At 37.3% G+C, this 72,089-nt stretch overlaps 2 protein-coding genes across 3 annotated transcripts; one reads left to right on the top strand and one right to left on the bottom strand.

Annotated features, from left to right (window-relative positions):
* The first annotated feature begins 36,143 nt into the window (after positions 1-36,143).
* Positions 36,144-41,887, top strand: LOC126732389 (DNA-directed RNA polymerases II, IV and V subunit 6A-like). Of its 2 annotated transcripts, none has more exons than XM_050435184.1 (7): positions 36,144-36,308; positions 37,873-37,999; positions 40,233-40,266; positions 40,360-40,529; positions 40,611-40,662; positions 41,357-41,424; positions 41,590-41,887. In XM_050435184.1, the coding sequence occupies exons 2-7, from the start codon at positions 37,965-37,967 to the stop codon at positions 41,657-41,659; spliced, it is 429 nt and encodes a 142-aa protein (XP_050291141.1). In that variant the 5' UTR covers positions 36,144-36,308; positions 37,873-37,964; the 3' UTR covers positions 41,660-41,887. The 2 variants fall into 2 exon arrangements, with proteins under 2 accessions (XP_050291141.1, XP_050291142.1); XM_050435185.1 differs by having other exon boundaries at positions 36,154-36,308; positions 37,819-37,999.
* Positions 41,888-59,143: 17,256 nt separating this feature from the next.
* On the bottom strand, positions 59,144-60,622 carry LOC126732388 (protein SENSITIVE TO PROTON RHIZOTOXICITY 1-like). Its single transcript, XM_050435183.1, has one exon. The coding sequence runs from the start codon at positions 60,521-60,523 to the stop codon at positions 59,369-59,371; it is 1,155 nt and encodes a 384-aa protein (XP_050291140.1). The 5' UTR covers positions 60,524-60,622; the 3' UTR covers positions 59,144-59,368.
* Between the last annotated feature and the right edge of the window lie 11,467 nt (positions 60,623-72,089).

Here is a 72,089-nt window from a genome sequence, read left to right as displayed (position 1 = left end):
CTTCTCTCAATGAAAATGAGGGCGGGGGAGACCCTTCATAGTTACGCCAGCCGGTATTGGGAGCTTTACAATGAGATAGGCGGGGATAACAAAAGGGTCACAGCAAGCACTTTTAGGATGGGGTTGCCCGAGGATTCCAGGCTGCGAGAGTCGTTGACCAAGAAGTCTCCCGAAGGCATGCGGCAACTTATGAGATGCATATAGGAATACAAACGATTAAAGGATGACCGGCTGCAAAGCAAAGGTAAAACGCTAATGATGAATCGTCCCCGGCAGACAGGTTTCCCGTTCAGGCCTCGAGGGGGTCTAGCGATTCAAGAGCCGGTCGCACAAATAGGATAAGTGAACATAACGTTTAAGGAATTGGTACATAGGATCCTTGACTGGATCAAACACGAGCCATATTTTTGATGGCCGAATAAGATGGGAGGGGACCCATCCAGGAGGAATCATAATCTGTACTGCACTTATCATCGGGACAAGGGTCATACAACCGAACAATGCCGGGTATTAAAGGATCACCTTGGGAAATTAGTCAAGGTCAGGCACTTAAAGGATTTCGTACTAGACTCGAGGGACAAAGTCGTAGGGTAAGATACCCGGCAAAGGGGGAACCCTTTCCCACCCCCTGTAGGGGTTATTGAGGTAATCCATGTTACCCTAGAGAAGCTCATTGCAGGAAGGAGGAAAGGAGTGTTGACAATAGTTCCGGTAGATAGTAACCTGGATCTACAGCCGCCGGGTAAGAAGATGAAGTTTGCACGGGAGCCGGTCTCATTCGACGAAGACGATTTAGAGGGGATGATCCAGCCACATGATGACGTATTAGTGGTCATGGCCCAGATAAGCGGCTTCTTAGTAAAAATGGTGATGATAGACCAGGGGAGTGGGGCCGATGTAATGTACCCTGATCTGTTCAAGGGACTCGGGCTAAGGAAGGAGGACCTGACGAAGCACACTTCACCTTTGGTTGGGTTCGATGGCAAAGTAGTGATTCCTGAGGGGCAAATCTCTCTTCTTGTGATTATGGGAGGGAAAGAGGTGGCTGTGACATTCACAATAGTAAGTTCATTTTTCCCGTATACTGCCATTCTGGGAAGACCGTGGATCCATTCAATGAGGGTTGTCCCATCAACACTACATTTAAAGATTAAGTTCCCCACCGAGCAAGGTGTCACCGTGATAAGAGGAGACCAGCAAGCGGCCAGACAGTGTCTTACCGTTGTAGTGAATTGGAAGCGAGGGAATTAGGTCAGTTAGGGAGAAATCACCGGGCAACCGATAAGAGACGAGGGGACTGGGCGGTCTGAACAGGAGCATGTTGAACGGGAAGATGCACCCCGGAAAAACCCTTTATAGCAATTAAAGGAGCCCTGAGAAGGAATGGGGGCTGGCTGAGCTGAGGAGTTAGTAAAGGTAAAAATACTGCTGGACGCTAATAAATATTTTCATGTTGGAGCAAACCTGAGTAATGAGGAAAGAGTTCGAGTACTGCTATTTTTGATTCAAAACATGGATGTTTTCGCTTGGAACCCTTATGAAGTTCCCGGGGTTGATCCCGGATTTATCGCCCACAAGCTTAACGTAGACCCTTATATCCCCCGAAGAAGCAGAAGTCGAGAAGGTTAGCCAAAGACCATGTTGAGGCGGTAAGACAGGAGGTAGAGAAGCTGAAGGAGGCAGGAGCAATAAAGGAGACCTTTTTCTGGGAATGGCTGGCAAATACTGTGGTTGTCCGGAAGAAGAATGGCAAGTGGAGGGTTTGTGTGGATTTCACGGATTTGAACCGAGCATGCCCAAATGACTTGTTTCCCATGCCAAAGATTGATAAATTAGTGGACGCCACTTATGGACACTTGATGATGAGTTTCCTGGATGCTTTTCAAGAGTACCATCAAATTGCCCTGGCCAGTGAAGATTAGGAGAAAACGGCTTTCATATCCCCTGATGCTAATTATCATTACATCGTGATGCCTTTTGGGCTAAAAAATGCCGGGGCGACATACTAGCGGATGCTGACGAGGATGTTTTAGGATAAAATTGGGCATACGGTCGAAGTGTATATCGACGACATGGTGGTAAAAAGCAAGCAAGAGGCACGGCATGTAGAGGATCTCCGGGGGGTGTTTGAGGTGTTGCAGAAGCATAGGTTACGTCTTAATGTAGAAAAATGTGCCTTTGGAGTGAGCGCTGGCAAATTTTTGGGGTACTTGATCACTAGCCGGGGGATAGAAGTCAATCCTGCAGATAGAGGCCGTGAAGCGTCTCCGACCGCCGAGCAACCCGAAAGAAGTATAGGTGTTGATCGGGATGTTGGCCGCTCTCAACCGGTTCATCTTAAAATTTTTAGATCGTTGCCGTCCATTTTATCAGCTTTTGAAGAAGTGGAAGGGATTTCGGTGGGATGATGAATGTGAAAAGGCTTTCCAGGACCTCAAGGAGTACTTAGTGCGAGCGTCGATGTTGAGTGCACTAGAGCTTGAAGAGGAACTGTTTATGTACCTCTCGATATATGACCACACTGTAAGTGCTGTGCTTTTAAGGGATCGAGGAGTACAACAACCTGTGTATTATATTAGCAAGACCCTAGTCGACGCCGAGACCAGGTATTTGCCCTTGGAGAAATTGGTGCTGGCCCTAGTGCATGCCACCAGGAAATTGGCTCAGTACTTTCAGGCTTATACTGTATATGTTCTAATCGAACATCCCCTATAGTCATTATTGAAGAGATCTGATCTCACGGGGCGAATAGCTAAATGGGGGACACGGCTCGGGGCATTCGATGTGAGGTATAAGTCGAGAAGTGCAGTAAAGGGGCATGTATTAGTTGATTTCGTAGCAAAATTCTCTCCTAAAGGGGAGATGGTCTGTCAGGTGGAGCACCGCCCGTGGAAGGTACATGTGGATGGGGCTTCCAGCGCCAAAGGGGCCGGAGCCAGGATAGTCATAATCACCCCGGAGGGAATTCTCTTGGAGCATTCGTTCAGGTTGGGATTTAACACCTTTAACAACGAGGCAGAGTATGAAGCTTTGCTTGCCGGATTGAGGGCAGTTTCAAGGTTAGAAGCCTGGGATGTAGAGGTTTATTCGGATTCAAGGCTCATAGTCAAGCAGGTGCAGGGGAGTTTTGAGGCTCGAGATCCTCGGATGAAAGCATACTTAGACTTAGTGAAGCAGGTCATGGACGACTTTTGTACGGTGAAGCTGATTCAAGTGGCTCGAGCACAGAACAGACATGCCGACTTTCTCGCCACTCTGGCATCGTCAATTGCCAAGGATATTCTGAGGCTTATCAGAGTGGAACTCGTCCCTGAGCCCAGCATTAAGGTGGCAGGAAATGAGGGGGCTACAAGAGTCGAAGTCACAGCTATCGCAACACTTGGGCCTAGCTGGATGGACCTTATCATAGATTTCTTAGCCGATGATCGAATTCCGGGCGATGAGAAGGAGGCCAACAAGGTCCATAGGGTAGCTGCCTGGTATTGGTTGTCCAGAGACCAGAAACTCTATCGCAGGTCATTCGGAGGACCATATCTTTTGTGCTTACACCCAGAGAAAGTAGGCTAACTCTTGGTTGAGTTGCATGAAGGGGTATACGGCAGCCATGTAGGGGGACGGTCATTGGCACACCGGGCAATGACTCAGGGATTCTGGTGGCCCCAGATGCAGAAGGACTCCGCAGAATACGTTCAGAAGTGTGAGCAGTGTCAGAAGCACACCCCTCTGATACACCAACCTGCCAGGCATTTGAACTCGATTAGCAGTCCTTCGCCCTTCACACAATGGGGGCTGGACATACTCGGGCCTTTTCCCCGAGCAACGAGTAATCGAAGATTCATGTTGGTAGCCATTGATTATTTCACCAAATGGGCAGAGGCAGAGGCTTTGTCCAATATCCGGGACATAGACATGAAGAAGTTCGTATGGAAGAATATAATCACCAGGTTCGTGGTCCCGAACTCCCTTATATCGGATAACGGGCTGCAGTTTGACAGCCGAGGTTTTCGCGAATTTTGCAACAATCTTGGTATCAAGAACAGGTATTCTACTTTGGCATATCCCCAGGGCAATGGCCAAGCTGAGGCCGTGAACAAGGTAATCGTGAATGGCTTGAAGCGAAGGCTAGAAGGAGAGAAGGGCAACTGGGCCGAGGAACTACCCAATGTTTTGTAGGCATATCGGACAACTCCTCAGAGGCCCACGGGTGAAACCTCATTCTCTCTCACATACGGGGCTGAAGCCGTGATACTAGCCGAGGTCAACTTATGTAGCGCACGAGTTTTGGAATTCACACGAAACAGAATGAAGGCCAGCTGATGGAGCGCCTAAATTTACTTGAAGAATATCAAAAAGCAGCGGCTATAAGACTAGCGGAGTATCAACAAAAGCTTGCTTGGCGTTACAACCGAGGTGTAAGGGTGAGAGAATTCAACGCCAGAGACCTGGTACTGAGAAGGGCAGTAGGAAGCATGCGAGATACAAATGTCGGGAAGCTAGCCCAGACTTGGGAAAGATCGTACAGAATTACAGCCATTGCAGGTGTGGGGGCATATTATCTGGAAGACATGAACGAAATGCCATTGCCCCGACCTTGGAATGCTTATAATCTTAAGAAGTTTTATCATTGACCGTCCATGCATGGAAAAATGTACATTGTACTAACTCATATGATAACGATGCAACTAGTTCAGCCTATTCTTTTTATTCACTATGTCCGGTTGATAGACACGGGGGAAGCTAAGGAAATTCAAGCAACTAAAAAACTTTTCTAAGGACAGAAGCCTGCTTCTCGGTTCGATCCCTATCACTGAGCAGACGGAAACCTTACTAAAACTTTTCTAAGGACAGAAGCCTGCTTCTCGGTTCGATCCCTATCACCGAGCAGGTGGAAACCTTACTCAATTTTCTAAGGATAGAAGCCTGCTTCTCGGTTCAATCCCTATCACCGAGCAGGTGGAAACTTTATTCAATTTTCTAAGGACAGAAGCCTGCTTCTCGGTTTGATCCTTATCACCGAGTAGGTGGAAACCTTACTAAAACTTTTCTAAGGACAGAAGTCAGCTTCTTGGTTCGACCCCTATCACTGAGCAGGTGGAAACCTTACTCAATTTTCTAAGGACAGAAGCCTGCTTCTCGATTCGATCCCTATCACCGAGCAGGCGGAAACCTACTCAATTTTCTAAGGACAGAAGCCTGCTTCTCGGTTCGATCCCTATCACCGAGCAAGTGGAAACCTTACTAAAACTTTTTCTAAGAATAGAAGCTTGCTTCTCTGTTCGATCCCCATCATCGAGCAGGTGGAAAACTTACTCAGAATTTCCAAAGAGCACAATCCGACTTCTTAGTTCAACCCCTATCACACAATGAGGGAAAACTGCACATGCATGCACGGAAACTTTGAAGCATGCACAAAAAGGCTAAAATATACATGCATAATCACAACTGATTGGCAAATAAACACAAATCAAAACCAAGCATGATAAATCAATTATTTCATCACCAAAACCCGGTGACATTAAGTTCAAATCCAGAGATCAAGCAAGCTGTTTAATAAAAAAACCAGAAAATAACCGTTTAGTTGCCACAGCCCGGCGACGTGGGCAAACCAACTTGAAATAAAAAGATATTAAAATAAAGGCAAATAGAAGTAAAGTAGAGCAGATTCGGCAGTCGGGAGGAAAGGTCCATGGGTTGCGTCTCGGACGTCATCTCGGCAGAGTGGTGCTCGGGTACAGGAGGCTGGAGATGAACATCTTCACCACGAGGGCCTTCAGTGGGAGGGTTGCTGGTTACTTCTGTCCCGATCATCTCCACGTGGGCATCAATCTACTCCATCAGCTCCCTCAAGCTATTCGTCTCCTCCTCATCGTTTTGACCGGCTGGGTTCTAAGCGGTAGGGGCAGAATCTGGAACGGGGATCTGACCAGGGTCCCTAAGAGGGGAGTCATCGGGCACCCTTAAGGCATGTAGAGCAGCCATCCAGCCCTCTTGGAAAGATAGTTACCGAGCTTGCATCACTACCGGCTCCACGCCCTTCTCTGCGTTAGCAAACCCTTCATCATACCACTTACTCTCACAAGCTTTAAGGGCCGCCCGCAAATCAGCAACTTCTTCGGATAGAGTAGAGTTCAAGCTCACTGCTTCGGCCAGCTTCACTTCCGTTTCATTTTGCCGCGTCACCAGCTCCATCGATCTCTTCTCTGCCGAGGCCGGGGATTTCTCTGCAGTAGCAGCCCTCTTCTTGGATGATTCCGCAGTTTTTGTTTTCTCCTTAGCCGTTTTTACGGCCTCTTCCCTACCGGCTTTCTCCCGATCAACCTCCTCGGTAAGATCCTTCACCCTTTCGTTCAGTATATGGGCTAACTGGGTGGCCTGTTAAAGACAACGTTATTCACGCATGGTAACTTGAAGTTACAATGAACATGGAAAATATAAGAACGTGCACAGAAGAAAAAATAAGAGTGCAAAGGAAGAGAACTTTCCACGATAGTGTGCCATTGGAGTCTTCTCCCCATAGACTCATCGGTCCCATCAGCAAACGCACTCAAATCCTCGGGTAAAAGGAGACCGTGGACCAAGCTTTGGGCAACACGGCCCCTTTCACCTTTCTCCCATGCCCGGACGCTTTCATTAGTTGGGAGGGGCGTGCCATCTAGCTCGTACATTAGTTGCCACGGTTGCGCCGGTCTGGAGGATGAGGCAACATTCGTTCCAACCTGGGCCGGTGGCTCCCGAATGGTGATGCCCCGAGAAGGTTGGTGGGGAGTTTGGACTTGACCCTCTCCCGGGCTGGTGGAGGATAGATCAGCAATCCTTTGTCTCTTACGTTGCTGCCCAGGAGGAGCAGGAGGTGGAGGATGAGCGGGAGGAGTCGGGACGAGCCCTTGAGGTGTTTGTTGCTGTTGAATGGCCTAGCTTGCCCCAGGAATGAAACGGCTGATGGTCAAGGTCTTTTGGGTCACCATATCTTCGGGAACAGAGTGTGTCCTGGAAGAGTCACTAGATTCCATTGCTTCTTGTGCAGCTACTTGAACGGGATTCTTGGGTTCGGCTTGTACAACTTCACGCTGAACGGCCTCATGAGCACGTTCCCGGAGATATCTGGATGCTGCTTTGGCTGATTTGTCCCTTATAGGTGTAAGTTCATCCGAACAGGTGTATCACAAGCCGAGGTCTCGAGCTTCGCCTACAGTAAAGCTGGGAGGGAGGAAGTTCATGTGTCGAACATCTATATAAGAAAGAAGCGGACTATCAACAATGAGGGCTTGGCTGAAAGGTTGCCAAGTGGAGTACACCGGGTCTATGCCGAGAATAAGGTGAGACGCGCAAAGTTTCCTATCCCGGTGCACAAAGATTTTGGACCTTAGCACAAAATTTAGGTCCCGAACGTGAATTGTTCTAACGTCCTGGGTGAACACTGAACTGTCTGCAGCAAAAGAAAACAAATCAGGGTTAGAGTAAATAAAGTATTTACAAATTTAGGACATATGAAAAATTAAAGGTTAGGACGAACCAATTTCGCACTGTGACAAAGGGGGAGGGATGTCACTGGCAAACCAATTGCCGCGCACCCGCATATATTCCTCGGCGGAATTCCTATTAGAGTCCGGCAAACATGAAATCAGCTCTACCCTTGTATCTCTAGTCTTTAAGTAGTAATTTGATTTCTTCTTTCCACAAAGGCTGTACATGTGGTTTACGTCATGGTGGTCTAATTGCAAGCCGAACGTTTGGTTCAGCCTACCCACGCAACTCACTATCCGGTAAAAGTTGGGGGGAAGTTGGTCGGGACTTAATTCATAGTATCTAAGGGTGTTAAGTAGAAGTGGATCTATAGGAAAACTGACCCCACCCTCTAGGACAGACATCAATGGGAAAAAGGCTGTGCTTGCCCCTCTGTGGAGGGGGATCTCACTTTCATGGCAATAAGCCAACTCCACATCATCAGGGATGCTAAAGGTTTGCCTAAAAGCGGCTAAGGGCGCTTCGGCATTCAAGAGATATGCAAAACCCATCCTAAGCCTAGAAATTTAAAAGAGCTATGGGGAGGGAAGTAAAAACAAAGGAAAAGGAAAGAAGACTTACTTCTAGCTCTAAGGGAGAGGAGGATTCTGGGTTAGAGGACTGGAACGCAGGAGAATGCTCGGCAGAGAGGAATTTCAGAGTAACAGAGAGTGAAAAGTGAGAAAATGAATTAAGATGAACTATTTATAAGAGCTAAGGAAAAGCATCAGTTGGTGTACAATAATTAACATTAATCAGCAATGATGAAGTAAAAGGGAGTGACCTTAGAAATACCCAGAGCAATCCACACACGTGCCTTGGTTTGCGAACTGCCAGGTAATAATGACGGTAGAACCAGAGGGTCTAAAGCAACGTGTCTTTTGAGGAGCACATTTATGGACCGCTGTAACCACCCAAACACATCCGTTGGATTTCTCGGGCAAATCGCTACCTCTTTGACTCCTTGATTTGTCCCTGGGAGCCGAGGACGAATCAAGGGGGGGGGGGGGGGGGGGCTATTATACGGCACGTAATCTCCAAATTCATTTGGGCCTTAGACCATGAATTAATGATATGGGTCGGGGGTCCAACCTTTTCACCAACAAAAGCCCCGGCCCAAGCCCACAATAACTAACAATCTAAGCTGAGTGTTGTCCAGATACTTAAAAAGCGGACTGCGTACACCCCGCTCACATGCTGCTCGGGAAACCATTTCCGGGCTCTATATACATGCCCGGTAACATTGCCCAGTCACATTGCCATTTATGTGCTCGATAGAACCTTAGGAAACTCCACTGCCGAACACATTTGCTGAAGTGGGAACCGTTACCAAAGCCACTCGTACCTAAAAATCCACTTAAGTTCATCGACATTGGACCTTTCTTTGCACTAAGGAAGAAGATAATGATGATCACCCTATTAATAAAGGCTATAAATAGTAGAAACGAATGAATAGAAAGGGGATGCAAATTTGGAGAAAGAAAGGAGAGAGAGAGAGAAGGAGAGGATCTGAGAAGAAGAGAACACTGAGAAAGAGAGAAAAGTGATTTCATTAGGTACCTTAGCCTAGAACAACCCAAGGTAGGATACTCAGACCCACCAGATAAATAAATTGTGAGCCCAAATAGTGGTTTGGCCCAGTAAGCCCGTCTTTGGAGCCTACAGGACTAATTCAAATATTTGGGGGGTCAACTTTTATTTTTATAGACTAAACTTTGAAAATATTAAAATAATTATATATATAATTTAAAAATTTTCAAAATTTTGGGGGCTTCAACACAGCTCCGCCCCTGTGACCGTACACTTGATTCTAAACAAATGAATGGCTGTACAATTTTGGCTTTACATGAAAATTAAAGCCTCTCTGCGTGGTTAACTACTAAGCTATGAGTTGCGGCTTGTGAAGTTGCGATCATTATGAGTTGCGACTTGTCAAATTACGCATTATGTTACGTCAACGAATGATGTGCAATTTCTCATCTTTCAAAGCCTGTAATTCAAGGTTTTTAGTTACTAGTTTGTTTGGATTTAGAGACATTGATATATTGGGATGATTATATGTGGTGAAAAGTAAATAGGTGTTTATTTTGTGATAGATTTATTATAGGCGTAAATGCTCTTTTCGTCCCTACATTTTGGGGTCATTTCTATTTTGGTCCTTACATTTCTATTTTACCACTTTTAGTCCTTAATCCAATTAACGCTTGTTATTTTAGTTCTTTCCGTCACTCAACTAACAGAAAAAGCTGACGTGGCAAACGGCACATTAAAATAATAATTAAAAAATCTATTTTGACATTAAAAAATGCCACATCAGTATCTAAATTAATTTTAATTAAATAAAAAAATTTTAAAAAAAAAATTACAGATCTAAGAACACAAGAACTTGTTCTTCAATGTTCTTCTTAAATCAAGAAATAAACCCAGCAACGACATCAAACCCAAAATTAAAGAGCAAATCCAGAGTCAAAGAGCATGAACATCAAAGAACATGAACATCAAACCAACATGAAAAAAAAAAAAAAAATGAACATCACCAAATCAAAGAGCATCAACAAGAGCAAACACAGGAAAACCCACACGAACCAACACCCAAACCAAACCATCCAAAGAATAGAAACCCAGCAAAGCATCCAATTCATCCACTCCCAAACCAAACCATAATCAAAGAAATTTCAAATACCACAACAAGTTAATAACTTAAAAAACAAAAAGAAATTTCAAAATGCGAAATCCCAACCAACGAACCCAGTCGAACCCAGCACCCACCAACAAGCTCCGAGATTCCTATCGAAAAAGCTACGTCGCTCTGGCCAGATTTCGATATCTAGAAGACCGATAATGACATCGGAGTCGTAATCGGAATCGGACCAGAGACCGCACTGGTTCCTGAGGCCAAAAAACTGAGGAGACTGAGTGGTGTGAAGCTCGCGACGGCGGGCCTCGAACACGGCAAGGACTGAGGGGTTTTCGCCAATCGTATCGGCTTTGCTTTGCATGAGAGAGGCGGAGAAGCCATCTCTTTCTCTAAACCCAGATCCAATCAAACCTAGTCAAACCCACCAACGATCACTGATCAAAACCGAAGAGAAAGGTCAAATCCCAGCAAACCCAGTCGAACCTAGCACCCACCATCTTGATCCCGATGAGATGGCTTCCGGTCCCGATGAGATGGCTGCGGTGTATAGCACGTCACGATGGTGGAGAATCTGGTGGAGGTGAAGCTTGCGGTTGAAGTGATTTTCTGGTTTTGAACTTTCTGGGCTTATGGCTTAGGGATTTGATGATTTTGCTGGGATTGAAAATGAGGACTGAATTTCTTTTTTGAGCTTATGATTTCTTTTTTGAGCTGAATTTTTTGGGTTTCTTTGTGTGTTTGTTTCTCAAAAAAGAATTTGGGGATGAACCAAGGAACATGAACATGTTCTTCAGAAAAAATAATGAAATAAATAATTTTTTTTTAATTTAATTATCTTATTTTATTTTAAAAGAATTTAGAAAAAAAAATGAAAAAATATTTTTTATTATTATTTTATGCTGATTTGGCATTTATTAAATAATAAATAATTTTATTATTATTATTTTATTCACCACATCAGCATTTACTGTGTCAATAGTGCACTCCGTTTGTCACGTCACTTTTTCTATTAGTTGAGTGACGGAAAGAACTAAAATAATAAGCGTTAATTGGATTAGGGACTAAAAGTGGTAAATAGAAATGTAGGGATCAAAATAGAAATGACCCCAAAATGTAGGGACGAAAAGAGCATTTACGCCTTTATTATAATTGGGTGTTGGACCCAAATTTTTAAAATTTTTTTTAAGTACAATAGAATTTCAAGACATTAAGTGTATGTTTGGATAGCGACAAGCCAAGCATGTTTTGTGTGTCCAGTGTTTTTTAGTGGGTTCTGTGCAGTGTTCACAAGACCCACAAGTGTTTTTTTTTTTTCTTCATAAAAACAACTTTTAAACTGGGTCTCATAGTACTATTCACAAATTTAAAAATATTTTGCTACAGTGTTTTCAGTTTTCAGCAATAAGTGGTATTTAAACAGACCCTAAATCCAAAAATTTTCATTTTTTTATTTTTTATAAATACGATAGAATTTCAATTTATAATGATTGTTTTTTTTATCAGGTGAATACACTAACAAGTTTCTGGAATAGACGAGACATGAATCTCAAATTTCTTATCAAACGACAAGAGTCTTTATCAAGATCAGCTAACTATAATCTATATATATATATATATATATTTTTTTTTTTTTATATAATCCAAACCTCTGAAACTCTCACAATTTTCCATATCAGTACAATATTTAAATGATATTATCATTTTATTTAAATAAAATTATTTTTGTTTAGTTCAAACTTAACAAGGAGTGAAACTCTATTTCTCTAACAAGTTCAACTTAAACTCAAACTCATCATTTTTTTTTTTAAACAAAATTATTTTTGTTTAATCCAAACTTAATATGGAGTGAAACTCTATCTCTCTGCCTTTGAAGCCCTCACAATTTTCTATGTCAGCACAATATTTGAATAATATTATCATTTTATTTAAATAAAATTATTTTTGTTTAGTCCAAACTTAACAAACAAGGAGTGAAACTCTATCTTTTTAACTAGACCAACTTAAACTCAAACTCATCATTTTTTTCAACAAAATTATTTTTGTTTAATCCAAATTTAACAAGAAGTGAAATTTTATCTCTCTAACGAGTCCAACTTAAACTCCAATTTTAAGATAAATATGAAAACTTAATTCTTGTTCTAATCCTAAAATCAGTAACACTGAAGTGCATGTCATAATTTTTCCCTTTTTTTATTTTTGTTTTAATGTTGAAGTGTCAGAATTTTTTTATATTTTATTTTTACATAGAAATACCACCTTTAATATTTTATCAACTTTTCTTCTACGTTTTACTTTAGCAAATTTATAGACATATATACAACATCTTCCTCTACTACTTTATCCACGTTTTGGATAGATACAAAAGGGAATCAATTTTTTTTCCTTCACATCGGCTTTTTCAATGCTAAAATCAATAGCTATTAGGTAGAAAGTGTCACAATTTTTTCCCTAATACACGGTTTCGTTTTTTATTTATGTTGAATTTCACAATTTTTTATTTTTTTAGTTCATTTATTTCTCTTATCAAACTTTTCATTCCACCATTATCAATAATTCACCTTCTCTTATAATTCATATTGATTAGAAATCTAACTACTTTACAATTTGAAATTTTATACCAGATGAAATTCTTCAAAATTGATTTAAAATTGAAATCTTTGAAACTCTTACAATTTTCCATGTCAACACAATATTTTGAATAAAATTATTTTTATTTAGTCCAAACTTAATAATGAGTGAAATTTTGCCTCTCTAATAAGTCCAACTTTTTTTTTGGGGGACTCAAACCCATCTTTGTTAGGTTCTAAGACTTTAGGAACTAATGTATTAGAACTTCAATTTGTATTATGTTGACAAACCATGATCAAAACATAGAGTCTAGGTTTAGACTTGCTCAATGTATGTTTATTTGTAAAATTGGAATCGAGTGATTGCAGAATTTATTAGACTAAATCTGCAAGGCTTGATCGATCGAAAATTATACTTGATCGATTGAACCACGTGCATATTTATTTTTCTACAGAATTCCAATTCAGCCTAAACTCTGCTAAACATATTGGGTTTCAAGTAAAACACTCCTGGTATATAAAAGAAACCCTAAGAACGTTTTAATAAGTTTTAGAGAGATTAGAGTGCATCTTGTGCCTCTTTTGTAGATTTAGGGTTTTCTACCCAAAAGCTCTCTAAAGTATTTTGATGTGCTGTGTGTTGAATCTCTTGTGAGATTTAGAGGTGTTTGCCTTCATGCACACTTAGGGTTATCAAAATCAAGATTGATGTTAAGAGTTTGGTGATCGTTTTAGTTGCTGCACAAAGAGCTTCAAGAGAAACACAAGTGGGAGTACTTGTGATTGTTGTGAATCCAAGAAAGAAGTAATCCGTGGACTTGGAGTTGTCACGTGGTCGTGGTAGTAAGTTTTCTACTTGAAGTAACAATAGGATGTTAGTGGTCTAAGTCACTATTGTAAAACTTCAATTCTTTCATTGTGGATCTATTTTACCTAAAGGATAGTTAGGTTAAATCCTCTCTAGGTTTTTTACCGGTTTGATTTTCATGGGTTATAATATCGTTGTATTCTTTATTTTTCGCACTATTTCAATGATATGATTTATTTGTGTTAACCTAGATTTGTATAATTTACCTAAGTTAATCACTTGGCTAAATAATTAGGTTAATTTGCTTGTGTTTAAGGGGTATAAAAACGTAGAATCTCATTCATTCATAAACCAATACTGTCAACGTACAAGGCATCCTGAGCAGGCTGAGAGGGGGGGGGGGGGCGCTCCTCCAACCACACTGACTCTTCCACAATTTGTCTAGCATATTTTGCTAGAGAATTTGCTGCAGAATTTGCACTTCTCTTAACACAGCTAATAGATAAGGTTCTAAATCCCATTGCTATACATTTGATGTCCCCATAAATGTGACCTAAACTATAACAATTAGCTTGTGGACACCTCAAGGACTGCATGACTGTCACATTATCACCTTCCAAGATCAGATTCTGAAATCTAGCTTCCCTTGCTAACAAGTCCAACTTAAACTCAAACTCATCATTTTTTTTAAACAAAATTATTTTTATTTAATCCAAACTTAATAAGGAGTGAAACTCTATATCTCTAACCAGTCTAACTTAAACTCAAACTCAAATATTGATAATTTATCTCAAAATTTGCTAGGTTAATTGTTAGGTTCTAAAGTCTTAGGATTTTATGTATTTAGAACTCTAACTTATATTGTTGGCAAACCATGATCAAAACAATGTGTTTAGAAGTGTTTTAGTCTAGCTTAAAGTTGTGATTTTATGTAAAGTTGGAATCGAGTAAAAGTAGGAAAGCATTGTGCCTTTCGGCCTGGCTCGATCGATCGAAAGACAAGCCCGATCGATCGAAGCTCGGGCAGAATGATTTTCTGCAGATTCGTACAACTCAGCCCTAAGTGTTTTAAAACGTTTTTAGGGTTTCTTATTTGTCCTAAGTATAAAAGGCAAACCCTAGCCACGTTTTAGTGTTGCTCATAATTGCGGTTTGTGTAAATCTCTTGTGAGATCTAGAGGAGCTTTCCTTTACACAAACTTAGGGTTTTCAAGGAGAAGATTTATCTACGCCTTGATGATCAATTCAGTTGCTGCCATTGAAGTTTAAAGAAAATACAAGCGGGTGTGCTTGTATCTAGTGGTGAATCTAAGAAAGAAGGAGTCCGTGGATTCGGAGCTTGCACGTGGTCGTGTCAGTAAGTTCTACTGGTTGGTAGCAATAAGAAGTCGAGCGTGGGGGCTTGTAAGTCTTATTGTATGAACTTCGATTCTTTCAAGATAGTGGATTCAAGTTTACCTTGAGGATAGCTAGGTCAAATCCTCCCCAGGTTTTTACCGGTTTGGTTTCCTGGGTGATCATATCTTGTGTTATTTATTTTCCGCTGCTTTGCATGATCTGATCTTTGTTATTGTGATAACCTAGATTTGTTAAATTGGACAAAGTAACAACTTGGCTAATTACCTAGGTTAAATCAATTGTTTAAGGGGTCTAAAAACTATCATTAATCATGAACACTAAAAAAGTAATGCAAACCCCAATATATATATATTTTTTTTAAAACCGAGTAGAGGTATGAACTCTTCTTATGTTATTTTATTCTCCTCTACTTTGTTAAAAAAAACAAATAAATTATTTTATGATTTTTCATGTATTTTTTAAAAGTAATTTTCATACATGAACCACCAAACTCTCTTTAGCCGTTTTTTACAAAATAAAAAAGCTTGCAATAATTGAAATTATTCTTTTGAATGTAACTCATCTTTATTTTATATTTCTCTATTATTTAGTCATATATATTTTGTTTTGTTTTAATAATTTCTAAGTAGTGAATCATTTGATTCTTTGACATTTTTTTGATCTTTCAGAAGTTTTAATATCTGAATTTTTGAATTATTTTTTTGTAGAATCTAAAATTGTCTGACAAATTTTTTGTAAACCTTTGCACGTTCAAGCAATGACTTCTTTATCAAATTGTAACACAAACTGAAGTCATACAAGAGTAAATCATGCAATAGTGTAGTTTCTTAATCAATTTAAGATTTTACAAAATTATTTTAATCTATCTCACAAGTAAGTAAGTTCCTGTGCATAGCACAGGTTAACGACTAGTACGATGAATTGCAAAACCTTTTTCTTTGGTCAAAGAAACCAAAGAAAACGTACAAATGTTATAGCAATGAATGTGATTAATGACACTTTAAGAAGATAATAAACAAATATTTGAATAAATGATGTTAGGGATATTATAAATTTTACAACATGAATTATAAAGATGTATCACTAAGTAATTTAAAAATATATTTAATAGGTTGTTGATGTCTATAAATCATATTAATTGTCCAATCAATTTGTATAAAGGTTTTAAAGTAAAATTTATAGTATTTATAGTATTTTCCTATCTAAATTATTTTTTGTAATTAGTGACACATATTTGTAAGCCCTATGTATTTAAAATTGTAATATCTCTAGCATTACTCAATTCTTTAATACTTCTTAAAAACAGAAGAAAAATGTAAAACTAATTTTTTTTCCTATATTTCAAAAAGAAATTAAAAATATATATATATATATATATATCTCAATTTTAGCCCCAAAATTTGGGGGCCTTTTTCTAGTAGGGAGCCCTAGGCGATTGCCTAAGTGACCAAAGCCTAGGGCCGGCCCTGGGTATTTAGTAAGATTGGGTTGTGCGGCCTACTGCCTAGTTCTTGGCTAAGACTAAAAAGCTCATTAACTTGCTTTTTGGACATGAAGTTCTTTAAAAATAAGAAGCTTAGACATGAGTTCAAAGAGTTTGGCTTGCGTCTAGTTCCTATGCGAACAAGATGCAATGTGAGGATGAAATGCTGTTGTTCAAGGGCGTTGTATTTTTTTATTATATAAAATGTGTTTTACACATGCCACGTTGTTATAACTGGAAAACATCACGTTTTTAGTTATAAATAAAATATAGTATGTATAACACAATGTTTATAATATGATTTTTCCTTTATTCAGAATTAATATCTAGTGTACATCTTGGGCCAAAATGGCCCATTAGCATTAATTTTTGAAATATTTAGCAACAGAGCACTATTTCGGAAATAATTAGGGAAATACCACTTTTTCTGGTACTCGAGCATGGTGAGCTCGAGTACCATCTTTTCATTGGTCAAACATCTTCTCAAAAAAAAAAAAACGCCGCTATAGGGCCCGAAAACGTCACTATAGGGTCCCTTACCTGGTATGGGGGCTTAAAAACGCCGCTATAGGGCCCGAAAACGTCACTATAGGGCTTAAAAACGCCACTATAGGGTTCCTTGAATATGGGGCGACGGTGGATTAAAAAAACATGATACTCGAGCTCACCAAGCTTGAGTACCAGAGAAAGTGGTATTTCCCTAATTATTTCCGAAACAGTGCTTTGTTGCTAAATATTTCAAAAATTAATGCTAGTGGGCCATTTTGGCCGTACATCTTGTGTACAATTTAAATGAATGGATACATCATACATCTCATTAGACATGTATTTGTCCATGTGTGGGTTGCGTTCACACTTCTCATTTACAAATTGTGATATTATTAACTCATTAAAAAGTGATTATATATTCTCATTGTTTAGATTGTAAAAGCATCCTCTATTATAATTCCTGCAAAACTATCATAGTATATCATTAATAAAATTTCCATTTACAAACTAGCTAGCTAATACATTTCTCGTTTTAGAGTGTAGCACACTCTCATTCACTGCAACACAGCTTTAACCCATTCGAGCATTCTGGCTTTCATCCATTCTCCATTGCCATTACCCACTAATACATGATCACCGCCCATTTTCTCAACTTCATTGCCACAATTTTGCATATCTAGCAGATATTGTGGTGGCTGTTCTGGGCCATCCTTTTCCAACTCTTCAAGCTTGATGCTACATTCTGTGTAGTCGATGCCTGCCATTGCCAGAGCTTCGATAGACATTTCTTTTTCTCTAATATTTATGTATCTGCTAGAGTTTGTTTATAAAAGAGAACTCACTACTGATTAGTGATTAGCTCAAAAAAACTAGTGGGGAAATTTATAAGTGAATTCTTTGTCTCCTATTCTTACTTCTTAGGGTCTGTTTGGATAGAACTTATTTTGCTGAAACTGAAAACTGAAAACTGAAAACACTGTAGCAAAATAATTTTTAAATGTGTGAATAGTATCGTGAGACCCATTTTTAATGAAAAAGTTGTTGAAAAGTGAAGTTTGTGGGTCTGTGAACAGTAAATGAGACCCACTGGTGTGCATTCCACGGCTTATTTTGTTGTAAACAGTACATGAATTGATGAAAAGTGTACAGTGAATAGGTTGAAAAGTAAAAAACAACGGCAAAAAAAAAAAAAAAAAAAGAGACACAAAAACGCAAACGCAGAATAAGTTGAATCCAAACTCTGCCTTAGTATACAGTGGAAAAAGAAGAATATGCACGGGAATTACATGTACAAGTTTTTTAATTTTTTTAAATTATATGTACTTATAACTTAAACCCGTGATTTATATATATAATTATATATAGGTAAGAGGGGACATTGTGTCATTGCATATGTCATTAAGCATAACATAATATAAAAGCTCTCTTCAGCATCTTAGATTCCATGCTCTTTACGTTAAAGGACATGTGAGTAGAAGCTTCCATATATAGTCCTTCAACAATCAACATGACGCGAGATATTTATGTCTTGCATTGCATCCCAAATTTGAACATATATAGTAATATCAAATATGGCTAAATTACATATTTAATCCTCAACTTTTGATTTAAAAAAAAAAAAATTGTACTTGTACTTAAAGATTTTTTTACTTTTAACGCCTATGCTTTTGAAATTATCGCAAAAAATCTTCTCTTATCAGCATTTAAGGGATGTAAAATCTTAATATGGTAGACGAAATTTATGTCTCGTCATAAGTTTCACCTCATCAAAGTGACTTTAATTTTATAAATTTTATTTGTGATGTTAGCATTTTTCATATATTAAATGATGGTAAAGACATTTTTGTATATTTAAATTATAATAATAAGAACAATTTCAAAACAAATGTTAAAGGTGGAAGGTTAAATATGCCATTTAACAAAGTAATATATATGTGTATATATATATATATATTATTTTTAATATTTGTGGACAATCTCATAACACTTGTGTAAGTAATTTGAATAATCAAGCAATAATTAAGATTTATACAATATTATTCACTCAACTGAAATTTGGACTATTAGAATTAAGCATGAAGAAAACAATAATATCTGTGATGCTTATAATTTTTAGGTAATAATATACGTTTGATACCTAAATTTTGGTTAAGTTTCATTTAAACCTCAAAGTTTGAAATAAATTTCATTTGAACTAGTTAGTCATGTGATGTTAGAAGATTTAAATGAAACATTGTTAGAAACTTTGAGGATTAAATGAAACAGGTTGAAAGTTTATGTTTTAAATGAAACATACCAAAAACTCTAAGGTTTAAAAAGTAATTAAAAAAATTGCAATTTCAAATAAACCTTTGGAAAAAGCATAAAACAGGTTAAAAAGTGAAAAATTAGCTAGGGTTTAATGGTGATGTGTACATGAAAGATATGAACACATTGTTTTGTGGTGGAGATTGTGGCCATTGGTGTCAAATCTGGTAGAGGTGTGGGGGCGACTGGGCAATGATGGAGATTGAGAAGCCATTGTTGCTAATTACTGGTGACTGAATATGATAGTTGTGGGAGAGTTAGTTGGTTATAGAGGCAAAGTGAGAGTGAGATGTATTTGGTTTTAATACGAGCTGTATTTGTTGAGTTGGCTTTAAATTGTATACTTTGCATTTTTTATTGACATTTTTATTTTTATTGTTTCTCCTCTTGTACATTGCAGGGACTGCACAACCAATTAAGTAGGTGATAACCCCAGTCTACAACTATAAATGTTAGACACTTTTATAGTTTAGGCACTTTTATAGTTGTACTTTGATTATGTAATGTATTATAAATCCAATTTAAAACACTAATATTATTATTTTTATATGTGTTCTAATAAGTATTACTGTTTACTCAAAAAAAAAAATTAAGTAGGTGATATTCTTCTTAAAAAAAGAAAAGAAAAAAAAGTAGGTGATATACTTCTCTATATTACAAAATACACTTCCATACTTTTTCAGCAAAATTGCATGGCAATGATAAATATGATTCACACTAGGAAGAAACAAACTAGAGAGATTTTTCAAACCGAAGATGTTTGACTTTAAGTTTTGTTAGACTTCATGATATTTTGCCACCAAAATTTATGAGGTTTCTCAAATCTCAATTTTATACATCATTACTCTTTCTTTAAATGGTAGAATCAATACTTTCATATACAGATCAATCATAATAAATGCCTATTAATAACTACCATAATATCAATTCTATCTTATATGTTCTATAAGTATAAAAAAAGAGAATTCCTTTTAAATCTATCCCCAAAAAAAATTTATGTGTTAGATAAAAAAAAATAAGTGAAAGGAAATTTAATACTATGTTAAACTTTTTGGTGCATTACGTGAGTTATTGACTAGTTTTAGGTAACTTAAGGACATGGCACATAGCTTGCTAGAGATTTATAAGAGAGAGTTTTCCTTCTGTCAACATAAAATACTAATGGAATTGTGATTGAGATTTGTCAGCTGCAGCCTGTAGGCGATCTTGGTGATGTCCATCAAAGGTCAAGCTAATAATAACTGGAATCTCTTTTCTCAAGTAAACCTGATTTATAGTGAAGTACATGTACACAAAGCCTAAACAGAACGAGAATAAAGCTTCATTAAACCATTTATGCCAAATCTTGCTATATTTCTCTCAATCCACCTAGTTCCAACTTCCAACTGTTTAAAATGATTTGTATAATATCTGCTCCACAAAAAGCACTAGAACTACTAATATCACATTCACTTGAGTAAATTTTTTACAATTCCACTGAAAAAAAAAAAATCACACTTTCAACACATTAAATCTCTCATTTTTAAATGAAGTTTGTGACTGTTAGAAATACTGAATGATTGTATTGTATTTCTTGAATCAAAGAATATACATCACTGCCTTTATATAGGAGGCATATGTGTGCAGTACAAGTAGAGTGTAGTACAAGTACAAGTGTGCTATACAAGTAATCTAATTGGGCCTAAAGCCCATAACATAATACATGTTAACAGCCCCCCTCAAACTCAAGGTGGATGTGAGACCAACTTGAGGTTGTCAACCAAATCACGAGTGCGTCCCTTAGGAAGTGACTTGGTGAAGATATCTGCAAGTTGATCTTTGGAGGAGACGGAGAAAAGCTTAAGAGCACCATGGACAAGATGATAACGGATAAAATGACAATCAATCTCGATGTGTTTAGTCCGTTCAGGAAAGACATCATTATGAGCAATATGAATGGCACTCTGGTTGTCACAATAAAGGGGAGTAGCAGAGGAGGTGGACACACCCAAATCCTTAAGGAGCCATCGTAGCCAAAGGAGCTCAGATGTGGTATCAGCAAGAGCACGATATTCTGCTTCAGTACTGGAGCGGGCCACAAAAGTTTGTTTCTTGCTTCGCCAAGAAATCAAAGAAGAACCAAGGAGAAAACAGTAACCTGTAGTAGACCTGCGATCAGTAGGATCTCCTGCCCAATCAGCATCAGAGAATGCACGGAGTACAAGAGGAGACTGAGCTGAGTAGAAAAGGCCATGAAAGAGGGTGCCCTTCAAGTATCGAAGAATGCTTGGGTTCATTCTGATGTTTGGGGCCCTTCTTCTGTCTCTAGTATTGGTGGGTCTCGATATTTTGTTGTCTTTGTTGATGATTACTCTCGCTATAGCTGGATTTTTAATATGAAACATCGTTCTGAATTATTGCAAGTATATTCTAATTTTGCAAAAATGGTTGAAACTCAGTTTTCCAAACGCATCAAAATTTTTCGATCTGATAATGCTCTTGAATATACTCAATATGCTTTCCAAGCTGTTTTGCATTCCTATGGCACTGTTCATCAACTAACTTGTCCAGGTACCTCTCAGCAAAATGGTAGAGCCGAACGGAAACTTCGTCATATTCTTGACACTGTTCGTGCTCTTCTTCTCTCTGCCAAAGTTCCTGCTCCTTTTTGGGGCGAAGCTGCTCTTCATGCTGTTCATACTATTAATCGCATTCCGAGTCCGGTTATCCAAAATCAAACTCCATATGAGCGCCTTTTTGGGTCATGTCCAGACTATCACCACCTTCGCTCTTTTGGCTCTGCTTGTTTCGTTCTTCTTCAGCCATATGAGCATAACAAACTTGAGCCTCGGTCAAGGCTTTGTTGTTTTCTTGGCTATGGCGAAACTCAAAAGGGGTATCGGTGCTATGACCCTGTCTCTCATCGTCTTCGTATTTCTCGCAATGTTGTCTTTTGGGAACATCGCCTCTTTGTCGAGCTCTCTCACTTTCGTGCCTCCCTATCTTCCTCTTCTGTTTTAGATCTTTTTCCAGATGAGGCACATATTCCTTCTGTAGCTGCTCCTGATCCTCCTGTAGTTGCTCCTGATTCTCTTGTAGACTTCTCTGTCCAACCACCAGATATCACTGATCCCTTTCCTAGTTCACCCTTTAATGAACAGGTGGAAGATGAACAGGTTGAAGACGAGCTACCCAACCCCAACCCTGAGCTTGGGTCCCCTGCTCCTGCTCCGCCTGAAGATCTTGCACACGACATTCCACCTCGTCACTCAACTCGAGTAAGATCTATTCCTACACATTTACTTGACTATCATTGTTACACTGCTCTTGCTACATTACATGAGCCTCACACCTATCGTGAGGCTTCCACTGACTCTTTATGGCAGATTGCAATGAAAGAGGAACTTGATGCATTATCTAAAAACCATACTTGGGATTTGGTGACACTCCCTCCCGGGAAATCTGTGGTTGGTTGTAAGTGGATCTACAAGATTAAGACTCGCTCTGATAGGTCCATTGAGCGCTACAAAACTCGTCTTGTTGCAAAAGGTTTTACACAGGAGTATGGGATTGATTATGAAGAGACCTTTACTCCGGTTGCTCGTATCTCATCTGTCCGTGCCCTTTTAGCTGTTGCTGCTGCCCGTAAATGGGACCTTTTTCAGATGGATGTCAAAAATGCATTCCTTAATGGGGATTTACATGAAGAAGTTTATATGCAACCTCCTCCTGGTCTCTCTGTTGACTCAAACAAGGTTTGTTACCTTCGACGTGCACTTTATGGCCTTAAACAAGCTCCACGAGCTTGGTTTGCCAAATTCAGCTCTACCATCTCTCATTTGGGTTACATGGCCAGTCATTATGATTCTGCCTTATTTCTTCGTCGCACTGACAAAGGCACTATGGTGGAGTTCTGAGGTATAGCTGCACTGTCTAGCTCCAGTTGGGGGTCCCACGCTAGGGTTTGAAGGCGCACCTCGGCCATGAGCTAGTCCTCCTTGCTCTTAATTGAGGAAGCCCTCCCCTTGCCTTTGGCTATGTTTTGAAGCTTGGGAGGAACCTCCTTATTATAAGGGATCAACTCTCCCTCCTCAGCCACTTCTTTGTCCTTCTTCCTTCTCTTTAAGTTGGTAGGAGCAAAGGGGTTGACTGTAGGAGGAAGAGGAGGAGGAGAAGAAGAAGGAAACTTAGGCCCTAAAGCATCCTTGGGCACCAACCGCTTGGCCCTGTTCACAAGGAGCTCGCGTAGACCCCTCTTCCTATCCAGCGACATCTCTTTTTCTTCTTCTTCTTCCTTTGAACTGTTGGCTATATACGCAACGACGAATCTGGGAGCACGAATGCCTGAGGATCTGTCAAGCATCTTTCGAGTTCGAGACCTGAATCACGGGCTCTCCCTGCTCCTCTCTCCCTTCCTCGAGATAAAATTGGTCTATCTCCGCCTCTAGTGACAGGTGCGAAGAAACTGTCTCTTCTCTCAAAGCTGTTGCGTCATGGGGAGAACCATGGGAGGGTAGCTCAATTTGCACAATGTCTTATCGGGCCAAGAATCTGGGCACCAAGACGTCAATTTGAGCCAGTCGAGGATCACCTACTTTAATCGCGTTACCCACGTCATGAAACTTGTTAGACAGAGGCTTGAAATCGAGGATCAGATGAACAGCTTTCAGTTGTTTGTCCTTGCTCACAAATACCTCGAATCTTAGTACCTTGTTGAGATCGGGGATGTTGACAAAGTTAAGGTTGGGAGCCACGTATCTTTTATTTGCAAAAAAGCCGAGAAGCAAAACCACAGTTAGCAAAACGAGCCTTCAGTCATAAGGAAACAAAGAAGCGAACTACAAAACTAATTCCCGTGTTAAAAGACCTAAACCTAGGGTACCCCACCTGGTGCTCCCTCTTGGGTTGAGCAGTGAAGACCATCATGCCATTCACCTGAGGTGAATAGAAAGTCATCTTTTATGTCCTTGTTAGATTTAGGGAGACACGAGACGAGCCTAAAAACAAGAGACCTAGACTTAAGATAGTAGCCTAAGTCTGCAAGCAAATGGCACTCGTACATCCAAACAACGTCGTGCCAGGTGAGGCCCAACCCCATTTGCCCGTTAAGAGCGTCTACGTTACCTAGGACCCTAAACAGGTTGGGCACGCATTGGTGGAGACATATCCTATGGGCGATCAGGTAGTCCCTGGTCATTTTACCCATGGGAAGCCTCATTCCCCCTTCTATGAAGGTGATCATGGGAATGGCGACCTCCATTTCCTTTCTGTGGGTATGCCACTCACCCAAAGAGCAATACCGCAAGGAGATCCCCTGGGGAATGTGATATAGGGCCCTAAACCCCTCCATACTTGCTGGGGTATCCACTAAATGAGCAAACCTACCTATTAAAGCAAACTAAGGGGAAGTGAAAGAAATTTTTGTGAAGAAGAAGTAGAAAACAAAAGGCCGAGGAGAAAAGAATCTAAGAATGAAAGAACTTACGAGAATAAACACAAGAGTCATGCTTCATTAAACTCTTGGAAGTTTGAAGGTTTGAAAAGACTTGAAAGTTTGAAGATTTGGGAAGTCTTGAAAGTTTGAAGATTTGGAAAGTGGGAGAAATGAATCCCTTAGGCGCCTTATATTGGAGGTAGAGTTGGGCTGGAGTTACCTCGTCCCAAATTTCGAGGAAAAATATCAACCGTAGGATTTTCATCTCATCATAGGACGTGGGAGATAAGGTGTCACGTGGAGCATTTAATGAAGTGTTGCGGACTCCGAAGCATCAAGAACAACCATAGGACACGCGAAGCGACGTTCTCACATGGAAAAAACAAAGAAGCATATGGGACCAATCATTTAAGGTCAAAACCCCACCTTTTCTCCTTGAACAAAAGGGAAAAACTAGAATTTTAAGGGGCTATTGTGGGGTACAGAAATTCAATAAGGTTAAGGAGGCTAATACAGTTCTGAGAATTCCATACACTCAGATGATAAAGTCGGAGAGGCAGGCCATGGCCACGTCAATGGTACATTATAGGAGGGGGCCATACTGTAGAGGAAGAGTTTCAGAGAGGGGGTTAGCCCTGACTTGATTAGAGGGATGGTAGCTGCCATCACATTTAATGCACCTCACCAAACACCCTAGCCGCATTTAAGTGGAGAAGACTCCTGAACAGTGCTATCTTGGTTGCCGCAACTCACAGAAGACTTGGGAGGGTATCTGATGGGACAAGCACTCGAGTAATGACCTACATAATCAACAAATGGAGGGCCAAGATCAGCTAAAGGGGGCTATATAATATGAGAGATCCTCCAGGAACAAAGGGTTTGGCTGAAAAATCTAAAAAGCATTGTAACACAAAGAACTGAAGTTGTAATCAAGTTTGAGAAGAATATACTCTAGACTACTCTCCTCAGACTTTGCTGAGGAAGGATTTCTTCGCATAAAACCTGTTTTCCTTTATTTTATTTCAATCTTTAAATTCATTATGGGTGTTGTCCAACTCAATGAAACTTAGTTTTCAGCCCACTCTCTAAAAATTCATTATGTTGGGCTCTTTGAGCCTGAATCCTTCTACCTTTTGGGCTCAAGAACCAAAATGCTGCCCCTACAGGAACCATTAAAATTAAATACGGAAAAAAAAAAAAAACTTGTAGCATTTGAGGGAACAAATTGAATGGAGTGAACAACGGTAAGTATACGTAATTTGATTTTTTTTTTTTTTTTTGCTAAACGAAAAATGGGTTAGGGGGCAACTAACGTGGCAATCCTACTTAAGCATGATCATAGTAACACCTTACTCACTGGTGAGCCATATCTTCCCAACTCCATGAGGGACACTAGCGATCTTGGGCTATTAAGGGCAAGGCTAGCCCAACCTAATTTGGGGTCTAAGGGGAAAGATTTATATGGAGCCTTTTATATATAAATATTAAGTAAATAAACTTATTTAATATTAATCAAATTGAGGTTAGTTTGATGTATTAAATACATAATTTAATGAATAATACTAGCTAAACTAAGGTTAATTTCATATAGAGAACTGAATATCATAGTTGAAAAATTAATTTAACAAAAAGAAAAAAAAATTAAAAGAAAATTAATTTATTTTGGATATATAACGATACATAGTTAATTACATTTATAATCTAATTTATAATCTGTGATATTAATTGATGTGTGGCTTTGTAGTAGATTAGTTTACAAATTTTAAAGTTTCAAACTATTAGGGGAGATTAATCATCATTGATGATCTAACATATTTACAAAATTTTTTTAAAGCCTTGTTTTTATTTTTATTTTTATTTATTTATTTTTGAGAAACAAACACACACACATACACACACACACACACACACACAAAAGGGAGAGGGAAAATGGTTCTAACACAAAGGCACACCACAACTCCACTCAAAAGCCATGGTAACTTTTAAGGGAGGGTGGGGCAAGTTATACTACACACAACATACTCTCTTAAGTAATGTGAGACAATTACCCATTATTTTTTTTGAGAATTTTTAAAGCCTTGTTAGAAATAAAAAAGGAAAATGTTAAAGGTATTACAAAATATTTATAATATAATGTGACAATAATAGTGATTGATGAGCTTCAATAATGTAATTAATGAATATTTAAAATACTTTTTTGTGATTGGTAACATGTCAGTTTGTAAATCTATAGTAAAATTTGTGATAACTCTAACAACATTAATAATAAAAAGTGCGCAACAATTTGAAGAAATTCATATTTTTTATAAAATTTTGGGCATTTTACAATGGAATTGGGGCCTTTTTTGTAAAGGGTAAATATTTTTTATGGTGGGGGCCTTAGACCTAGGCCTAAGTTGCCTAGGCCTTGGGCTGACCCTGGTTAAGGGAGGTACCCCTAAGCGCGTCCATATTCGGACTCAAACTTGGGACCTCACACTCAGGGCATCTGAAAGTTCAAAAACGTGTGCAAAACACCTTTGAACGTTTAGACCCCCAAATTACAACTTGACCAATACAAGCAATATGTCAAACAACTAGTGTGCGGAAACTTAACACATGCTATAATACGAAATTGGTTAAAGACTATCTAAGCCATAACAAAATAAAACCACAGCAGATAATAAAAAAGGCAAAGATAGAGAGGAAGGAAGATGCAAACACAAAGACAACACGCGATGTGTTATCGAAGAGGAAACCGAAGTCCTCGGCGAAAAACCTTTCCGTCGCCCTCCAAGCGGTAAACAATCCACTAGAAAATACAGTTGGGATACAAGGATAGCAATAGACCCTCCAAGCTTAATCTACCCAGTGCACCTAAGCCCTCCAAGCTTCTTGCTCCAACGAGGTTGCGCCGAACCTTTTTCTTTTCTAGCTTCCCGGATTCCGCTACTAGACCGTAGCATCAACCAATGAAGATTGGTTCCTTCCTAACTGCTTCCCAGAAATCCAAACAACTGTCTCACAGTGATGATGATGGTGAGAACCAGGTTTGGTATAATGCCTCTCAAGGATTTGACAATGGAGAGGAAGAGAGTTGAGGAATTTGAAGAGACTCTAAGGTAGAGATTGTGGGTGAAACAATCTGGTTTTTCTTTAGGATTTCTCTCTCAAAATTCTCTCTGGAAGCTCTCATTCAATCGTGGGTAAAAGGGGTATTTATACTGGAGTGGGAGAGGAATGTGAAACGTCAGGTTTTACAAAACGGGGGTGGCTCGTGGCTTGACCTTGCGGCTTGACTAAGTCGCGAGATCCAGTCGCGAGTTAACCGTATGGCCAGTTGTCCTGTTTTGTCTTGTAGTGCTCCAGCTAGCATGACTGTTCATCTTCCAGCATGCTTGGCACGTGTGCTGCTTCTGGCGGCTTGCAGCCGCTAGTCACCTGCGAGTCCCAGCCGCGAGTCTCTGTTTTCTTGCACACTCTTGAGCAATCTTCACTCTATCTCACTCACTACCCTTACAACAAACCCACCTAAATACAGGGTTACTAAATGCTGAATTACAAGCAAATTTGGCACGGAATAAAGCCAATTAGATGGTTGAATAAATTCAACCTTACAGCATCTTTGTGCCTCATCCAACACCATTAGACTACACCCCTTAGTGGTAAATTTGATGTTATGATGTAGAGCAGCACTACGTTCGGCTTACAAACACACACACACACGAAACAGTCATAAAAATAAAATAATTTGCACAAAGTAATAAATTTAAAACACCATAAATATAAGAACTTTCTAATTATTTTCCTAAATTGAGAGCTCGTTTGGTACATGTATTTAAACACATGTTTTCAGTTTTTAAATAACATTATATGTATTTCTATACACTTTTTCACCTATACGTATTTTCAAAAAATATAAATAATATTACTAGAATAAAGTTACCAAACTGTCCTGAATTTAAATAAATCTCAAAATATAAGGGTTTTGACTTTGGAAAAAAAAATAGAGATATTTTTTATTGAATAAAAGAGAAGGATATATGACCGTACACTTGATTCTAAACAAATAAATGACCGTACAATTTTGACTTTACATGAAAATTAAAGCCTCTTTGCGTGGTTAGCTATGATACTTGAAGGCCATCATTATGAGAGCATCCACAGTAGTAGAGCTAAAAATTTAGTTTTTTAGCTCCACCAAAAGTTATTTTATCTATTTTACCTACACACATGCTACAGCAGTGGATCTATTTTAGCTTTCAACACAATAAAGTAATATAAATATTACAATAAAATAATATAACTACTACAATAAAATAATATATTCCACTACTCAAAAAAACATCCACAGCACCAACCACAACCACTCTACCATCAGCCACAGCCACAACCATAGCCACAATCACCACCACCAGTCCACAGCAGGAAAAAAAAAAAAAAAAAAAAACCCACAGCACCACAAAACACGACACAACCACCGCTAACACAGCAGCACAAAACAAACCCGATACCAACGCGCATCGGAGCAAACCTGATCTCAACTTGATACCACAAAACACAGCACAACCAACGCACACTGGAGCAAACCTGATCTCAACTTGATTCCAACGCAAACCCGATACCACAAAACATGGCACAACCACCGCCAATGCACACCGATCTCAACCTCGATACCAACGCACACCAGAGCATAACCACGACCCAGTGGCGGAGTGGAGGTGAGGGAAGCCACTTCGATCCACGAGGCTGGAGGCGATAGGCGGCGTGGGTCTGAGGCGATTGGCGCTGGGCAAGGGCTTGGGTCGGTGGCGTGTGGAGGTAGGAGGAGAAAGAAGAAAAAAATGGCGAAGGAGGAGAGGAGCAACGGGTAGAAATGGGGAAGGAGGAGAAAGAAAAAAAAAATTCTAATCATAGTGTGAACACAAAATAAAATAATTTTTTTTTTTTTTTTTTTTTTTTTTTTACCTTTGAGCTACAGTGCACATTTATCTTGTGCACTGTAGCTGAGAAGCAAAAAATTTTGATTATAGCTCCATTGCTGTGCTTTTCTTTTGTGCTAAAAAATAGCAATATAGCTATTTAGCACCACTATTGTGAGTGCTCATTATGAGTTGTGGCTTGTGAAGTTGCAATCATTATGAGTTGTGGCTTTTTAAATTATGCATTATGTTACGTCAACAAATGATGTGCAATTTCTCGTCTTTCAAAGCCTATCAAGGGTTTTTATTTACTAGTCTGTCTGGATTCAGATACATTGATATATTGGGAATTTGGGATGATAATATGTGCTCAAAAGTAAGCACGTGTTTATTTTCTGATGGATTTATTATAATTGGATATTGGACCCAAATTTTTCTATTTTTAAAATTTTTTATAAATACAATAGAATTTCAAGACACTAGGAGCCTGTTTGGTAAGTGAGTTCAAACTCACATTTTCATATTTTAAATAACATTACACATTTTTTCACACACTTTTTCATCCACACGTATTTCAAAAAACTCCAAACAACAATTCTCAAACTACTCTACCAAACACCCCCTAAATCTAAAATTTGGCATAAATTTACTTCGGGTCCTTACATTTTGACTCTATTTTTATTTTGGTCCCTATTTTTTTATTTTAGTCCCTAAAATGAAAAACGCGTTCTATTTTAGTCATTATCGTCATCTTACTAATGGAAATATCCCATGTGGCAGACGGAGTGTATTGTTGGCACATTAAACGCTGACGTGACCAATTAAAAAATATTAAAAAATGTCACGTTAGCATAAAATAATAATTAAAAAAAGACACATTAGCATCCACATCAACCTTTGATTTTTGAAAATTAATTTATCAATTTTAACAAAATGAAAAAAAAAAAAAAATTAGAACCCAAAATACACATGAATTCAAATCTAGTTTCATCTTAAACATGAACAAGAAAGAACGCAAACCCAGAAAATTCAATCACAATAACACAAACCCAGAAAAAAAAATTTACTAACAAGAACATGATACTAACATAAACTTTTCTTGCATTTTCTTATACTTAGAACCAAACACACATTACCAGCAAAAACATCGAACCAAACACAAATTACTAGCAAAAACATCCAACCAAACACCACCAAAACCAGCAAAAACATCCCCAACAACTCCATTGAAAAAAGGAAAAAAAAAAATTCTCGGTCCTTAAGATTTCCCTTCTCACATCTCTACCTCTCCAAAGAAAAACATTTAAGGGCCTGTTTGGTTTAGAGTTGACTCAATTCTCAGTTCTCAGTTTTCAATTCCCATAACTCAAACCCAAAATTCATAACTCAATTTCGCTCAAAAATTACAAAACACATGTTTGGGTTGAGTCCTCAGTTATATATCTCTACCACTTTTCCCCAAACCTATGGACCCCACCACTGACACTACCCAGTGCAACACTGTTGCTACTCGCGGCTTATTAACAAAAAAAAATCTTCCACTCTTCCTCTCACCTTTCATTTCTCTAACTCTCCCTCTTTTTTATCAATTTTTTTGTCTATCAAATTTTTTCACTTTTCTCTGTCTCTCCCCTCTTCAATCTGTATTTGGGTGTTGGCTGGGTTTCACGGTGGAGATCGGGTTTGAGATTGGGTTTTTGGGGCAGGGTTACGACGGTTTGTTGTGGATCAGCACTGGGTTGGTGTTTCAGTGTGTGTGGATCGGTGTTGGGTTGGTGGGTTCACCGTATTTTGCCTCTCGCCTCCCACATCAACACAGCCCACATCACCGTGTTCTCCTGCGTTCAAATGGTTTGCTGCAATGGACATATGTAAGTTCTTCAAACCCACTTCAGTTCAGACCCAGGTGCAGAAACTTCAAACCCACTTCGTGCTTCTTTTTCTTTTTTTGGAGAACCCACTTCGTGCTTCTATCAAACCCACTTCAGTTCAAACCCAGGTGCAGAAACTTCAAACCCATTTCATGCTTCTTTTTTTTTTTTTTTTTTTTTGGAGAACCCACTTCGTGCTTCGATTTGATGGAGTAATGAAATGTGAGATGGAAGTGAGAAAGGGGCGAAAATTTTGGCTGAAATATTTTCAGGGAACTGAGCAAGAGAAATGGTCTTCTTTGCAACGGTAATATATATACTGGTCTGAGCTGACATGACAATACAGCAGCTGTGGGCTCCACGAGGTCAAGAATATTACAATTTTGCCACTGAGTTATGTAACTCAGAAACTGAAAACACCAATTTGGTGTTTCCAGTTTTCTGCATTGTAGCTCAACTCAAACTGAGTTTGAGTGATGAAAACAGGGAGATGAAATCAAGCCAAACACAATATTTTCAGAGGGTCCCACGCAATTCTCAGTTTGAGTGATGAGAACTGAGTCATATGACTCAAAATAGGGGTAATCCAAACAGGCCCTAAATTTCCAGCCAAAAATACTCATGTAAAATCTATAGAAAAGCCACAAAAAAACCCATTGAAAAAATTAGGGAAAAAAAAATCCTAAACGAATCTCCAAAAATATCTCAATAAACTCATCAAATAACCCAAAAAATCAAACCAAAAACCTCAACAAAATATTCCCAAAATTTTGCTACAAATCCAGCAACAACAGAACAGTAAGCACAACCTAAATGAACAAGGGGTTGCTCACCATGGTCGATCTTCCACCACAAGGTTCGATCTGCCACTGCCACCATAAGGTCCGAAGACATTGCTGGGAAGAGCAAAAGCGCTGGGTTCACCGTTGATCTGCTTCAAATCACCGCCGATCTTAGCCCTTCTCTCTTTAAACTCAAATCCAAACCATCGCCGACCTCACCCCTCTCTCTCTACCCAAATCCAAACCACCACATCTCAGCCTCTCTTTCTCTAAACCTAGATCAAAGCCATATCCCAAAAACTACAACTTGAACTTAAAGAGAAAAAGAAATGAGAGAAAGCAAAGAGGGAGAGAACGGAGATTGAGTGTATGACCAGAGAGAGAGATAGGAATATGAAAATGAGTTTGAGTTTTGTGTTTATTGATGATGTTGTGTTTGGTTGACAAAAAAATTTAAGAAAAATTGAGATAGTTATTACAAGTTTTTTTTTCTTAATCTTTAAAACAGAAAAGAAAAAAAGGTTCTTCGTTTTTTTTTTAAATTTAAATTAGAATTGCAAAATTAAAATTTATTTGTTTTTAAAATTTTAAATCAAAATGTTGAAGTGGCATATTTTAAATACTAAATAATTTTTTAATATTATTTTATTGATCACGTTAGCATTTAATGTGTCAATAGTGGACTTTATTTGCTACATCAGCAATTTCTATTAAGTAAGAAAGGTAAGGACCAAAATGGAACGTGTTAATTGATTTAGGGACTAAAAGTGGTGAAATGAAAATGTAGGGACTAAAAATACATTTACGGCTCCAAAAATTTTCATATTTTTATTTTTTATAAATACAATAAAATTTCAATTTATAATGATTGTTCTTTTTATCAGTTGTATACACTAAGAGTCTATCTGGATACTATTTATTTGTTGAAAACTGAAAATTTATTGTTGAAAACACTATAGTAAAATAATTTTTAAAGGTGTGAATAGTACTATGGGACCCAAAAATGCATGGGTATGCGCATTTTGCTGAGTTTGGTGATCCCATGAATAGTACCGTGGGACCCAAAAAAAGCCAAAAATAGCTGAAACACGCATTCAGTGCTATCCAAACTCACACTAACAAGTTTTTGGAATAGATGAGACATAAATCTCAAATTTCTTATCAGACGACAAGAGTCTTTATCAAGATCAACTAACCATAATATATATAAAACTGAAGCCTTTGAAACTCCCACAATTTTCCATGTCAGCACAATATTTAAATAATATTATCATTTTATTTAAAGAAAATTATTTTTTTTAGTCCAAACTTAACAAGAAATGGAACTCTATTTCTCTAACAAGTCAAACTTAAACTCAAACTCATCATTTTTTTTAAACAAAATTATTTTTGTTTAATCCAAACTTAGCAAGGAGTGAAACTCTATTTCTTTTCCTCTAAAACTTTCACAATTTTTCACATCAACATAATATTTAATTAATATTATCATTTTATTTAAATAAAATTATTTTTTTTTAGTCCAAACTTAACAGAGAGTGAAACTCTATCTCTCTAACAAGTTCAACTTAAACTCAAACTCATCATTTTTTTAAACAAAATTATTTTTATTTAATCCAAATTTAACAAGGAGTGAAACTCTCTCTCTCTCTAACGAGTTCAACTTAAACTCCAATTTTGAGATAAATATGAAAACTTAATTATTGTTCCAATCCTAAAATCAGTAACATTGAAGTGCATGTTATAATTTTTCCCTTTTTTTGTTTTTTTTTTTTGTTTTAATGTTGAAGTGTCACAATTTTTTATATATTTTATTTTCACATAGAAATACCACCTATAATTTTTTATCAACTTTTCTTCTACGTATTACTTTAGCAAATTTATAGATATATATACAACATTTTCCTCTAATACTTTATCCACTTTTTGGATAGATACAAAAAGTAATCAATTTTTTTGGCGAAACTACACTAATGGTTCCTGAAGTTTACCCTGTGAGCGTATTTAGTCCCTTAAGTTTCAAGTGAGCACTATTGGTCCCTAAAGTTTAAAAAATGAGTGATACTAGTCCTTTGGCTAACTTCTATTAAAAATAATGCTTATATGGCTAACGGAAAAATGACGTGACATTTATAATTTTACTGCAGGCACTTATAAACTGACGTGGCAACTTAAGCGTCCTATACTATATCAGCTATTTAATTATAAAGTTGCCATGTAATCTTTAATTGAATTTTATTTATTCTTATGCCAAAAAAAAAAAAAAAAAATGATTGGCTTCAGCCCCTCACTATCTCCTCCCCTTTTTTCCCTTTCTTCGCTTCACTGTTTTCCAGTTTTCTAATCAAGTGGCCGGACCACCTCAAAGCCAACAATAATTTACTGGAAACTCTCTTAACAAAAATCTAGATATGAGACCGCCTTTGAGGATACAAAGTCTTTTACGTAACTCTCTTTCTAATCTAAATTGATTGGCTGTAAATCCTCTCTTGTTAACGAGAGTAGTCTAGTGTCAGGAGCAAGAAACCAACAAATATTTTGAGAACAACAAAAGTGATAGGCAACAAAGATTCCCACAGTAACTACCATTGGTTCATGGCAGAGAAAGAAAAAGGACCAATTTTTTTTCAAATTTTTTTTAAGGAAAATAAAACTTGAATATAATACTTCAAACATTTGAAGATTTATAATGAAACAAATTTAAACATTTTTTCATGCTATTTATGAATCCTTTGGAAACAAATCTAAACAAAGAAACATAAAGATCTTTAGGAGATAAGCAGTCAATGGACATTCATGGAGAATGGCGAAGGACAGAACTTGTGTTGGCTATTGCGGTGGCAACGAAGGCCATTTGGAGGAGTCGCTACCGCAAAGGAAGAGCGGCAATTACAGCCACCATGGTTGGGAGAATGGAAGGAAATGAAGATGAAGTGCTTGGGTCACAGGAAGATATTGGAGAGTCTAAGATTTTTTTAGCAAATTAAAAAAAAGTAATGACTCATATGCCATTCATCAGTTTGTAAAAGCACTTGTAATAAACGGTAAAAGATGTACCAGTTGTAAATAATTTTGTAATTTTCTATTAAAAATTCCATATCATTAAAAAAAATGACAACTCAGTATTCCGTTAACCACGTAAACAATACTTCTAACTGAAGTTAACCAAAGGACTGGTACCACTCATTTTTAAAATTTGAGGGACTAATAGCGCTCTCTTGAAACTTGAGGGACTAATTGCGCTCACAGGGTGAACTTTAGGGACCAATGGTATAGTTTCGCCAATTTTTTTCCCTTCACATCGTCTTTTTCTATGCTAAAATCAATAGCTATTAGGTAGAAAGTGTCACAATTTTTTCCCTAATACACGGTTTCGTTTTTTATTTATGTTGAATTGTCACATTTTTTTATTTTTTTTAGTTTATTTTTTCCTCTTATCAAACTTTTCATTCCACCATTATCAATAATTCTCCTTCTCTTATAATTCATATTGATTAGAAATCTAACTACTTTACAATTTGAAATTTTATACAAGATGAAATTCTTCAAAATTGATTTAAAATCAAAACCTTTGAAACTCTCATTATTTTCCATGTTAGTACAATATTTAAATAAAATTATCATTTGATTCTTTAATATTTTTTGGTCTTTCAAAAGTTTTAATATCTGAATTTTTGAATTATTTTTTTCCAGAATCTGAAATTATCTGACAAATTTTTTGTAAATCTTTGCACATTCAAGTAATGGCTTTTTTATCAAATTGTAACACAAATTGAAGTCATACAAGAGTAAATCATGCAATAATGTAATTTCTTAATTAATTTAAAATTTTATAAAATTATTTTAATTTACTTTACAAATAAGTAAGTTTCAGTGTATAACACAGGTTAACAATTAGTACGATGAATTGTAAAGCCTTTGTCTTTGGTCAAAGAAACCAATGGTTTTTTCTCTTGTAAGCTTGGGATTACCTTATAGGAAAGAAGGAAGTAAACTTGGGCCCAAAAAGTATTAAGAAACACAATTTTGGGCCAAGAAGATCAAAAGTGATGGGGTTAGTTTTAAGTGGGCTTGTTACGCCAATCTCTCTCTTTTCCTCACTTTCCTCACATTCTCTCACACACAGCACCACACCGTTCTCCAAAGAAGCCACAACTTGGCGACCATTTTTTGATCTTTCGGCCAAATAGGTAAATCTTCCTCCCTTTGAATTTTTTTGTGTGTTTTGAATGAAAAACCTGAATTGGGGTTCGTTTTAGGGTTGAAATCCTAAACCCCTAAACCCTTAAACTTGAAGAATGTCAGTTTAATAAATGAGATTAAGGTTGGGGTTGTAAGTGTGAAGAATGGGTTGGGCCATGGTTGAATGGGGGAAAAGAGAGTGGGTTCTTAATTTTGGGAGTTGTTATGTGTTGAATGTGAAGAGTTTGGGGGTGGATTTTAGGGAGTTGTAATGGCTGGACACCCATCATTGAGTTGGGTTTATATGATTCTCTTGGTTTAGGTTACTCTTCATGGAGTATTCTTGAGATGGTCAGATGGGTGTGTGAAACAAGGTTTTAGTGGTGAGTTTGGAGCGTTAATTTGATGATTTTGGTTTACCAAAGGAATTAGCAACAAGTAAGTTTTGTAAGAACCAGCTAGAGCCTATTAAATGATTAAATCCATAGGGAATATGGGCTAATCTTGTTCATGGCCTTATCATGACAAATGTATAATGTTATGATGTGTTGATGGGTGTATTGATTTTTACCTTTGAACTCACCTTTATAGAATCTAGCTTGTGAGTTTTGGAGTATAGGGTTTGGTTTTGCCAGACGCACTAGGTAAGTAGTATTTGCTAATTTGGGCGGTTTTCTCAAAGATGGTGTTGACTATCGAACTTTTTTTCACAATGAAGAAGTAGATATTACAAGAAAATTTTGAATACTTGTTTGTTTGAAAATATTCTGGGATGAGCTAAATCTTTATATGAATATGCAGTGTTGATGCTCATTTCAAATATGTGATTGATTCAAATATGGTTTAACTTGCCTATGATTTGCTTTTGGAAAAAGTTATTGACATTTTGAGAAAGGTAATTATGAATATTTTGCAAAATTATTATGTTGACAGTTTCTTTGAATACTTACTGCTTATTTGCGCATTATGTTTTATGATTTGATATGTGTTCGTCTTTGCTTGCAATGATAGGAAAGTATCATGAGATTGAAATTATATGTTTTAGAAAGATTTACAAAGCACATGAAATTGATTAGTTTTGAAACATACTTGTCATGAGCACTTTGAGATGACTTTGAAACCCTAAGACAAGTTGTGAGTAGTGGCTTGGTACCATAGCTAAGTCCCAAAGAGGGCAGTGCACTGTTGGTAGCTCCAAAGAGGGAATGTACTTTGCGTAGATTCCAAGGCCGGAGTGTGGCCAACTTTAGGTTCCAAAGAGGGAGCCGCACCAAAGAAGGGGTCATAGTCCAGGGGACTGCACAACTTAGTCAACAAAGTGTAAACGTAGACCACTAGTAGAAATCCCTAGGGATGTTTTTCTGTGTTTGTATTCAAATATTACGATGTTATTGCTCATAGGGAACTGTATTGTCTTGTTAAATCTTTCTGTATCTGTGTTTAAGTTTTAAGATATTTTCCTACAGTGATGTTTGAGAAATATCTGCATTTTAAATCTTGACTGTTTTTTCAAAGTAGTGAACTTGTTGAAAGGTAATATTTTTACCGAACCAGCTTGTTTCTACGCCCCAGGTAATCAAGTCCTACAAACTATTTAGTTCTTTGACTAAGAGTGTTGGTGACGAAGCCAAGTGTAGAGGGAAAAGCTTCTTCAGCAATCAACAATGGCTGATGAAGATTACAACGATTTGGACATGGGGTTCTCTCTCTCTCTCTCTCTCCACACACATGCACACATATATAGATGCTTTAGGGTTTATTTTTGCATTGATTTGTATTTCTATGCCCTCCGTTTGGTTGCTGAACAAAGATGAGTTAGAAAAAGAAATCAAAACCTTTAAATGTTCGATGGTCTTGTATTTGAGGAAACAAGTCACCTAAGAAAATTATTTGCTATATATGCATATATACACATACAGTTTGAGTTTTCTGAGCAACCAAAAATAGTGGTTAATTGGATAAATATTTTAGTTGCTTACTTTATTTTTATCAGTGATTGAACAAATAAGTTAATATATGATGGTGACCAAAATTTATGTTGTTTAGATGTGACAGTATTACATTCATTTTAACTTGTTAGTCTTTTGTGTAGCAAGGAGATATGCAAACACTAGAGGGCAACTTTGTATTATTTACTGGTCTTTTCGTGTGTGGTAAGTGGTTTAGCAAAAGATATATGTAAGAAAAACTGGTATTAAATCTGTATCTTGAATCAACTTTTCTGTGATTTGTTGGCCGAAGGTTGGATTAAAAACTTGAAATTATAGAATAGATTATGTGATCTATGTGATTCGAGATGGGTGAATTTGATAAATTGCTGTAAAAAAACACTTCGTTTAATGTTTTTGATATCCATTAAGGAAGAGACAAAGAGCTGATTTTGGGTAGGATAAGATGGCAGAAAAGATACATGTGTCTGCTTGGTTGTTGTTGCCTTTTGATATTCATTATTTATGATAAACACTATTACTGTTATGGATAGAATAGACTCAATATTAATTTATTGGCTTTTTGTGGGGAGCTTAATGCAGAGATGAAACTAACGTGCGCATCTTCTTAATTAAGGGTGCTTGTGATACCCACAGATTATGATATGGTTTGTGCAAAAGAACCTCAAAATGATTGTTATGGGAATTTGGGCTCCTTTTGGTTAAGATAGTTGGGGTACTCTTGGAACAATGTTTATCACCATGTCAATATAGCATTAGGTAAAGAATGTTACTCCAAGGGATACACTGGTAGTCAGAATATGGAAGGGCACAAAGTGGGTTTTGAAAAAAAGGGGTTGGATTAAAGTTATTCAGTTGCCACCAGCCCGTAAAAGTTCCAATTCAAATGCTCTAAATGGGCTTTTGTAAATGCTGTCCTAAGGAGTGGCTTGCCTGCCTTTTCTTTTGGTTCCTAGTCTATAGGTCCAATTAATCTGCTAGCCTGGCCTCTAGGATTATCTTTTTCTTAACCTAATGATTGTCTGAAATCTATCTAAAATTAGCAAAAATCTTGCTGTATCATATTCGTTTAGCTTGTGTGGAACTTCACCATGTTAAAACAATGCAGTTTTAAAAACTTCATATTTCTTTTGAATGGACACTTACTGATGAGTGCAATGCTAGCATTAGCCGTTTTTAAGAGCAATCTTTTTAATCTAAGCAACCGCATTTCTTTGATAAGTGAGTGTGGGCCCCAAGGGGAGAAGGGGGAAGGAAATATTTGAACTAGTGACATCCACTTCATGAGGCGTGGTCTCTAAGACTATCTTGCATTAAGATGACATCTTCTTGGACTACTACTATCTTGCATTTTGTTCACACTATCATGTCCATATGTTCTAATTTTGATAACTCTTATCCCTCCCTCCCTCCCTCCCTCCTCCACACCCTCCCCCCTCCCCAAAAAAAGCTGACGATGGCCCCATCAATTCTACATTTATATGCATTCATATTCCCCCACTTTGGCCTTTGGAAGGAAAAATCCTGGCCCCACAAATTTCTGACGTTCATTTCTTGCATAGCTTGCAATTATCATCCCTTTATATACCCAGCATGAGCTTTGAAAGTAGTCAGTGGTAGATATAAACTATAAAAGTTGGATCCAAAAATTGGAGGATGCATACATGCTGCATGGCATGAGTTTATGTTCACTAATTAGTTGCCTCAGTTGTCCCTGGTGCACATTTACTTCTGACATAAGTTATAAGATGTTAAAACATGGCTCTTCTGATTAATTGTGATGGTTTTGCATGACAGCATTTTAGATGCAGATGACATTCAAATGTTTGTCCTTTGAAAGTTGAAACTCAATCGATTCCTTGCAGTGATTTTTACCGTTCTGTATGATTCTATGCTTGGCATTGGTGGCTCAAATATCTAATTCTAGACCTGTAATTTTTTACATACCTGTTAAAAGGTGCCTTATGAAATTTTTTGCTGCAGATATGAGGATGAGCCCCCAGAGCCCGAGATCGAGGTAGACATTGATTTGCTTCCTGAAAGCATATGATGAACTGAATTTATGTTTTTTAAAACAAATTGACTAACATATTGGATAAATGATGGACAGGAAGGTGCAGAGGAGGATTTAGAGAACAATGCCAATGAAGATGCTCCGGTAGAGATTGAAGGTGAGGAGAGAGAAGAGCAGGAACCAGTTGAACATCCTCGTAAGACCTCAAAGTACATGACAAAATATGAGCGTGCCAGAATATTGGGTACCCGTGCTCTGCAGATCAGGTTTTCTTTGTTTGCACTTACAGTCTAATTTATGCTGACCAAGTTGGGTGGATTCCATAATATATCCCTCTCTCTGTGCAGTATGAACGCACCTGTGATGGTTGAGTTGGAGGGTGAAACTGACCCACTTGAGGTTAGATTCTCTAACAGCCATGTTAAATGACATTTTTAAATGCAGTTCCTTTCATTCTTCTCATTTTCTTTCAGCTTATGTACGCAAATGGACCTTGATTAGTCAGGATACCCCCTGTCAAACCCACAGAATGCTGCTATCAAACCTCCAACCCATTGTATTTATGAAATGACTGTTGGTTCTTTTGTCACTATCTTTTGGTCAGAGAATACGTACAAGAAGTTCTCTTCAGTGTCACGAAATAGAGTAGGACATCTATATTAGACTTGGCAGTTAGTTAAATTATCTACTAATATTCCACGACTCTTAATCTACAAAGGTCTGGTCTAGAATAGGTGATAGCTTCACTTTTTCAGGATGATAAAGTGGAGTTTACCTTGTGTGTTGTAATCTATCATGTTTCTAGACAAGAATGGTAAAAAATTTCATAGTCAAAATTCTTATGATCTTATTTGGGGCGTGTTTGTATTGAAAGCGAGAGATGCTACGTCCATAACATTTTTATAATATTTTCACAACAAATCATAGGTGTTAGTTGTTATTAGTTCAAATTTAAACCTAACACTAAGATTATTTTTTTACTCCAATAATAACAATCAGTAACAATCTACCACTTAAAATTTGTTGTGAAAATATTGTGGACATATCATTTCTCATTAGAAGCAGTTAGTGACACCTTATTCATACATTTCAGATTGCAATGAAGGAGCTTCGTGAGCGGAAAATACCTTTCACCATCCGCCGCTACTTGCCAGATGGAAGGTGAGGTTCTTATTTCGAAATTTCTGAAATTTTGTAACACTTAACGTTGTAAATCTATGAAAAAAAATTATTTGACAATTGTGCTTCTATGTGAGAGCTATTTTTTTTTGGGCACGTGTCTGATATATGCTCATTCGTTTTACTTGGTTGTATGAATTTTAACAGTTATGAAGACTGGGGAGTTGATGAACTGATTGTGGAAGACTCATGGAAGAGGCAAGTGGGTGGCGATTGATCAGTCATTAATTGGACTAAGGGAGTTCTGAATGATGTGAATTCAAAGTTTGTAGCTCCCTATTTTTGGACCCCCACCCAAAAAAAAAAAAAAAAAAAAAAAAAAAAAAAAAAAAAAATTACTGGTTTAACTTCAGACTACTGATCCTAAGTGCGTTAATCTCGTACGTAACTCACATTTAGTAGTGATGTAGTTATTATTATTATTATTTATTTTTAATTATATGCCTGCAAATTTGCAATAATCAAAACTAGGGATGACAATTTTGTGCCACCCCACTTGACTCGCCCTTTCCTGTTTCACCCCATGCAAGTTTTCTCCGCCCTGCAAAGGTGATGAGGCGGAGATGGGGTGGGATTTTAGCCCCACCCCACGAGGCAAGGATGACTTCAGACTTTTTAGACCTAACCCGTCCCGCTACCCTGCCCCACATTGATAATATTGATAAGGGTTAAATTGTAAATTTTTCATACTCTAAAATCTTACTATTTAAAAAATATATGAACTTATTTTATTCTATTCAACAAGGCTTTTTGCCTATTTTTTTTTTTTTTTAGCAAGGTTGAAAATAAGGTACCAATTTTAATGTTTTCTTTTGTCTTTATTATAAACAAATTAATAAACTATTGAATCATAGATTTTGTATTTTGAAAATTTTGTTTTTGTTGTAATATTGTCTTGTTAAACACTTTAATAATATTATTCAATTTTTGCTAAAAATTAGCTTGATTTGATGGGATAAATATATTTGTAATTTTAAATATATTTTTATTAACAAAACAGGTTTTATTTAAAACAATTGTAATACTTGTAGGCAAATTAATAAAATGTAGAGTTTTACAGGATGGGGTGGGGTTTCGTGGGGCCTCAAGGGGAGGAAGTGGGGTAAGAAAATTTTCTCCGTCAAGTAGAGTAGGGTAGGGATGGGATGAGACAAAACAATGCGAGGCGGGGGCAAATACTCCATCCTTTAGACCTACCCCATCCCGTTGCCATCTCTAATCAAAACCATATGACGGTTCATTGTTTAACCATCATTTGCTCAATAATTAATAATTTTAAAATTGTTTTCAAAATAAAAAATTAGAGTAGCCAGTAATAAATTTATACATAAATATGTAACTATTATAAATATTAATGTTAAAATAAAATAGTAATGTTAGTCCCCAAAGTATAGAAAGTTCATAATTTTTTTAAAGAATGACAAAATAGGGTTTCAGAATTGATATTTTAGTTTTACTGGGAAAAAAAGAATTGAAATCTATATTATCCTCAACATTTCAAAATTAAAAACCCTTCCAATAGATGTAAACTATAGGAAAAAAAAGAAGAAGATTAGTCATCTGGTTAAAAGAACTAAAAGCTTATTTCATTTTATTTTAATTTTAGAAAGAAAAGAATTAGAATCTTGGAAAATCAAATAAATCTGAGGGTTTTGTTCTTAAAACTCAACAGACCGAATGAGGCTTTGTGAATTATGTTAAGAATTCAAAAAATAGCTCATGGATTAATGTAAATCTAAAAGAGAAATGCTATATTTATAACATTTTCATAATATTTTCATAACAAATCTTAAGTTTACTATAAAAAAAGTAATTTTAGTGACCAACTATGATTTATTGTGAAAATGAAAAAAAAAAAAAAAAAAAAAATCAATGCGTGGGCCTTTTTCTATTGGAATAGTTGGCAATGAAAAATAAGGGTCAATATAATTAAGAATTTTCATAAACAAAAGGAAGATACAAAAAATGCTCATCTTACTTGGTGTAAGATCTTATTTTATTTGTCGTGAAATTGATGTCATTTCATGAAAATTTAATTTTTATATTGAAAGGATCAGTTAGGATACTAAGGGTACGTTTGGTACACTGAATGTAGATTACATTAGGAATAGTAATATTTATTACTGGGAATAGAAGACATTGTAATGGAATAACTATTACTATTCATAAGTTTGGTTGTTACATATGGAAAGCTTGTAAAAGATGGTGTACAACGAAACTTTATATTTTTGGAAATATATTAATTTTAAAACCTATTATATATACTAAGGAATAACTGTTACATCCATTTTAAAGAGTAATAACTATTCTTCAATTTAAAGAATAGTTATTCCAATGTAATAACTAATCCATGTAATAAAGATGCAACTAAATGACCGAATTACTATTACACATGAATAACTATTCCATTACAGGAACTATTACAGCATACCAAACGTACCCTAAGTATTACTATGCAGCGAATTTATCAAATTATTACCAAGTAAGCTTTTTTTATTTTTTTGAGAGTTTTAATCTTAGTGCCCGCTCCTGATGATAGCTTTTCATTATCCATTACCAAATTACCAATGAAGCTAGATATGTGATCATTGACCACAATTACGAGATTATAAACTACAAAACAAGTTACCAAGAAATAAAATAATATAATAAAAGCAATAAAAACATGGGACAGATGATATGGTGACGAAGTGGAAAATCAATGGAAAAATATCCAAAGGAAAAACAATTAATACAATTCATTATAGGAATACGAGTTACAGATTGAATAAAAAAACTTTTGTCCTTGGACATTACCTAGTAATAAAAGCAATAAAAACATGGGACAGATGATATGGTGACGAAGTGGAAAATCAATGGAAAAATATCCAAAGGAAAAACAATTAATACAATTCATTATAGGAATACGAGTTACAGATTGAATAAAAAAACCTTTGTCCTTGGACATTACCTAGTACTAGTAGTTGAACTTAAACCTTTGTCCTTGGACATTACCAATAGTTGCACTTATTGTTTCATAACTTTTGAACATTTTCTATATGAAATCCTTCACTAACGACTCACACTAGTACCTCTGAACGACTCCAAGGAATAACCTCAAAGATTTGATGTCGCAATGAACGTCACTGGGATGAAGGCTCTGTGGTTTCAACTCTTTGATCACTCAACAATACCGTTGAAGATATGTCTCTATATGCTCTCTCTGTACTCACGGGTTGAAAGGTTCAAGCTTTGATGTGTAATATGTGTTTCTCTTAAAAAATCTACCTTAACAGTCATAATGAACTCATGAGATCACAAAATAGAGGTTTGGATGTTCTCTTTCGTTTCTTTGATTTCTAGCCTTAGTTGCACTGAAAGTAGTGTATAAAAGTCTTTGTATAGGCATAACAAATAGGGTTTAATAAGAGCACAACTCCAACCTCATTAAAACGTGTCAAAAAATAGAGTAAATGAATTTTGATTGATTGAGTTGTTGTCGAATATCAATTGAAAATCATCTTTCAATCTATCAAGAAGAGACTGAAAGTCTGTTGAAATCTTGAGTTCGATCGATTGAGAGTTGATTGAAAGGTAATCGAAATTCAGACAAAATGATTTCTTTTAACTACATGTATATAATTCATTCTTGAACATTGAATGACATATTACAGACTTATTGATTATTACATTGTCATGGAATCTTCTAATCTAAATCCTAACATACATACATACATACATGCTTGTGTATGATATCACAGTACTAAAAATTCACACTTTTAATACATTAAATCTCTCGTTTTCAATTGAAGTTTTTGTTCGTTGTGACATGCTTCAGCCCTTTTGCTTGCTTCTTTTGTTGCCCACTGCACATATTAACAATTAATATGTCAGTGTCCTTTTTCCCATTTCCAAAATTAGAACTTTGCTCATCAGCCCGCAAATATGGTGGTGGCTGTTCCCATGCACTTCTCTCCATGTCTTTTAAGGTGAATTCCACACTCTGCATAATCGGCACCTGCCATTGCTAGAGCTTCAATAGACATTATTGCTTGCTTCAGAGTTCTCTCACATTATTTTCATTTCCCATTGATTCAGATAATGGTATTTATAGGTTCTAATACATATTCCCAAAACAGAGGGTAATTAACAAACTAACAGAATCTAGTAACTGCCCAATCTTCTAATAACAAACTGTTTAACACATGACTAACAGTAGCTATACAGTTTATTACTTCCTCCGTTCCAAATTGTTGGTCTTATATTCCATTTTGGGATGATCCATAATATTGCATTGTTTCTAAAAAGTAAATGTCATTCTTTTTTTTATAGCTTAAATTAATGAGAATAATTTTGAAAATTGATACATTTTTAAGGTATAAATTTTACGAGGACATTCAACTGGTTCTCGCTCTTCTCCCTCCTCACCTTCAATCTCTACTAGATTATCTTAAACCTTTGTCCTTGGACATTACCAATAGTTGAACTTATTGCTTCATAACTTTTGAACTCTTTCTATATGAAATCCTTCATGAACAACGAACACTATTACCTCTGGCCAACGAACACTAGTACTTCTGACCGACTCCAAGGAACAACCTCAAAGACTTGATGTCACAATGAACGTCACTGAGATTAAGGCTTTGTGGTTCTAATACATATTCCCAAAACAAAGGGTAATTAACAAACTAACAGAATCTAGTAACTGCATAATCTTCTAATAACTAACTGTTAACACATGACTAACACGTGAGTAGCTATACAGTTTATTACTTCCTTTGTCTCAAATTGTTGGTCTTGTATTCTATTTTGGGATGATCCAAAATATTGCATTGTTTCTAAAATTTGAAGCCACTAGTTTACTAATTTTCCTATTATACCCCTACTTTATTTTTGGGATTATTATAAAAAAAATCTCAACTAATGTATTGTAGTAGCCGGCCAAGAGTATTCTTTTATATTTCATTTAAAGGGCAAGCCAATAGTGTTCATGGACAGAACTATCATTGGACTTGGGCGGCAATGCGCCCCCCCCCCCCCCCCCCCCCCCCCCCATTTAAAAAAAAAAAATTATTATATATATGTGTTAGCAATTTTGTTATATAAAATTATATTTTTGTTTCCCTTAAAACAATATTATTGATTCTTTTAAGCATAATACTATACTCACAAGTTTTTTTTATAACATTTTTACAAACTGTTTTGGTAGTAGATTCTTATTGGTTAGCATAATAGGCCCACCACTCACATCATTTTTTTTATTTACCAGTAACCACTTATCATATCTATAATTTATAAAAAAAAAGCTTGTAGTTCTAGCATTTTCCTCATTTTAGTGACCATAAAAAAAAAAAAAAAAATTATAGATCTAAAATCTAAAACAAAATATACAAGTCCAAAAAAATAGCTCAACAACAAAAATGACCAATAGTAAAACTAAAAAAAATTAAGCTTAATTAACCAATTTTATCCAAAATAAACAACCATGCCCTTTAAAAAATTCCTAAACAAAAATAATTGTTTTCTTACTCACACACAAAAATAAAATAAAAAATAAAAAATCTTAGCAGCTAAGTTGTAGCAAAGTCAGAAGTTGAAATCGCTGCATACAGTCAATAGTAAAGCCGCTCCCTCTAACTCAATGTTATGGCTTCGTCCCTGATAGTGTTTGAATTGTATAGAAGTATGCTTTTTAGGTTTGATTTTATTTTATTCATTGAAAAGAAAACCCAAAACTAATGGCTAAACACCAAAATGTTGGTCATTTTTAGAAATCCAATTTTTTAAGTTGTAAGTTAAATGTATAAATTTTCAAAACTATTCTTGTAAGGACGCAATTTGAGTCCTTCGCCCAAAGGATAAATGAACTTAGGTCCAAAAAGTCCAATGCAATGAATTTGTAGAGAGTGGGTTGGAAAACTGGACTTTAATGAATCAGACAACAAGTAAAGTAGATTCAGATGACAAGAAAACGAAGATAGACTGGATTAATCTAAAGAAAATCGTCCTCAGCACAGTCTGAGGAGATCAGTTCTTATATATTTCTCTCAAGTTTGATTACTAGTTCAATTCTTGATTGCTACAGTGTTTTTTTCTTAATTTCTCGATCCCCATCTCCTAGGGTCTCTCTTCCATTTTATACTATTTTCACCTTTCATCTTCACATTCCACGTGCAGATCAGATTGTTGGTGTTGATCCTTGTCCCATCAGCACTTTCTTGAAATTTTTGGGTAGTAGCTGTAAGGTTGAAAGTTACTGTTCAGGTATCACTTCCTCATTAATGCGGCTAGAGAGTTAACTGCAGAGCATTTAATGCGGTGGTAACAGCTTTCCCTTTAGATATTTCATAGTCTCCTTATATCCTGTTCCTTCTTGATACTTCTTCTCATCAGTGGAATTGTCCGGAATTTTGCTTTTGATGTTAGACCGTACCTTCCGACCTTGGCTTTGCTTAGCCAAAGAGGCATTCCTTCTCAGACCACCTTTTTGGATTATTATGATCACACTTCACCTCTTCACTTACTAACACGGATTCTCATGAAAGTGTTTATTCATCCTCAGATTAGGCCCCTGACCCAATATATACATTAATATGGGCTCCTGGGCCTATCTACAATTCTCATTAATTTAAGCTATAAAAAAAGGAATAACATTTATTTTATAAATAAAGTTAATAGTAAGATAAGAATTTTATTTATTAATATTAAAAATACGACTTCATTTTAAGACATACCAAAATGGAATAGAGGATAGACTCTCTTCCAAAAGAGGTTGTAGAAAAAGAGCGGTCGATAATAGGAAGAAAATCACGGGCTTTTCATTTACTAAGTTTATATCATTGATCTCTCTCTGAGGCTTATCACTTGGAAAGTTCATGCAATATGCACGAGCGTATGCATGTGTGAAAATAGTATGACTAAGTGAAATTATATTGGTCAGAACATTGGTATTCAATTGGCGTCTGCATCTAACGTGAGAGATTAAGCCCCTGTTTGGATTTTTTTTCCTTTACTCATCACTCCTCGCTCAATTTTCATCACTTATTACTCATCACTTAAAATATCCCAACTCCCTACACGAAGTCTGTTTGGCACCATCACTTGTCATCACTCAAAATTTTCAACTATTTGTGGGCCCCATACTTGTAACTTGGTGCAGCTTTTACTCTTTTTTTTTTCTTCAACCCCTAGTACCCAAACTCATCGAACCTAGTGAAACAAAAACAAAAAAAAAACAAAAAAAAAAAAAAAAAAAAAAACCAAAAACCCAAACTCACCGAACCTAGTGAAAGAAGAAGAAGAAGAAGAAGAAGAAAAAACCTAGAAAATCGAACCCAGTGAAAGAAGAAGGAAAAAAAAAAAAAAAAACCCAGAAACCCGAACCCAATGAAAGAAGAAGAGAAAAAAAAAACTTGATGAAGAAGACCAAGACCCAGCGTGAAAGGGAAAAGAAAAACAAGAAGAAGAAGAAGCCACCTAGTGTGAAAGGAAGAAGAAAAAAAAGAAGATGAAGAAACCAAACTCACCAAACCCAATGAAGAAAAAAAAAATAGAAACCCAAACTCACCGAACCCAATGAAAGAAGAAGAAGAAGAAAAAAAAAAAAAAAAAAAACTTAATGAAGAAGACCAAGATCGAGCGTGAAAGGGAAAAGAAAAAGAAGAAGAAGCCACCTAGTGTGAAAGGAAAAAGAAAAAAAAAAAGAAGATAAAGAAACCAAACTCACCAAACCCAATGGAAAAAAGAAAAAGAAAAAGGGGGGGGGGGGGGTCAAAAGTTGCGGCTAGACTCTGACCCTAGGACCCAGTATGTAGTTTTAATTATGGAAATGCCATTGAAAACAGAGTTATGGAAACTGAAAACACCTAAAATGTTTTTTAAGTTTTCATAACTTATCATTAAAAAATCAGAGAATTGAGTGATGGAAACAAAAACTGGAAATAAAAACCAAACAGACTTCTCAGCCATGGGTCTCACAATTTTTGAGTTATGGGTGATGGAAACAGAGTTATGAGTTATGAAAACAATAAATCCAAACAGCCTCTAAACTTCTTCTCAATGCACACGTAATAAAACACATATATCATAAACTCGTCAACGCCGTATATTCCATATCTTTAAAAATCTACATAATCTCTTTGATATATTAAATTTTGGTATACCTATATGATTAACATGTATGAAGCTATAAATGGTCTCTGATTCTTAATTTGTATGTAAAAAATATGCACAATGTACCCTTTTCCATAACATTAGACCATGTATACAGGTTGAACACTCTTTTTAATGGTTCTGTTATCTTAAATTGGAACCAAACTAGATATGAAAATAGCTTAGGAAGTTTCAGAGAACAAATAGATCCGAGAGGACAAACAAAATAGGATTTTGACTTTGAAAAACTGAGATATATATATATATATATGATGTTTATACTTTACACGAAAAGCTGTTTGAATAGGGAATTCAAAACCTCTCTATTTTAATTGACAAGACTCAGGAAGATACTTTGAGAGCGACGTTTGGGTTGAATTTTCTTCATTGGTCAAGCGCAGAAGTCTCAATATTGCTTGTGATCATTGTAACTTGTTAATTTGACCCAATAATTTGTTTCGTCAACCTATCACGTGCAATTTCTTGTCTTCAAAGCCTTGAAATCCGACGTTTTGTACAGTGACTTTAATATGTTTTGTAACATTTTCCTTCTACAATTCATACGTCTAGACTGTGGGACAAAATTGAAAAATGCCCTTTTCGGGTAAAAAAAGTAGCATTATGCTTCATTTTTCAAACTAATTAAGGAAATGTCCATTTTTTAAAACTCGATTTTCTTAAAATTGAGTTAAGCCCTATAGTGACATTTTAAAGAGTCTATAGTGACGTTTCAAGAAGCCTATAGTGGCGTTTTGTAGCTCGAGCTCTATGGACTCAAGTAGGAAGCTCGAGTTCCAAAACGTCACTATAGGCTCTTTAAAACACTACTATAGGGCTCTAGAATTTTTTTTTTTTTTTTTTAACTCGATTTTGAGAAAATCAAGTTTTAAAAGAGGGGTATTTTCCTAATTAGTTTGGAAAATTGGGCAAAATGCTGTTTTTTTTGCCCGAAAAGGACATTTGCCAATTTTGTCCCTAGACTCTGGATTTCTTTTTCCTTCTAATTTAGCTTTTCTTTTTTTGATAGGATTCTAATTTAGCTTATTGGTTATATATAATTTTTTTAAACTTCACTTTTTTAAGGTACAATTGTATTTTTACCCAACTTATATTTTTAAACAAAAAAACCAATAGAAATAAACTTTAATGGAATAAATTAATCCCAAAAGCTTAAGTCAATAATAAATAGTTAATTTAACAACATATATGCTATTGTAACACTCATGCGGACATAGACTCCCATTCACATGTAAGGCCTAGAGTCCTAGACTCCTCACAATAAGTGAGACAAAACATGTGAAATTTTTTACTTCATACGAGAGAATGTAGACTATAGACAAAGTAGAGGGCTTGAACTCAAAATCATCTGCTTTAATATCATGATCAATGATTACTTATCTTATAATAAAATGGAAAGAAAAAAGAAGAAGAAGAAATTTAGAGTCTAGAGAAAGTTTGAGAGAGAGAAACAACAAAAGGATCGACGTAGTTTAGCTTGAGCATACTTCCACAATCAAAGCCTTATATTATACATTCTAATGAGCACATGAGGGAATATATTATATATAATATGATAACCTAAAGCCAAGATAACCCACGGTATTTTAGAAAACATGGCAATTTATTTACAGTAATATAATGATATAAAACATTTTAATGTACTCTTCTTCAAACTTAAGGCCAAAAAAAAAAAGGGGGAAAAAAAGGACACGTGACAAGCTGCAATGGTGAAGTACAGAGTGAATACTCAGAATGGGAAAAAGAATTTTTATTCAAACTCCTCAATAGCTCTAAGATAAATCAATAAGCTCTCTCTCTCTATCATCCCTATATCCCTTTTTTTAAATCTTTTTATACTAGTTTCCAGTGAGAATCATGGATGAATTTTAGGGCCTGAATGGAATATGAAACTTATGTTGCAACTCGAGGACTACCTCCAGAATGGAGCTTCGGTACCAAACTACTATTTCATATTTGTTTTGCCTTTGAGAAGTGTTTGGTCAAAGAAAAACAAAGAACTACTTTTTGTAAAGTTAATATCAAGGGTCAAGATATGCATCAAACCGTAAGTACAGAGCTAGAAAGAATTAGTTTTTGAAAAAGAAAAGGGATTTGATCAATAACACATGTCCACAGAAATTCATTTCCCATTCTTGGCAATTATAAGAAACACATGAATGAAAACTTAAAAACACAGTTGAAACAGTTCAAGCTAATGTTTATCTTTGCCTATCGTTTTAATAAAATAAAAAATGTTTATCTTGTTGGAACCAAGAAAAACAACTTAATATTGTATGCACCACACTATTTTATAATTACAGCCACCAGTAAACACGATTACACTATTCATCAATTTAGGGGTTCTTCACAATCGCACAAAAGTCACAACTAAGACACTGAACAAGAAATCCCATCAACTATTTGAAAAGAATGATAAAAAGAAAAGTCCTAAACTGGATGCACAGTAAGTTGAATAATGCAGGCTGAATACAAAACTGCATGCACCTCCGAGCCAGTGTCATGGTGAACTAAGATAATCCGAAATTCAACTTGTCATAACCAAAATAAAAAGGACTTGACTCTTTTCTCCACATCCATCCTTATCATTGTCAATAACCTTATAATGGCTGTCACCATTAATCTTATTGACCTCAACCATTTATGAATCCTGTTATCTATAGTTTCTCCCAGGCCTACTCTTGGTTGACATGTTATGGTAACACTATCATCTTCATCTTCATTATCAGTATAATCTTTTGCATTGTGTCTTGGGAAGATATGCGTGTTTGGAAAGGCGAAACTACTGCCCCTTCTGACCTCTTCTCCTCCTTCCTCTTCTTCTACTAATAAATGGGGTGGAGTCTGCAGCAATTCCTGTTCCCATTGATCTTCAGCACCCGCAGCAAATTCAAGATAATCCACGCCTGCCATCGCTAAAGCTTCAAATGAAACTGCCATGATTCGTGCAACTTAACGAGGTACAACTGGATCAATAATCTTTTTCTTAATGTAGTACTGGCTCAAAGATTGTTTGTAAGCTACTTCCAATTCTATTTTGATAACGAGTTTCCTCTCTACGTGACCTTTATATATGCAACCGATAAAAGAAAGACACCAACTCTTCTTTCTAGCTAAGTTTCTACAGTCACGGGATAGCATACAAATCAAACGAAGGTTACAAATCAAACGAAGGTTTCTCTTCAGACACCAACTCTTCTTTCTAGCTAAGTTTCTACAGTCACGGGATAGCATACAAATCAAACGAAGGTTACAAATCAAACGAAGGTTTCTCTTCAGACACCAATTCTTCTTTCTAGCTAAGTTTCTACAGTCACGGGATAGCATACAAATCAAACGAAGGTTTCTCTTCAAAGCTAGAGTGATTAAATCATGTTAAAAAAAAGAAAAAGGAAAAAAAGGCATTGTTCTCGTGACCATCCTTTGAGTCATCTTGACCGCCTCGTCAAAATAAAATGCTAAGTACATATGGTTATGTACTTATATGATGTCAGGCTGTCAGCCTATATTGCAGGTGATGATTAAAGCCATGATGCAAGCTTGGTAGCTTACTAGCTGACTACGTTTATAGAAAGTAGAAAAGAGATTGTTAGAGCATCCGTAACCGGTTTCTATATCTCATCCTATTTTATCATTTCAAAAAGTAACTTTATCAATTATACCATACCATTTACAATATACACAGCATTCCAAAACTCTATTATTTTACCATTTTATTAAAATATTATTTTTTAATTTTTTTTTATTATTTCTCTTTCTCTCCTCCTTTTCCTCTCTTTCACCCTCAACCTCTAGCACCGGCCTCAACCTCTAGCAAACTCATACCCAGCAAAATCACAAGAAGCAAATCACAACAAAAATTCACCCAAATCAAACAAGCACCAGAACTAAACAATCTCAACCTCTAGCACCGGCCACAACTAAACAAACAATCACCACCACGCCACCACTACCCTCTACCCAAACAAACCCCGTAAACACTGAAACCCACCATCAAACCCATCGGAAAAAATCACAACCACCGAACCTAAATCCAACCACCCAACGCCAACCCAAACACCACCCAAACGCCACCCAAACGCCACCCAAATCCGACCCAAACGCCGGAAACCGGAACCAAAAACCCAAAAAAAAAAAAAAAAACAAAACAAAACTCACCAAGTACCTACTACAAACCCAGCAAATCCATAACAACTCAACCAACCAAATGCCGGCCACCAACCCAAAAACCGGCCACCATGTTAACACCACCAAACGCCGGTCTCTATGCCGATCTCCACATCGGTCTCCACGCCGATCTCCACCGCGCTGACCTCCAGCCACCAGGGCAGCCGCGCCACCAGCCTCGCCACCACGCCGATCTAGAAATCCGATCCGGCGTGAGCTCCGATCTGGGTTGGTGATTCGGCGTGAGCTCCGAGAGAGAGAGAGGGGATGAGAAATAGAGAAAACGAAGAGAGAGAAAAGAAAGAGAAAAAATGAGAGGAGAGAGAGGAATTGCCGGGTAAAAAGAGCATTAAAAAATTATTTTTTTTTATACCATTCAGCTACAGTACCATCTTACATTTGAGATGGTACTGTAGCTAAATCTAAAAAAAAAAAATGGCTTTTCGCATATGGCCTCTCAGTTGCTGAGCATTTCTTGGGCTTGTATGCCAAATGTATCTTACATTTGGCATATGAAAAGCCCACTGCGGATGCTCTTAGGATCCTTTTTCGACAGTATTCAGTTCCAAGTAGAAGCAAGGATCCTGTGCCTTTTAGTTGTTGTTTCAAGGGATTGGACTTAGTTCACCGCAGTTAAATGAGTTGATTATAAACCAAGTGGTGCACAGAGCAAGAATCCTATAATACATACATACTAGCAAACAAGAAATATATATGTATGGAATTGCAAGAAACAGTAAATGAGTAATGTAATAAAGAAAGACGCAAAATAAATGCTAGGTATCCTTAAAATTATGTGAGATATTTCATTACTTTTCTTAATTGTGAATTACAATGTGTTCACTAAGACGTGTTACAAGATCCAAATAAGTTCAAAAATTACAGATTTAGATGGCTCTCTAAGCCTCTAAGACTTGCAAAATTTGAATATTTTTGAACCCAAGTATGTTCTAAAATGGTTGTTTTTAGGATACCGGACGATATTTCTCTTTCTTTTACTACTTTTTTTGAGTTTTTGACAGAGTTTTCTCAGTGATTTTATTCTGATTCACTGTTGCTGAATGCCCTTTCACTGTTGGATGCAGCAAACAAGAAATATATATGTATGGAATAGCAAGAAATAGTAAATGAGCAATGTAATAAAGAAAGACGCAAAATAAATGCTAAGTATCCTTAAAATTATGTGAGATATTTCATTACTTTTCTTAATTGTGAATTACAATGTGCTCACTAAGACGTGTTACAAGATCCAAATAAGCTCAAAAATTACAAACTTAGATGGCTCTCTAAGTCTCTAAGACTTGTAAAATTTGAATATCTTTGAATCCAAGTATGTTCTATAGTGGCTGTTTTTAGGATATCGGACGATGTTTCTCTTTCTTTTACTACTTTTTTTGAGTTTTGACAGAGTTTTCATAGAGATTTTATTCTGATTCACTATTGTTGAATGCCCCTTTACTGTTGGATGCTTCCCCTTTTATAGTGTCATCCTAGGGTTCTATGGTACCACTAATTCCTCTCCTTTGCTCCCTTGGGTACTAGAGCCTATGTTGTGCTAGCAACTTTGGTGGCTGGTCCCTTCCTTGTTTCTCATAATTTTCTTCTTTTGGTGTTTTTTTTCCCAAAAGCCTCTTGCTGACTTTCTGTTCTAGGGTGTCCCTAGAGAGCTGACGTCTAATCTCTCTTCCTTTAAGGCTTCTACACCTCACCTTTTCTGATTCAGCTTTTCACTACCCTTCCTTTTTGTCATTTTCCCCAAGTGAGCTGATTCCATCTTTGCCAGGTTGAAAGTTTTCCCAACTACTTCCCTTTGTGGTTCTTCTTTCTGGGTTCCCCGAGGTACCAGCCCTTTGTTCATGAATTGTTAGTCCCCAAGCTCTCTGATTCCTTTCTTCATCATTGGGTGGTTGATAAGGACGTATCTGTTCTTCGTTCCTTGTGTTTCTAGGCACTTCTTTTGAGCTGTCTTAATCTCATCCTAGTTTTGCTGCATGTCCCAAGGACTCCGAGCTCCTGGCAATCCTTGGGTATCCTGGCCCAGTTCTTATTACTGGACTCCCTTTTGATTTTATGATTTTAACAAGCTGGGCTTCTTCCTTTCTTCCCTTTGTTTCTAAGACCCCTCCCTTTGTGGGTCTTGGGTTTAAATATTATTTTAATGGATCTGGGCCTACCATCTTTTTTTTTTTTCCTTGTTGTGAGTTCAAGCCTTTTATTATTTTTTTCATGGAGTTTAGCTTACTGTGCCACTCTGGGCCTTGGTACAGCATTATAACTTTTTAGATCTCAATTGAGATTTTTTGTTCTTTTAAAATGTGTAATTCATAGAAACATTTTTTAGTATGTCATTTATTGATACTGTGAATACATTTATTTTGTAGCTACCCAACACAGACATCAGTGGAGCATCAACATTGGTGGTGCCAAAAATTTAGTAATTTGGCACTACAAAAAGCTACTTTATCTATTTTACCACCTCATTTTACTAAACAGCTAACATCAGTTGTTTTATTTTAACATTCAACAAATTTTTTGGCTTTCCCTCCATCATTGCAGCATGCTTTTTATTATTGGTGGTGCTAAAAAGTAATGCTAATGCTATTGTACCAAGAAAATAGCGAGAAGGAGGGTGGTAGTTTCCTCACCTCCAAGATGAAATTGGACCAAACAAGCTCCGGACTGGCTCATGATCTATATATCTCTTCAGTGGCTTATAATTAAGGTTTAAGGAAGAAGTTATGCATTGGCTTATGTTCCGAAACTTCTTGGGATTTATTCAGTAAAGCATCTTCTTTTTCATTCAATTCCTTATAATTTGCCCTGTAGTCAGAGAGTACGTAGCTCAAAGTGGCATTCCCATTACCTTAAATAATCAATGACCTTGTTAAGAGTATTGTGATTCAATACCACTGCCCGGTGGTCGTCATGAGAAGAATCTGAGTTTGAATCCGACTCTCCTATTTTTTTTAGGTAGTGTTTGTTACACAAATTTGTGTGTAAAATTTAAGTTTGTGTAACAAAGTGTATGTAAAGAGTATTTATTTATTTATTATTTTATTTTTTGATTTTTCAAAGACTTTATAAGTTATGACTTAGTGTGTTATTTCTCTATCTACTCAAGGAGAAAGGAGATAGTCTAGAGTTTAAGCCATGAAATTTGAATCCTACTAAAATTTTCTCTTTATCACTAGAAGTAATTGTTGCTGTATATACTATATACGTGCTCCTCACTCTTACATTTTAGGCACATGTACCTCATATGGCACATTTTGAACCTTTGATTTTAGTACAATCAAGAGATCCTCTTGGATCAACTTTAGGTGTAATTAGGAGTTAGGACAACTTTAGTAGTTACATAGTTCTTGTACAACTTTGGATTTTCTACTCTTCTTCTCCATCAATCTGCTTCATTAGTATCAATAAATTAAAAGTGGTGTTTATTACATACATTCTATTATACACTCTCCCTCACACACTCAAACTGCACATAAATTGTGACTTGAAGTCACAATTTTCAAGTTAGAAAACAATTTGTGTGCAATTTATGTGCGCGAGAGTATGTATAGTAGGGCATGTTAACTAGTTTTTACCCATAAATTAATTGCCAAGAGAGTTTCATAGGACCCACATTCGGGTTTTGGGGGTGCATGCTTCTAATTTAAGTGTCTTACCATTGAACAGTTTCCACCTATTGAAGCATCAAATTTAAAGCTTTAACCATCCCTTTAGAAAAAGGAGCCGAGAAGGCCTAATTGGGTCCATATATATGATTCTAACTCGTGTGTCATTTTACATCTCTAGATATTTTATCCAGCGTTACCTGTAAAGTTGTAATTCTTCACCAACTTCCCTTTTATCTACTACTGGTCCTTGACTGCTACAGCAAAAGTGAGAATCGTTATATATTCATGTTCTTTTCATCTTGCGAATGTATTCACTATTCTTTTCCTCTTTTTCGGTTAACTTCAAAGAAGGCATTCACTCTCATCAAAGACCTTCACCGACAACTAAACCATTAGCCTGTTATTATAAACCCCACAGAAAGAAGGCAAAACAAGGAGTTCGAATCAAATAAAGCCAATCTACTTCTCCTATGTTCTAAATAAATCTTTAAGAGCAAGACTTACGTACAGTACTTAGGTACTTAGGTGTTGTTCCTTAGGTTCCTCTTTTAAGATTCTGTCATGTGTATTTTTTCTCATGGGATGGAAGTATATTTTTTAGTTAAGTAACTACATGGCTGAATTTTAAGAGGAGAACCTAAAAAACAACACTTAAAATATTGTTTTTAAATTTTGTCCAATCTTTAATTATGAAAACCCAATTTTCTATGTGTTCAAATAGTATGAGAAGGATTTCAGAGTAACCTTAAAGATTGAGAGCTTATGGCGTTTAAAAAGTATAATAGTATATGTCTGTTTCGATGAAAGTAGAATAGAGACCAGTAGGGACCAGAATGTCTTGGTCATCATTTCAGAACTCATGTTATTATCATTTTCACTACACAGACCTTCCAATAAAAGCTTAATTCCTTTAATGAACTGGCTAAAGCTGCAAAAATTAGACTGCACCAAAGTTATAGAGGAGATGTGACCATGGACACATATGGTGGCAAGTTTGGTAGCCCAGCTCTCCCACCTGTGTGTGATACGTGATAGGAGTTGGGACCATCGACGCTGTGTATTAGAATCATCCTGAATATTTGAGCTTAATTACACAATTCGCTTCTGTTGATTCTACCTAATAAACAGCTTTTTTGTTCAAGGAAATGGAGAATAAGCTATGAACCGAGGTCGCTCAAACTTACACAAACACTACTTAATCCCGCAATAAATTTCACACACGAGATCAAACTTACTGTTATGCTAATTGCTAAAAGAGAAAATGTTGCTCTCAGAATACTGAATGATGACTTGATGAGACGAAATAATGGATGATGACTTTCTAGTGGTAATCCTGTACTCTATTTAGCATCCATGCTAATTGCAAAGTCTAACACCACTAGGGATGTTGATAGCTCAGTGTATATATGTTCTTCCAAACCTGCAACAATTTTATCCCTAAACCCAAACAGTGACTGGGGCAGCAGAGGATCCTGATTATTGGCTGATTCCAACCAAATCCACTCTTCTGAGATAAAGAAAGACTCCAACGAATCATTCGAACACTTTTTCCCCCCAATCTCCAATCTTCTTCAACATATCCATTACCAATTCCATTTTCACCAACTTGAAAATTGAATAAATTCTCATTCATACCAGCCCACTAGCCTTTAATAAATCAAACATAACCCAAAAACTTTATCCTCCACTCAGCAAAACTATTGCTAGTTACTGCTGGATCTCCCAAATTAATTTAGCATAATAGTTGACAAAAAAAAAAAAAATTACATAAAAAGATGAAGCTTTTCAAATCTGGGAAAAATAAAATTATTCGAAGTCACAACAATAACAACAACAACATAGATCAGCAACATGAAAGTCCATAAGTAAGTTATAACAAAAAAAAAAAAAAAATTAATATACTTTACATACAAACAAACATATATAAATCCAACAATAACAACAAAGTAACAGAGCAGAGATGAGATGACCTTCCCAAAAATCATATATCATAAACATGACTCCATTCCATTAAGCTGAGGCGAACCCAACATGTCCTGAAAACAATAATAGCTATCAATCGAACCACCAAAATCATCCATCAACCCTTCGAACAACAACCCGTTATCCGAACCCGAACCCGAACCCATAACAACATCCTCATCATCCTCTTCCATGGCCGTAACCGCCGCCAAAGAATCCGGCGCGATTTTCGGGCACTCATCATCATCTCCCGCAACTGCCGGCATGTGGCCTTCGAACAAAGTCATGTGACCAAACAGCTTGTCCTTGCGCGAGAAGCTCGTGCCGCACGTGCACTTCCACCTCGCCTCTCCGCAATGCTTGAGGTGGTTCTTCAAGTCCGCCACAACCGAAAAGCTCTTCTTGTTGCAACGGTTGCACGAGTACATCTTCGGACAGTGGCTTCGCTTGAAGTGGTTCTTCACGCAAATTACCGATTTCAACGGCCTGAATTTCTTGTGCAACTTGTTGCGGTTGCAACCGTCGTACGGGCACGAGAATTTCGTGTGCCGGCTCGATTCGGCGGCGGCGGAGGAGCCGCCGAGTTGCCTGTCCGGCTTGGCTAAAGCTTCGGGGGTTTTGTACTGGTTTCCGTGAGCTCTCATGTGCATTCTCAGATTCGCGTCGCGCTTGAACCCTTTCCCGCATATCTCGCAGAAGTGGATGTGCTCGGCGAGCAACTCCACGGCGTCGAGCTCGACTATCTCGGAGTCGGAGTCGAGAAACGAATTCTCGACTTTGAAATCGTCGGAGTCTGACGCTTCTACTTTTAACGGAACCGATGCATCCGGCGCGAGTTTCGGCGGAGTCGTTGAGTTTGGAGGCGAAACTTCCGCGGCGGCGGCGGTAAGGTCAGAGGTTGGACTGCAGGAGAGGAGGGCGGCGCCGTTGACTATGATTTGGTGGATGGCGGAGACGATCTCGGTGGAGACCATGTCCATCTGATCTTGACTTATCAACTGGTTTCCATTGACCGAGTCCGATAGGAAGCGCTGCAGAGAATCCATTCTCGTTCGGACCGTCGAGAGGTTCAGAAGCGGGACCCGGGAGTCCGAGCTTCCGACCCGGTTTTGACTCGGATTGTGGCCGAGTCCGGCGGAATATCCCGCCGGGATCCGAAAAGATTCGCCGGTGTTGAACATTGCGAAATCGTTAGAGAGAGAGGAGGAAATTATTGTGGGCAGCGATGAAAATGAAAGCGAGGTTCATTGACTAAGATAAGACTATGTGAAATAAAAATGGTGCGCGAAATTTTTTATATATGCAACATGTGGGAGACACGGGGTGATGTACACGTGGCACAGGATGGAGTGATCGTGACCGTTGAAAGACAGTGTGTGGGGTATAGAAGTCACACAGGTAAGTATGGCAAAAAGGGACCATGAATAAGAACAGCCTTTGGTGGGGGGCATGAGCCACTTATCCATAGTTTTGGTTGAGTAATTTGGATCATTCCTATGAGTTAATTCTTTGGAACCAATTTTTTTGCTTTGTAATAATTATTCCTTATCGTTAGGATAAGATATTAATTTGTATTATATGTATTTCGGATTCTAACTCAAGTCATTTTTATTCAACAATAAAATTTTTATTAATTCGGTTAATTAGATCCTAGAGGGATATTATATCAACTTCGTTATTCCATTTATGATCATCTATAAAACAATTTTTTTGGGGGTACAATCTTTAAATCCAATACGCAATTACAAATATATTATGCAACTTGGTTTACTTGTAATGATTGGAATTGAAGATAATTTTATACATAGTAATGGATGATAAGACCGATGTATTAAAATTTAAGAACTAAAACGACAAAAATGAATTGTAAGGATGAAAATTACAATATACCCAAACTTAAAGTGTATTGATATGTTAAATTGTCTACATCTTTGTCGGTAAAGTTATATTAGATAGACGGCCTTATTTGGAGGGGATAAGTTGTGAGATTCAATGAGTCCCTAGAAATCAAGAACAATTTCTTCCTAATAAGTCACAACACACGGGACATACACCCTTAATTTATGGGATGACAATTGTAGGCTCTAAATTCATATCATCCGAGGGACGTGCTTAATAATTTCACCCACAAATACATGACAGATGTCATTTCTGGCTTGACAGGTGATAATGGCTAAATTGTAAGGAAAAATCAAGTATGTTCGTAAATCAATATTTATATAACAAGGCTCCAAAATTCTAGAAGTAGGAAAAATGTATCATTAGAAAACTACATCCCAAATATAAGGAATCACCAATTTTAATACTTGTATATCAAATAAGTTTAGGTCAATATCACACTGGTGTCTTCCCTTAGCTATTTGATTCTCTTTTGTGCTTATCATTTGTTTTTTGTTTTTGTTTTTATACAAAATAGAAATTCTACTCTAATCTAATCAAGTGTATATGTGTGTGAAGCTTTCTCCTAGAGACTTGAACCCCGGCTCTTGCCCCTCCCTCCCTCCCCCCACACTTCACATACACTTATACTTGTGGAGTGACCATCGCACCAAAGGTGTGTGGTGGTGTGTTTATCATTTGTTAGTTCCGTCTAAACAAGTGATCTTTGAATCTTTGATGCTTCAACCATCATTAGGTGTAATTTGAATATTGACTATCTTTTATTAAAATTTATGAGTAAGACTTATTCTTATTTAGTTAATGGATTACTATATTACACGCAGGTATGGTTCCTTAACCTTATTACTTAAAACAGAAAAAACAAAAACAAAAACAGTATTAGAGGAGGCCCATGGTGATTAGTGGACTTTTTAATTTTTTAATAAACAAAGTGTGTCCTTATTATTTATTTATTTTTATATAAAGTGGGCTAAATCTAAAAATGTCATTGGAGGAGCCAATCGAATTAATACGCAGTTATCGGTGTGATTATTGTTGTCGACTTGCCTTGTTGGTAATTGAATTGATACACGCCTAATGCATAGATTCCATACTCAAATAATGCGTTATATTAGCCCGAGAAATTGGATCTAGCAGAACCCTTCAGCAGCTTACAACCAATAATACATTTTTTTTTGGTTTTTTATATTGTATATTTTAATAGAGTAGGAAGTGGAAGATAGTGGACCTGACGTTGTCTTGGGTTTTGATAATGCATATCGTATTTCACGTGTATTAAAGTCTAAGCTCTGGGTTTTTTTTATATTTGTTTTGAGTAGAGAGATGGCAATATAGCATGGGCCAAGAAAGTCTCTTGTTTGCTTCCAGGTAGTTTCAGCTGTTAAAAATTAGTGTTTATTTAATAAACTCTCCAAGGAAGCAGTCAAAATTACAAAGATATACTGGAATATGAATCAATGGGAAATGGTTCAACAAAAATAATAATAATAAAAAAGAAAGAATCAATGAGCGGTGCTTTGAATTTTGGTTCGCTAAATGCATTCATAGGCTAGTCATGTCAATTGTCAAAAACCTCTAGAAGCATGTTTAATAGCATAAAATATATTCTAGTAATTATTGACTAGACTAGAGAATTAGTTGTTGGCTCAATTAGCTGCTATGTATTAGTATATAATTTCTAAAACAATAATCAATAATCACTCTAATAAAAAGGGTACTTTTACGAGTCTTGCAAGTGAATAATTTGTGTACATATTCTTACATTATATTTCAGAGTTTATAAAAGATTAAAATGAAATAGATAAATTATAAAGGAATTAAATGAATGAATTTTATATATATATATATATATATATGTATTATTTAGTGTTTAGGAGTTTATAAAAAAATGAAAAGACATAAAATAAAGGTAGAGTTTCCTACATGGACTTTTTATTTGTGTGATAAAGGAATGAGGATAAAAGAATAAATTCACGTCAATGCTGAACATATAAAGAAAGAATAATAGTTCTATCTTGTTTATGATTATTATGTACTTTTCTAGCTCATTGAAAACATCGAACCAAAAATCCTTTTTTTTTTTTTTTTTTTTTTTGAGGCAACGGATCATTTAACCAGCTCTTAAGAGGATAGGAAACATGATGAATGGACATTCATTTTTAATGATTTAGTTTATGAATAAATTACGTACACAATATTTTCATACTACAAGCTAGATGGCAAATTAGTAATAGTAGGTAAAAAAAAAGGATGTCAATAATAGACTTACATGAGAACCAACGGTGGCCGCTTCGAGAATATTTTTTAGGGGGGTTATTCAAATTTATATTGAAGAGTTTCACAAGAACCTCTTTGTAAATAATATTTTCTTATTTCATATTGATTATTAAGATGATAAAATGAGATCTTTTACAACTTATGATTTAAAGGAAGATTTTTCAAGTTAACACGAGTTCTTTTAAATAACAAATCTTAGCTAAGAGTTGAATCTTGTAGGAATACAAGATTTCTTTATCTAAAATTTATCCATAATATAGCAAGAGAATAAAAGATAAACTATAAGTTCATTGTGCATATTGTTTTTTTAGTATATTGAAGATTAGTCTTGCTAATATTAAATCTTGAAAATCATCTATTGTCTCTTACTATAATAAAGTTATTTATTATTATTTGTTAAGTGAACTTTAATTATTATTGCTGTAAGGATCAAAAAATCTGACAACCCAAGCCCACTTAGAACTGTGAGTGGCACAGTTTAACCTTGGCCCAAATCAATAGAATTTGTAAGAGAGGGAAACGAACAACAAGAGGGGACTCTACTCGAGGATAGAAATAGAGAAGAAAAAGTTAATCTTATAAAACAAAGGGGGAATCTATTCCTCTACCAGCTCGCCCGAGGAGGATAAGTTTGTATAGATAGTTACACTGTTCACTCTCTTTTTTCTCTTTCTTTTGTGCTTATCTCTTTTTGATGCCTCTATCTCGATCCCTCCTTCTAGTGCTCCTTCTTTTCCTAATATACTTCTACCTCCATCATATCTCCACCGTCCATTCTTATCTAACCTCCCTCCTTTTACGACACTTGTTACTTTTAACATCTGAAAAATATGGTGAAAGGAATCTGCTTAACTGTGACTTACACTTTTCAGGTCACTTTTTCATCAATGTGGCTGACAAAGCTGTTGTCTACCATTTAATGTGGATGTAATAGGCTACACTAGACCAGAAGCTTTCCTACTGTCCACTGACTTCCACTCTTTTCAGATTCTAGCTCCCACTTAGAATACTACAGAGTACCTTGATTCATTTCTTCCCTTCCTCGGGCCCATTGGCCTGTGGCATTCCCACACCAATGCTGACCTTTCAACTTCATCCTTGGTCCTCGGGCTCCCACAATTGCTTAGATATTTTAATTTATTATTTATTAGTTTTTGTCTTTACTCTTTTCAATTAATTTATTTAACCGTTCGACTCAACTTTGACAACTTATTAGTCTTTATAATTAATTAAAAATAATTTTTTTGTGTCTCCTGCATTACTCTATCTAGAATTCAACACAATAATACAATCATTAAAAAAATAAAAATTGTCTTCATTTTCTAGTTCCCACTGTCCCATGTCCCATGTCTCATGTTCCACTTCCACTACCTCACACTTAATTGTCTTTTAGTGTTAATTGTTTACACTTTATTGCCCACTTAATTTTTTTTTTCTTGAGGTTAAAGATTAACAAATTACTAATTTTTGTTATCGGATTTGCTAATTTTTTATTAGATTTTAGATCAAATTGGTTTGTTGTAGGGCGTTTTTCTTTTTGTTTAAAAAAAGCCAAGATATATATTGGTGTTGAATTGATTTGTTATTGGGTTTCTTTCAGGGGTTCAAAATTTCAATCTACGGTGGTCTAAACACAAACTTTAAAAATATTATATGTAAAAAATAAAAATAAAAAAAATCCCAAAGTCAATGAACCCCCTAAACAGTATTGGGCAGCACCGCCACTGAGATCTTAGAACTAATAAACAATAATAACTTCTTGTGAAAATGTTGTACTTGTAGCTCTACTCATGGTCATTCTATTTTTAGTTCAAAACTCCCAAATAATAGAGATATACAGACCATTCCTTAAATATATGTTTCAATACTTTCCATTATATTATTTTCCCATCCCAAATTTACTGCTAAGTAGGGACTATCACCTGAACTCCTAGGCTAAGAAAAGTTTGAGATGGGAATAAGCTTTCTTTAGAAAAAAGCCTATTGTTGCTGTAGGGTCACGTTCCAGAACGAACCGAAATTGTAGTTGGGTCAGGACGTGAATGTGCCCATACAATATCATTTGTAGAGAGTGGGATCGAAAGGCTAAGTCATGTTCACCTGGTGGTGGTTTTGTTAAGCTTTTCATACATGGTTCAGGTGTATTCACCTCTGGAACCCCCCCCTCCCCTTCTGGGCTTTTTTTCTTTTATACTAGCATGCGTTCAATTTCCTTCGTCCACGTGTAGGGTTGACCTTTCCAAGACTAATACTTGTCCCATCAATCCCAGACCTAAGTCGTTGAGAGTTGTTGATAAAGTTAATGGATAAGGATCTGTTAGGTGCAGAGATATGCATGGGGAAGGTGGCAAAGGAAGCCTTTCTTAGATATTTTAGATTTCCCTTCAAGCATGTCCCTTTACCTTTCTGCCCTTGTTCTTGGGTCAGCCGAGGACTGCACTGTCCTCGGCTGCTTCTCCGGGCCAATTGGGCCATACTACTCTTGAACTCTGGCCATGACCTTTTTCGGCTTAGGCCTTTGGACCCTTCATCAGCAAATGGGCCTGGCCCGTCAATTATTGGACCCCACAATAGCCCCTCAAAACCCTGCTGTCCAGCCTCTTGGTTGGAGAGGGGGGTTTTGGTAACTCCGAGCCTTTATTACGGCTCATTTAATTCGACCCTTCCCTGGCGTTGGCAGTTATCCGAATGCCCAGGAAACGCTCCTATCTACGAGATATCCTTTTTGATTTAGCCTTTATCCGTTCTGTCCGTTTGGTTACCCGAAGTAGGTCTTTAATGTTTCTCCTTCACGAGACCTCTCAAATTCAATGGCTACTGATAACGTGGGGGAGTGGAACAGTCGCATTCTTGCTGGCAGATTTCCTTAAAGATCAGAACACGTTTAATGCCATCCTCTTCATCCCTTATATAAAGAGGGTGGACATGAGTTGTCTCTTTCATATGTGAATCATTTAATCCCCCAGAAAACTGAAATCCTTAGATTCCTCCTAGCATTCACATTTACCCTCTGATTATACCTCGACTCGTAATACGTCCGTCACAGTCATAGGTGATGAAGAAACTTTCTCCCTTCCAAAAACACCGTGTTCTGACCAAGCTCGAGATGGCTCGGTCGGGGCAAGGATGGCGGAGACTCAAGATTTATCCCGCCTACCTTTTAGCCAAAATCCGAAGCAGGAACTCGTCACGTCGCACCTTCGACGTGACTGAGTCGAGGACACACAGCATCATCACCACCCGCTCTCTCATGAGCATATCTAATGTGGTACCAGTGTGCAAGGAGTCAAGACTGGGACAGGGTCTAAATGCCTCTGTTTCTTCCTCTCTTCGTTCACTGGCGCCACCTTTTACTTTTCTTTCTTCTTCTTTCCCCCACCAGATCCATCCTGGTGCTTTTCCTTCTCCCTCTTTTGCTTCTTTTACTTTCTTTTCATTGCTTCCCTCTTCTTCTCCTCCTTCTTTTACTCACGTCCTCCATCTTCCTCATTCATCTCCTCCATCTTCTGCTCATGTCCTCCATCTTCTTCTTCCTTTGCACTCTTCGGCGACAAGAGCTTGCTGAAGTGCTTCCATGTGTTCCAATTCTTCTTCCTTCTCCTTTATCTTTTTCTAAAAAGGTTCTTTCCCTGATACGAGCAGTACTGAGGTAGAGATTGGAGAAGCTTTGAAGGCGAGTTTAAAAGGCAGCTGACTATTTACTTATCTGTATCGCAGATGTTAGTGTTGCTTTGGCAGTTCATTTTTTGTATAGGCTTGTTTAAGCCCTTCTTTGTACGTTGTAACAATTTTCCATATTAATAAAAGTTGATATTCATTTATTTCGTATGTTATGTTTTTATGCTTTTACAAGTTTACCAACGCTGCTCGGCACCGTAATATAGTATTTGAATCAATGATCATTAAAGCTAAAATGTTTGTTAATAAATAAGGTGTCACTATAACTTTAATAAAATTGTTTAACATAGCAAAGCCGACCAGTGAGGAACGAAACTCACCTTGGAATTAGCCAGGATGAGGACCAAGTGTTCGATATATTGTAGGAAATAACTATCCGAGGACATTTCACTCGCCAAATGGACAGTTTCCTTAAGCTAACGATCGTCAATTTGTTTCACCGTCTTCTTAACACTCTGGCCTTAACATTTCACGATATTTGAGCCGAGAAACTTCTCCATCCGAGTAGTTGGTTTCCCAAGAGTCCTGAGTCCGAGGACTTCACACAGCCTGGGTTTTGTTTAGGGCTTATACTTTTTCTTTTCGGTGCTAGGTTTCCCCATAGACTTGGGTCCGAGGACCATGCAGGTCCTAGGTTCTGTCCAAGACTTATAAGATATCTTTTTTGTACTCGGTTTCCCCCTAGGCTTGAGTCCGAGGACCATGCAAGCCCTAGGTTCTGTCCGAGACTTATAAGATATCTCTTTTTTTTTTTGTACTCGGTTTCTCCCTAGGTTTGAGTCCGAGGACCATACAAGCCCTAGGTTCTGTCCAAGACTCCCTTTCATCAGGCATTTCCCAAGGCTCCGAGCAGGGGTCGTCCTTGGCAACGGCTATTTCTCGGCGTGGGCCACAGTATCTGGGCCCTCACGCAAAGTGGGCCTGGGCCGCGAATCCACTTAGCCCATGAATTAAGGGATATTTCTGCAACTTCTGGCCACGCGGTACTCTCTGATGTCACAATGACCGAGGTGCGCCTTTACGAAACTTCTTTAATCCTGTGGTTGTAGTTGATGTTTGGAAGTTGAGCCAGAACTGTTTTGTCTGTAGCGTACCCTAGGGATGCCGCGTGAGTTGACTGCCACCACCTTGTCTTTTCCAATAAATAGGAGGGAGAGGAAGTTGCTTTATATACGCACAAATCCTTCAGTTCTTTCCCATATCATAACTCCCACATCTGGAGCTCTCCTCTCTTAGCACCACATGTTTAAGGCAAGGGTTGGGAAGAAAGAGCTCTCTCCGCCGCAGAAGCACCGTGCCTTTATGAGACTCCGGATAATACGGTATGGGCACAGGAGGAATAGGTTCAGGAGAATACTCCGTTTCGACCGAGGGGGAAGGGTGTCTCTCCCTCTTTTAGTCAAAATCCGAAGCAGGTTCTGTTCATGCCAGAATTTTGGTATGTTAGAAGAAAGATTTTCCGCCATCAGCGCCTCTGCTTTGCGGCAGGCGTATATTTAGTGAAAGCCCCTCAACCTCCAACTCCCTGCACCTTTCCTTCAACGGTGTCAGGCTCAAGTTGGGTCTCTTTTGCTGTTTAAGTTGTGGGCATGTGAAAGCATTGAGGAAAAACAAGGTTTTGGGGTTGTAGCCGACCTCTCCTCTGACCTACTTCCTCAGCTTCATTTTATTCTCTTGTATCTTCCTTTCTTTTCGGTTATGTAATGAGTTTTGACGCAAACTGATTTCAGCTTTTCATTGTACGCTGTACTATTTCTTTGTTGTAGTGATAATGGAAATTTCTTTACTTGTTCTGGACACTGTTCTTTTGACTACACTACTTTGTGAGTGAGTGTGCCCCATGCGTGTGTTTCTCCTCGGCGGTATTTAAAGCATGAACTCTTGAAACACAATCCAACTAATTCTAATCTACCGACGCTATCAGGCATAATAATAATTCATAGTAAGTTAAACTTAGGAAACTAACCGAGATGACGGTTAAACGCTCTGTAATAAGCGCGGGAGTATTGTCTGAGGACGACAAATTCTAAATAATTCATCTGAGGGAGCGACCGAGCATTCCATGACTTCGGTTATGCTTTTGGAAACACGTTACTCCATTCCTTGCTGGTCCCTTTAGCGTTGAGGATCCGAGGGCAAACTAGAAAATCCATGTAACACGGTTTTTCCTTATAAGTAGTTGGTCTCCCCAGAGGCTTGGGTCCGTGGACCAAACAAGGCCTTGGTTCTGTCCAAAACTTGTATTCTCTTTTTAAGTAGTTGGTTTCCCCAGAGGCTTGAGTCCGAGGACCATACAAGGCCTTGGTTCTGTCCAAAACTTGTATTCTCTTTTTAAGTAGTTGGTTTCCCCAGAGACTTGGGTCCGAGGACCATACAAGGCCTTGGTTCTGTCCAAAACTTGTATTCTCTTTTTAAGTAGTTGGTTTCCCCAGAGGCTTGAGTCCGAGGACCATACAAGGCCTTGGTTCTGTCCAAAACTTGTATTCTCTTTTTAAGTAGTTGGTTTCCCCAGAGGCTTGGGTCCGAGGACCATACAAGGCCCTGGTTCTGTCCAAAACTTGTATTCTCTTTTTAAGTAGTTGGTTTCCCCAGAGGCTTGAGTCCGAGGACCATACAAGGCCTTGGTTCTGTCCAAAACTTGTATTATCTTTTTAAGTAGTTGGTTTCCCCAGAGGCTTGAGTCCGAGGACCATACAAGGCCTTGGTTCTGTCCAAAACTTGTACTCTCTTTTTAAGTAGTTGGTTTCCCCAGAGGCTTGGGTCCGAGGACCATACAAGGCCTTGGTTCTGTCCAAAACTTGTACTCTCTTTTTAAGTAGTTGGTTTCCCCAGAGGCTTGGGTCCGAGGACCATACAAGGCCTTGGTTCTGTCCAAAACTTGTACTCTCTTTTTAAGTAGTTGGTTTCCCCAGAGGCTTGGGTCCGAGGACCATACAAGGCCTTGGTTCTGTCCAAAACTTGTATTCTCTTTTTAAGTAGTTGGTTTCCCCAGAGGCTTGGGTCCGAGGACCATACAAGGCCTTGGTTCTGTCCAAAACTTGTAGTCTCTTTTTAAGTAGTTGGTTTCCCCAGAGGCTTGGGTCCGAGGACCATACAAGGCCTTGATTCTGTCCAAAACTTGTAGTCTCTTTTTAAGTAGTTGGTTTCCCCAGAGGCTTGGGTCCGAGGACCATACAAGGCCTTGGTTCTGTCCAAAACTTGTATTCTCTTTTTAAGTAGTTGGTTTCCCCAGAGGCTTGGGTCCGAGGACCATACAAGGCCTTGGTTCTGTCCAAAACTTGTATTCTCTTTTTAAGTAGTTGGTTTCCCCAGAGGCTTGGGTCCCAGGACCATACAAGGCCTTGGTTCTGTCCAAAACTTGTATTTTCTTTTTAAGTAGTTGGTTTCCCCAGAGGCTTGGGTCCGAGGACCATACAAGGCCTTGGTTCTGTCCAAAACTTGTATTCTCTTTTTAAGTAGTTGGTTTCCCCAGAGGCTTGAGTCCGAGGACCATACAAGGCCTTGGTTCTGTCCAAAACTTGTACTCTCTTTTTAAGTAGTTGGTTTCCCCAGAGGCTTGGGTCCGAGGACCATACAAGGCCTTGGTTCTGTCCAAAACTTGTATTCTCTTTTTAAGTAGTTGATTTCCCCAGAGGCTTGGGTCCGAGGACCATACAAGGCCTTGGTTCTGTCCAAAACTTGTACTCTCTTTTTAAGTAGTTGGTTTCCCCAGAGGCTTGGGTCCGAGGACCATACAAGGCCTTGGTTCTGTCCAAAACTTGTAGTCTCTTTTTAAGTAGTTGGTTTCCCCAGAGGCTTGGGTCCGAGGACCATACAAGGCCTTGGTTCTGTCCAAAACTTGTATTCTCTTTATTTGCTTATCTTTCGTAGGTTTAGCTCCTCGAAGAAGGTGGGGGAAGCTGGCCTGATGTTTGAAGCCCCTAGACTTGCCCATGTCATTGACCCCGCGGAGCGTAGCCCCTAGTGGGAGCTTGTGTTGGAATAGCAACAATGTGTCGCCGGTGATAAAGGCGCCCTCGTAGCCCCTTGTTCGACAGAAGCTCAACTTCACCACCGCTCGAGCTAACGCGCGAGCCTTCCCACAGACGGCGCCAATTGTAGGGTCACATTCCAGAACGAACCGAAATTGTAGTTGGGTCAGGACGTGAATGTGCCCATACAATATCATTTGTAGAGAGTGGGATCGAAAGGCTAAGTCATGTTCACCCGGTGGTGGTTTTGTTAAGCTTTTCATACATGGTTCAGGTGTATTCACCTCTGGAACCCCCCCTCCCCTTCTGGGCTTTTTTTCTTTTATACTAGCATGTGTTCAATTTCCTTCGTCCACGTGTAGGGTCGACCATTCCAAGACTGATACTTGTCCCATCAGTCCCAGACCTAAGTCGTTGAGAGTTGTTGATAAAGTTAATGGATAAGGATCTGTTAGGTGCAGAGATATGCATGGGGAAGGTGGCAAAGGAAGCCTTTCTTAGATATTTTAGATTTCCCTTCAAGCACGTCCCTTTACCTTTCTGCCCTTGTTCTTGGGTCAGCCGAGGACTGCACTGTCCTCGGCTGCTTCTCCGGGCCAATTGGGCCATACTACTCTTGAACTCTGGCCATGACCTTTTTCGGTTTAGGCCTTTGGACCCTTCATCAGCAAATGGGCCTGGCCCGTCAATTATTGGACCCCACAGTTGCTATTTAAAGTATTATAAACATCTTTTTATTCAAAAGAAAAGAAAAAAAGAAAAGAAAAAGAAGAAGATATATTTCTAATAAAAATGACTTTAAAGTTAAATTAGTCTAGCACCTTTTCTTTGCAAAATCTCTTTACCAAAGACATATATCTAATCCTTGTTTTGTTCATCTAATTTCATATATATAAAGTTAAAGAAGTCTCTAACGCTAACA

Source organism: Quercus robur, chromosome 6 (genome assembly GCF_932294415.1).
Source record: "Quercus robur chromosome 6, dhQueRobu3.1, whole genome shotgun sequence".
In the NCBI taxonomy this organism is placed as follows: domain Eukaryota; kingdom Viridiplantae; phylum Streptophyta; class Magnoliopsida; order Fagales; family Fagaceae; genus Quercus; species Quercus robur.
Note: the sequence above shows the minus strand (reverse complement) of the source record. Positions and strands in the feature narration are given on the sequence as shown.

Bases quoted from the DNA above. Each gene is read 5' to 3' on its own strand.
- LOC126732388 (XM_050435183.1), bottom strand. From the start codon at position 60,523: ATGTTCAACACCGGCGAATCTTTTCGGATCCCGGCGGGATATTCCGCC.
- LOC126732389 (XM_050435184.1), top strand. From the start codon at position 37,965: ATGGCTGATGAAGATTACAACGATTTGGACATGGG. The intron at 40,267-40,359 runs GTAGACATTGAT...AATGATGGACAG, and splicing joins CCCCAGAGCCCGAGATCGAG to GAAGGTGCAGAGGAGGATTT. The intron at 40,530-40,610 runs GTTTTCTTTGTT...CTCTCTGTGCAG, and splicing joins ACCCGTGCTCTGCAGATCAG to TATGAACGCACCTGTGATGG.